General features: G+C 35.7%; 1 protein-coding gene across 2 annotated transcripts; it reads left to right on the plus strand.

Annotated features, from left to right (window-relative positions):
- Nucleotides 1-21,338: 21,338 nt before the first annotated feature.
- LOC110669114 (uncharacterized) lies at nt 21,339-35,943 on the plus strand. 2 transcript variants are annotated; one of them, XR_002497631.2, is made up of 8 exons: nt 21,339-21,589; nt 21,961-22,096; nt 22,198-22,273; nt 23,189-23,284; nt 31,746-32,262; nt 34,162-34,297; nt 34,938-35,411; nt 35,496-35,943. XR_002497631.2 is itself a non-coding variant. In XM_021830613.2 (7 exons), exons 2-7 carry the CDS (start codon nt 21,980-21,982, stop codon nt 35,130-35,132), a joined length of 1,137 nt encoding a protein of 378 aa, XP_021686305.1. In that variant the 5' UTR covers nt 21,339-21,589; nt 21,961-21,979; the 3' UTR covers nt 35,133-35,943. The 2 variants fall into 2 exon arrangements, 1 of the variants encoding a protein (XP_021686305.1); XM_021830613.2 differs by having other exon boundaries at nt 34,938-35,943.
- The last annotated feature ends 36,146 nt before the right edge of the window (nt 35,944-72,089 follow it).

Below are 72,089 nucleotides of genomic sequence, written 5' to 3' on the forward strand. Positions count from 1 at the left end.
TGCAGTGCATTGGTAGGGTACTAGGTGTCATTTTTTCATTTTGTAATTAAATTTTTATTTTCTCATATGTATTTGGGATTATGTAATGTATTTTGAGGTTCATGTAAATAATAAAGATTTATGGTTATGTATGGAAGTAATTTGAGCTTTTAATTGTCATTTATATATATGAGAACCCTGAAAAATGGATGTTTGAGAAATGAAAAGGCTATTGAAAACTGAAATTGAGAAATATTGTTGAGTTTTTGATATTGAGACTCTGTTGATAAATTGAAGTTGGGTTTGTTTGAAAATTATTTGGAAGTGTTTTCACAGGTTCCGAAGAACAGTTTTCTCCATTTTTAGCCGGTACTCCGCCGGATTTTCTTTAAAATTTTCAGAACCTTAAATGAATAATACTTTCGATAAATGGCTTAAATAAATTGTATTTCATAAATTATATGCAAAAGCATGATATAAATTAATTGAGGAATATTAGAGTGTGCCGGTACACCGTGTGGCATTACTTACTCGGGTATACTGTACACGGGTAAGGGGTGTCACAAAATGACTATAATTTAGCATTGACACATCAATGGCACTTCCTAACACAAACCCCAAAATTTTCAAACACCAAAGTTTGCAATTTTCCCTAATCCTACCATTTCATTACTTCCATTCATCAACCTAATGTCAATTCAAACTAAATAAACCTCAAATGACCATAATTTAACACTACACACACCAATTTCACTCTCTAGCATCAAAACCCAATTTCCCCATGAACCCTAATCTTCCATAATTCAATTTATGCAATCCCATGAAATCTTTCTACTCCCAATCATGCACATTACTTCAATTTAACTTAGATTTATCATCAATTTAACTAAAATACGTCAAAACCCTAATTTTCTCTAAGTTGGCCAAAACCCTAGTTTAGATTTCCATACATGTTTCCTTTCAATTTCTCATGTTATTTCATCACACCCAAACTTGATTTAAAGCATACTTGGTAAATCAAGTGTAACACCCCTCATCCGTCTATAGTATAGCCGAGCAAGGCGTGCTACACGGCGTGCTGGAATACCTAGTCTGTGATTATTTCATTTCCTGAACTCAATTTGATTTTAAGAAGTCTTTTATGTAATATTCATATCATGCTGATACTATTTTCATACTTTGAGAAAATCAGTGTTTAAAAAATGATAATAAAATTTTGGCAAGGTGCCACATGTATTTCGGACAAACTGTCCTTCCAAACCTGTTGAAAACAGTTTAATATGATAATATCAAAATCTCAGATATTTCACAGTCTCTATTTCTCAGTAAAGTCAATAGACTTTTACAGTCATTAAACAGTTCCACAATACAGTCCATAATAATTTAAATATATCCAGAAAATCTCCATGTTATTTAATATGTACAAGATATTACAAACTTTAGAGCTTTCATAATATTACAAAATACAAGGCCGAATTTCAAAAATACAACAAAAGTACAAAATACAAGATATCCTAAGTCCTACCATGTATGCAATGCAGTGCAGATGACTTTGGACTCCTGTGCAGATCTGATGTGTCACCCGGTCGTAGGTCTGCTGGGCTCCCCAACTGTGTCTCCAATACCTACGCATTACAAAAGTAACGCGCTAAGCAATTTTGCTTAGTGGTGCCAAATATAAAGAAATATACAATAAAATAAAGTAAATAAAGTGTTTACGAATTTATAACATCGATATACTTTGCAGTTGCTGATTCTACTTTTATTTGCTAACATTTCAATATTTGCTAATTTTTGGTAGTGCTGTATGTCAGTAGACTGGATTTAGCTTTTTAAATTTAATAGTACTTGAATTACTGCCCGTGTAGCCTATATACTAACCAGACTGGATAAACAGATATACTGGCATTAGGTACCTAGTACCTCGGGCCGTCACACCATTAGTCACAAAGTGTCTCCCGATGTGCAAATAGCGTGGCTAAAAAGCCATATAGTCAATCTGGCGATAAGCCAAAAATAAATACACAATATGTATAGCCGTAGGCTATTAAAGTCACAGTGCGGCATAATAAGCCGTAAAAACGCAGTATGGCATGAAGCCATTTACAGAACAGCTGTCAGAATCCTATTGGCATGCCAACCTATCCAAACTAGTCAACTAGGCAAACTAGGGTACATTATAAATTAATTGTTTAATTCTTCAATTTTTAGAGTTTACTAACTATTATGTAATTCATAAGTCAATGCATATGTTGACCTTTTTAGGTACTATGGATAAGTGGTTTCTAGCATCAATATGTCACATATTGTAATTCAATATGCTGCCAATATAGTGCAATTTACCATTTTTACAAGTTGGCATTCATTGCCAAAGTGCTTCAAGCATCATTGTATGTAAATGTCAAATTCTCAATTTTTGGTGTGCTAGATTAGTCTAGCTTAAAGTCATATTTCTCTTGGTTTTTAGCTTCTGGTCAAAGAAGCAAAATTGTAGCTCTATGTCTTATTGCATGCGGGGCAAAATTTTAGGTCATTCTGAGTTGTATAGACCAAGATATGGTCAATTTACTAAAGCTGGACAGATTGCAACTTTAGTGCAAAATTTGGTCAATTTTAGGTCACTTTTAGTTCTGGCAGTTTTGGTACTCGAACTTGTGCAAGCTATTTGACTTGGTTTTGGTCATTTTTAAGCTTTGGTGTCTTCATGAGAATTGTAGCTCTATGTCTAAGCTATCCATGGTAAAAATTTCAGGTTAATTTGACCTGTTTTGAGTGAGTTATGGTCATCCTAATGATTACTATTCATATGGTCAAAAATCTGGGTTGCAAGGTTGCTATTCCGGATTTGGTCATTTTTAAGGTTGGTTTCTAGGTAGAATTTTGGCAACATTTCTACATGAAAGTTGGCTTATTTTGTGTCTAGTTTCACCCCCCATTGGCTTCATACCAATTGGGTTCACAGTTTAGCACTTATGACCTAATTTAGGTACTGCCTTCAATATACAACCTGCACAAAGCACATACACTTCCAATTTAATATTCCTTCTCCTCCTCATTACTTCAATATTCAATCAATGACACTTCCATATATATATTGTACACAATTCTAGCAACAATTTTGGGTAGAACATTCAAGTGCTCAATGCACATAATTCACCATTAAGTTTAACATTCACTTCCACCAAAATTCAACATATCTCAATGTCAATATTACACATACACTTCAATATAATCATACTTCAATATCACTTACACATGCTGCCCACAATTTAATACTAGCATATTTCATTAATAAACTACATATTCACACATAAATTCATGATTTAATAGGCTGCCAAACATGGCAGTTTGCCCAAAGTATTAAGGTTCCATTTCACACTCTTAATTCAAGCACTACATGCACATACTTAGATTTTAACTTACTACATCCTCCATTTGAGTTAATCAACCATAATTTTCATCCATTAGAGGTAAGAAAAACTCAAATACAACACATAGTCATGGCTGCCAAAAATAGACCATTTCATTTCTCAAGATTTTCTTCATTTCTCTTCACCAAAATACTCACCTCAACCTAAACACAAGGTTTACTAAAGCAAGGGAGAGGTTTTGGACACTTACCACTTTTGAAGCTTATCAAAACTTCACCAAATCTTGTTTTTCTTATTGCCAATATCTTCCCCAAGGTAAGTAGGAAAGCTTTAATGAAGGAACCAAGTAGAAATGGTGGCTTGATCATGCACCCATGGAGGTTGCATGTGGGGCGTCAACTTCATTTCGGCAAGGTGAAGTGGGATGAAGAAGAATATGATAATAAGTGCTATCTACTATCCCAAGGCTTAGATAAGTGTCCCAATATCCAAGTTAGTGGAGCACTGTCACACTCTATCCATTCGTAAGGCATAACATGATCCCGTAGTATACCTAATGAATTACCAACTTCGTCTACTGATAACCTATTAAATACACTACAAGGGATTTTAAACCTTTTCTTACTTCTTTTTTACAGTGGGGAGCATTATTTACAGGTGTTAAAAAAAAATTTTAACTGAAGTAAAACTAGATAACACATTTAAAGTATTAATAATTTTTGTAAAAATTTTGGCAGAGTTCTATCTATATTTTGAATAAAACAGTTCTTCAAAAACCTGTAAAAAAACCACTTCCAATATTTTATTCAATCCCCAAACTCCAATATCCAATCAACACAATAAGTTTCCAGTGTTTTCAAAAGCTGAGATAAAAGAAATATATCACAATATTTACAAGCCAAAACAATTTACAAACTTAGTTTACAACTTTAATGTACAATTTTAATGTACAATTTTAATTTACAACTGCTCAAAACCAAGAACAATATATACATACAGTGAACATACATTACAATACAAAATGCAAAATATGGTATACTCAATATACCCAATGGACTCTCAATGAAGCACTAGCAGCCTAGTCTGCTGCCCTGTCAGTCTGTCTACCTGCGATAGTAATGAAAAGCTATCGCTAAGCCAATGTCTCAGTGGTGCACAACATTAACAAAATGCAACTTTAAATCACAAATCATAAGTCGTATAAATAGTGGATACTTAAAACCATAGTTAAATTCAAAGACAATGAATGTCATAAAGAATTTAAACTCCATTTCACAATATCACAATAAATATCAATAAATCACACACACAGCTTAATCATGTTCCAAAGTCCAATTCATCCCAAAAGCCGATGGCTAGTGAGGAATAACATAGCTAGCTAGCTAGCAATAATATGAGTACTCATTCTATTCGTCCTCAATAGGCACACACCTCAACACTTCAACCAGAGAGGGAATTCAAAGTCAATTCATCCCACTAGACAAGCTAGCGAGAAATTCAATCAATATACATGATAGCTGTGGTTTCAAACCACTTACAATGTTTTTCAAGCAATAAGTATCCATCAAATATCATTAAGACAATTTTTCACAATTTAAACAATAATAGAAAATTTGTCATAATTCATTTCAATTGAAAATTCAAAAGAAGTAAATGTTATGCACAAACCTCTGATAAATGCCTTTTGGCTCTGACTCAGTGTTTTCTTCCCCTTCCCTGAGTCTTTGCTAACTGAAACACACAATTTGAAGTGTTTCAGTACTCATTTAAACTGTCTCTAACAATAAGGCTTAATAATTAATTTATTGAATTCTATTATTTCCTTAGTCAATCTAAGATGTTGACCTTCGATGCATTCTAGGTAAATTAGGTTTAATGTTACCAATATACCACATTTTATAGCCTTTTAGTGTTGGTATATGTTACCAATTTCATTTTCAAGTATATTGCATTTTATTGCAATTTGTCAGATTTCGGTATACTAATTTGACCTAGCCAGATGACCTAGTTCCCTCGGTTTTCGGGTTTCGGTCCAAACTAAAAACTTGTAGGTCTATGTCTTATTGCACGCGGGGCAAAATTTCAGGTCATTCTTAGTTGTGTAGGCCAAGTTATGGTCAATTTACCAATGCTGGACAGAATGCATCAAAATGGTAACTTTAGGTTATTTTTAGGTCACTTTTGGTTGGGTTAGTTTTGGTACCTGAAATTATGCAAGCTATTTGGCTTGGTTCTGGCCATTTCTGGGCTTTCATGTCTTCATAAGAATTGTAGATATATGTCTAAACTATTCATGGAAAAAATTTTAGGTTATTTGGACCTATTTTGAGTGAGTTATGGCCAAAACACTAACTACTGCCCAAATAGTCAATTTTCAGGCTTTCAAGTCACTAATCCGAATTTGGTCATTTTTCAAGTCACCTTCCAGGTAGAATTTAGGTAAGCTTCCTTCATGAAAGTTGGCACATTTTGTGCCTAATTTCACCTCCAATTAGTCTCATACGAATTGGAGTCATAAACTTAAGGTTCTAAGCCAAAACATACACTGCCCTATTACACACTTCTCATCACTTACGAATTACATATTTAACACTTACCAACTTACTTTCTTCATACCAATTCTAGTTTGTACCTTACCATTAACACCTTTAACAACACATTTTTGGTCATTTTGGATAGCTTGTAATCATTCTCAATATGCACACTATAATACAAAATTTTCCAAAGTCCATTTACATCATTTAACCACATGAACATACCCCTTTACATACCCAATTCCAAACCATTATACACATATCCATGCTGCCATCAATAACAACATCTTAAATAACCATAAACAAGTAAAAACAAGCTACATATACTGAATTTCCATGGCTGCCAAAATGTACATCTCCATTAAAATATCAAACTTCAAAAATTCTTCCATAAATCAACTACCCACAACCTTGGTTACACTTTTAATGAAACAATAATTGAAAACACTCACTTACCACTTTTGAAGTTCTTCAAAACCTCACCAAAAATTAACTTTCTTGCTCCTAGTATGCTGCCCAAGGCGTATACTATAACTTTAATGAAGAACTCTTAAGGAAATGGTGGCTAAATAAGGAGTGCATGGTGGGTTGAAAGGTGGGTGGCCATGGGAGCTTCATTTGAGAGAATTTCGGCTGGTTTGCAAGGCAAGGCTGAAGATGAAGTTTCTGCCCCTCTTTGTGATATTTTAATGTCCACTAACTTAACTTAGTAGAGCACTAAGTTTGGTTAAGGATTTAATAATCCAAAGTTTCTAAATTCTCACATTTTACCTCATTTCTTTTACTATTTAATCTATGTACCACCATTTTATTTTTCATGAGATTTTCAAGGTTTAATATCATTTATTTTTAATGGACATTTAGGTCAAAAGATAACTCGGGCTGTCAATTTACCAAAATACTCCTATTCGAGTTGTATTCCCGATTTTTCAATAACACCGGTTTTGTCATTTTCTCGATTTCTCGTTTTTCTTTGTACTAATTAATTAATTTTTCTTTGATATTTCTGATGACATTTATACTTCAATAGATGTTTATTTAAGTTTTAAAAATATTTTTCAGGGTTTCCCGTGGTCCAGGGCTAGTCAACGGTCCATGCCGCAACTTCCCAGTGTGGTCACCCATCGCTATGGCTTTTAACTCGTTTAACTTTGTTACATTTCATTGCTATTATTTTTCCTTTGTTTTTCTTGTATTTTCTTTTCTTGTATTTTATTATTTTATGTCTCCTCACCCATATCTAAGTGTAGTTCTAGGCATCTTAGCTGTCCGGACAGATACTGTCACCGGAACAGTTGAACGCACTACCGAACATAGGGGTGTTATAAGCACTATGTTCTTTCTAATGTTTAATTAGTTAAAGTTTCCTTATTTGCTCATTTAGCTCCATTCTTTTACTATTTATATATTGTATCCTATTTGAATTTTTCATGACATTTCCTAAGTGCAATATCATTTATTCTTAATGGACATTGAGGTCAAAAGGCAGCTCTTGGTGTCAAATGACCAAAATGCCCCACTTCGGGTTATATTCCTAATTTTTCGGTAACACCAATTTTTGTATGTTTCTCGATTTTTCGTTTCTCTTTGTACTAATTTATTAATTTTTCTTTGATATTTCTAGTGTTAATTACATTTTAATAAACCTTTTATTTATGTCTCAAAATTTAATTCCGAGGGTTTCCCGCGGTCCTAAGGTAGGCAACAGCCTTCCCGGTGCAGTCACCTATCGCTGCGGTGCCGACTCGTTTAACTTAGCTTCATTTTCCCTCTTTTACTTTTCTTTGATTTTTTCTGTATTTTCTTTTTATTTATTTCATCATTATATGTCTGTTCACTATCACCGAAGTGTAGTTCCAGACATCCTAACTTGACTGGACTGATATTTGGCCACTGGAGCAATAGAATGTACAGAACACGCACAATGGGGATGTCACATCAAGCATGAAAGAGAGAGCTTACCTCACTTGATGATTTTTCCCACTTTCAATCTCTTCCAAATCTTGTTCTTCTTATAATCTCTTATTTCCCCTTGCTTTTAATCTCTAAATCAAAGATTAATTTGATGTTCTCTACTAATTAGGTAGAAAACCCATGGAGAAAAAGTGGGGAAAATCAAGGGTTGAGAGAGGTTGTAAGTGGAAGAATGAAGAGAGAAGAAAGAAAAGAGAGAGAGAGGAGATGTGAGGGGGGCAACTAAATGAGGGAGAGAGAAAGATGGCTTCCTTTTATACTTATCCCAATTTTTTATTTACTCAATTAATTTTAATTGAGTTGTCCAAAGTCCATTGGTCCTAAAATTTTAATTAGGTCAAAATGGACCTAAAATTCTAGAATTTTTGTTTTTTTTATTTTTTGTTTCACTTTATACTTGAATTCTTTTCCTTAAAAAAAATTATTCCATAATTCAATTCATTAATTTCACTTAAATTAATTAATATTTTGATCAAAAGTCAACTCTTGAGATGAATTGACTAAAATGCCCCTCATCGGGTCATAATCCCTCTTTTTCAATATACCCGGTGAGTCCTTATATTTTTGCGTCATTTAAATTTTTATTGTATCTATCTCAATTAATTTTCTATTTATTTTTAGTCTTCAATGTGTCTTTAAATAATACTAGTCACGGACCAAAAATGATACTATTCACAACTCGGAGGTTCAGGGTGTTACAATCATAAACCCAATAACCTTATAAAATCCCTTATTTTCATCCAATATTCTAAGGTCTAGAGAATTTTATTATTCTTCATATTTCAATTTCTAAATCCCATTGACTTCTTTCTTCTTCTTCTTTTTGCCTTCTCCTCTCATCTCATCTTCCCCTTATTGCAAATGTCAGTTTTGTCCCTCCCTTCAAACCCTTCTTGACTATTTCATCTTCTCAATATTCCTTGATTTGTTCCTTTTTTGCAAACCTTGGTGGCTCGATTCACTAGTGTACTCAATTGTCAACCTCCCTTCGATTCTATTGTACTAGATTCTTACTCCTTCCATCACTGCACAATCCATTGCAAAACAATTTTCTAGCCCGCTGCATTTACTGACCTTTCCATTTCTCTTCTTTTCAGACAGGTTTCCATTAGAAAAACATTAGATGGTCTATAGAAACCCAATATCCATTTTAGGAATTGAAAACTTTGCGGGTTCCAAGTCCACGATAGTTCCAAATTAAGAATTTTATGGCTCTTGGTGGGGCTGGGAACAGCTTCGCCGTAGTGATATCAAAGCGGAAGGTGAAATTGTACACTATGACATTTGGCAAGAGGCAATGCGAGAGCCTTTTTTAAGTAAGGCACTACAACTTAAATTGCCTAAATTATATATAAGTATATTTCTAACATAAAAATATATTATAAATATTTCTTATAGTTAATCTATCTTGAAAAATTAATAAATTTTAATTTAATAAATAAATAATATAAATATAAAATGTACTAAATAATTTAAATTTAAAAATATTATTTTATTAACGTAAGAGAAAAAATTATATATAATATAACCTATATTAAAAATGAAAATTAGTTAATGAAATTTATATTATTTATTTAAAATTAACTTAATAAGTATATTATTTTACTAATATGTATTAATAAATTTTTGAATAATTGATTATCTCATGGATGATAACGTGAAGCCACCTTCACTCAGAAAAAAAAAAAAAAAAAAAAAAAAAAAAAAAAAAAAGCGAATCCTTCTAGTATTCATCTACTTTCATTACTGGCAGGATCAGAAATCGAATTTAGAGGAAAAAAGTTTATATTTTTTTTTCACTTTTGAAAAATAAGCAGTCATTTTCTATTAGTGTTAAGATATTGACTTCTAAATTTTGAGAACTCCTTTTTGTAGAAACACATCAATAATTTTATTTTTAATCATAACATTGACTTCCTAATTTTATTAACTAAAATTTTTATTAGTTCACAACTCAAAAATACATGGGTAAATTACACATTTCGTCTCTCAACTCAAATGATTATCTTATCTCAGTCACTCAAGTTCAATTTATTAAAATAAATTCTTTCAATTTCAACTTTATTTAGAAAAAAATTACTTTAACCTACCATAACAGGTTTTTAAGTTTATTTAAAAAAAAAAACTAAATTAATATTTAATCAAAATGAATCTATAAACTATTATTTATTGTTTATTTTTTATATAAAATATAATATATTAATAAAATATTATTTTAAAATTTATTATTATTATTTCTTCATATTTTTACAATAAAATTTTAATTAATAATAAATAACCTATATAATTAATAAATTTAGTTAAAATAAAATAATTTATTGATAATAATTATTAATTAGTTTAATCTAAGAAAAAAAAAAGAAAAACAAGGATAAAAGGGTAATTTTGAATTTTTTTTTCTGAAAAATAAAACTAAAGTTAAGGATTTTAACAAATTAAAATTTAGTGACTGAAATAAAATAATCATACAAATTGAGGGATGAGTGGTGCAAGTTATTCAAGATATACATTTATTGTAACACCCCTGATTTTTTTATATATTATTATTGGGCTTCGTGTAGGTATCCTCGATTCGCGGAAATTCGACAGTTGATCGGGTCTGCAAAATTCCGGCCAGACAGACCCGTTACCGGAAAAGTCTCCGAATTGGACCGAGGTTTTGGCTAGCCCACCATTGTCAGACGTCCCGAGCGCGTTCCCGAAGTCGGAATCGGCAAAGGTAAACCCGAACCTTGCTTTTTCGTAATTTTCTAGTGCTTAAATAGGATTAAAAATCCATAAAATATTCGTGGTAGCTTAGAAAATTACGTTCTTTTTGCAATAGCTTAGTAATATTGCTAAGGACCGCGGGGCAAAGTTTTATAATTTTTAGAGCTTGTTTGGGCAGTTTTTGCAAAAATGATCAATAATAAGGACTAAATTGAAATTTTGCGTATTGTGATGGGTGATTGATTTGATGGGCCCAGGAGGGGCTGTGTGATATGATTGAACTGTTAATATATGGATTGTGAATATAGAAGTGCGTTTTTAGCCCTTTTGTAGGTTGGGTAGGTCCTAGGTATAGGGGAGACTCTGCCGGATTTTCGGCACGACTTAGGACGTATTTGGTCTTTTTCCTTGTTTGTATTGAGTCAGATTGTATTAAATAATTGTAATCTAATTGTCGGTGAGCGGATGACCTTCTTCCTCCGCCCGCCCACGGTGATTGTCGTCAAGTCCTGTGAGTAAAATATTAATTTTAATTGTAATTTCGGTATTATTATATGTTCAGCATGCCCATGCATCACTTATATGCATATATTTATGTAGTTAAACTCTAGGCCGATTTATGATGCATTGATAAACTGTTAAAGTGCCATGATGTTGTTGTGGTAATTTGAGCAGTGTGCGTGCGTTGGCGTGCGTGTGATGTGGTGTGGACTATGGATAGGACGGGTAGTCACGGCTTGAGTTCTTATTTGGGACCCAATCCTTCGAGGGTAGTCACGGCTTGAGTTCTTCATTTGGGACCCTCGATTTGGTTTATTAAGCGAAAGTCCGGCTTGAGTTCTTCAGGCACCAAAGTTGGATTTAAGAGAGTCATATAGGGATCGGCTCCCATATGTTATGATTGATGCTACGGTGTGTGAGTGCTCCAAATTACCTTTACGATGCTATGATGTGAATTTATTCTGATGTTGCATTTCACTCTACAGGTGCATTAGTTTTAGATAGTTATAGAGATTATGGTTAAAATTGATATTTTACTCTCGAGTCGACGCTCACTCTGTTCAATATTTTTCAAAGTTCAGGAGGATTTTATTTTGGTTAACCTGCTTTTCTCCTTCGCAGGTTGTTTATCAATATTTGTGTAATTTTAATTACTCCTAGAATTTCCGCATGTGTTAGCAGTAATTATTTGAATTTGTCTGTAATATTATATTCATATTGGACCTGTAAACTTAATATTTTAAGTCTGTTTTGATGGATTGGATGAGGGAGCTGAGCTCCCATTTATTATCATGTTGATGAGTATGTGGAGGGTGAGCTGAGCTCCCCAATGGATTGTTTATTGTGTTTACAGGTCAGGTGAGTCGAAAACTCCCCGTTGGAAAGTCCATTTTATGGCCGGACTCTGTCCGTTTGTTTTCTTGAATTTGGGCCCAATGGGCCTTAGAATTGGGTAAATGAACAGTTAGGCTTACTACGGGCCTCGGGGGCTTTAGGCTGGCCCAGGTCCTAGTGCCGGTCCGGCCCATAGGTTGGGTCGTGACAAATGTGGTATCAGAGCGTAGGCATCAGATTCTTAGGGAAAAAAAATAATAAAAAAAAAAATTGTCTAAGTGTTGGGAAGAGTCCACTAGGAGTCACATGCGGAAAAATAGGGTCCACATTCGTCTTGCATTGTCATCTTTGCTTCTAGTTTCTGCTTCATATAATTATGTATAAGTATGGGTTTAAATGGTGTGCCCATTTCGTGTAAGGCACGAGTACATAAAAGTGAGTCTTAAAAGTACAGTTGCCCTAGATAAGGATGAGGATACCACTACTGGCAGTCATCAGTAGATGACCCAGTCAGAATAAGTTTGTGATAATAGAAGATTCAGGAGAGATAAGAAATTAGGAGACCTAGTCTGTCAGGACGTATCGTAGTAACTATACAATGTTCTCGATGTCTGCTCTGTAAGCTGCAGATTACAGTACCGACATGAGATTATTGTGTAGAGCTGCGTGCATCCCCGTGGTGCTCCATGATGAGGGTGTTTGAGATGGCTTCTGTTTTGGTACAGTTATGCCAGAACAGAGTTCTATATTTGCAGAGGAGTTGAGAACTCCTGGCTAAGAGTCTAGAGTTAGAATATTGAAAGGTCACAGTTGGGTGATAACTAGAGTCAGTGACTCGATTACTGACATGAGCTAGAGTTACATCAAGAGTTGCCATCAGACCAGAGGTTTCGGACTAGTTGCAAAGTAAAGGTGACACTTATAGAGTGAGAATAGTATACCTTGTGTGTATCAGTATGGAATAAAGTATAACTCTACTACCTAGAGAAGGTCGAAACTATGAATTGATGATTTATAGAGCTATGATATGATAAAAGAGTCATTAACTTGACATGGTTCTGGCAAGGTGGTAGATGTAGTACCTTTGTTGCAAGTTAGGATATAGTCCTATCTTTTCAGAATGGATCGAAGGTTATTACTGATAATGATGACTTATGGAATAGTGTCCCAGATGGGACTGTAGAGTGTGGTAGAGAGTAGTTGGCTCGGGTATCCTGGAGAGGATACAAGTTCCATTATATGAATCATATATAATCAGATCACGATGGATGTAAATCCTTTGAATTGGATGACGGGTTTGGGTGCCCGAAATCTTAAGTTTTGGAATTGAGTAAACATGGAAAATAATAATAATAATAATAATAATAATAATAATAATAATAATAATAATAATAATAATAATAATAATAATAATAATAATAATAATAATAATAATAATAATAATAATAAATAAAATTACTGCAGAATCAGTTCTCAAGGTAGTAAGGGTATTATGTAAGCTAAAGGAAAAGAATAGAGATCATACAATAAAAGTATGACTGTAATTTGCTGAGTTCCTTTCTAATTTCAAATTATTCAAAACAATAGTATAATCTAATTATAATAGTGTTAAGAGTAATAAATTAACGAAGATAAATCACAGAAGGCCAATGGATAAAGAAAGTGCAGAATGAAAGTTTGGGCAATTGATTGTAGATGCAATATAATCTAAATGCTAGTGGAAGTACTAGCTAGAGTGGTCAAAGGACCAAATCTGAGTAACACAGACATATGATAACGCGATAGAGACTCTGAAAGATGTAGTTAGCAAGTACAGCTATTATGTTAGGAAGAAGAATGGAACCAGGGATAGAATAGTCAAGTTCTATTTTGGGTAAGACAAAGGAAATAAATGAAAGGACAACCTAAAGAGCGCATAATAAAAGGAACAAAGTTAAGATATAGGATAGGCTAAGTGTTATTTTTGGCAAGGAGAATGACAAGGATGGAAAACCCAAAATGGGACCACATTAGTGAGAAAAGTGATGGAGGTATGGAATACAATAATAATGAGTAAATGTTAGAAGGTGTGCGATGGTATTGCGGACTACCTAAATAGGTAGAGAAAGAGAAGTTAGTAAGCGATAAGTTGAATAAAAGTCGGTCTAAGGGATCAAATAGGTATGATGAGAGGAAAAGAATGATAGATAATGACACATAGGTTTTAGGTTAGACTTTTGAGATAGTGAGAAGGTAGTTAGAGGTTAGTTATGAATGTCGAGCAAACATTGTTAGTGTGATCAACGAATCACTTTGTAGTGAAGCAATAACGACAGGACAATAGTAGGGGTAGAACGAAAAGTGACAAGTCTGGATGGTTATAAATCACTAGAAAGTTCAAGGATCAAATTAATGACCTAGATAAGGGTGGAATTAGTGTTGGAAGAATTTATTAGTGAGAGAAATCTTTCAGGAATCAACAAAAGTTAAGGGCACAATAAAAACGATGATAGATATGAATCATAGGTCGAGTATAAGTAAAGTTAATAAATTATAAAATATTATGTCAAGAAGGAAAATGGTACGGTAAAGGGTTCATGCAGATGATACCTTATAGGTAGAGCATAATTGTGCTAGGAGATAATGAAATTTGGAGAGAAAGACCAAGAAACTTAGGTGAAACGTTATAATATGACAATCGGGTGTAGTTGAATATAAGAGGATATTTTCTTTCTTTTCAAGTTTAGCTTGTGCTTTTGGTTCTAGAAGGTTATATAAGGAAGCAGCTGAGTCAAGGAGACCTAGTTATTGAGAGTTTAGTAGGCACAAATTCATACATAATTTCCTGATATGAGAATGACAGTAAGTGCATACCTAGTATTAAGTATGAAAGGACGAACAGAGTAATGACAGGAGTTAAATTGAGTTAGCTACTAAGGCTTGCAACTGTTTTAAACTATGAGCTGGAGGAAGTACTATTTATGGATGAGATTCAAAAGATGAAATTATTGCTGATGGGTAATTTGAGGTTGAAGTTTAGAAAGCTATGGGCAGTATATATGATTATATTAAGGAGAATGAACACGTGAAGTATCTTGTTTGGAATTAGGGCATGACAAATATTTCCCTACAGTAGTGTTAGTTCGGATGGAACTTATAGTTTATGGGGCTCATATTCATCCGGGATAAGCAATTTCCTACTAAGTGATAGGGAATGATAATGTTACGATAGTTAAGTTGGAAAAAGGGGATACAAGAAAAAAAATTTTTCTATGGGTAATTATAAGTGTTACATAAGGTGAAGAATGTCTTTGTAGTAGTAAATCATAGGGTTAGAATTCTTGAAGTAATGAAACTAGTATTCAAGATAAGACTAAGAAATAAAAAGAAAGTTAAAGTTGATGATGGGATAGACATCTTTGAAGGAAAAGGTGTAAGGATGAGATAGGACTAAAATTAAGGAATAAGTACAAAATGAGTTGAAAAGATACCAACAATACCAAAAATAGGAAAAGGGAAGTGGATAAGATGTAAAGGGACAGGAAGAGAGCTCGATAGAGTCGGTTATAATGATGAGGATAAGGAGTGTCTAACCACTTTGTGTTAACACTACCTATGAGCGGGGACGGAGACCCCGTGTAAGGTGACGCTTCCAGAGTGGGCCTTGGGTGTGTTTTGATGCGGACTGGAAAAATAGGGGCGTATGCTTCAAGGCAGCTGAAGAGGCATGAGCAGAACTATCCCACCCCTGATTTGGAAATGGCGGCTGTAGTCTTTGCACTAAAAATGCGGAGACACTACCTGTATGGTGAAGTGTGCGAGATATACACCGACCATAAGAGTTTGAAGTACATCTTCCAACAGAGGGATTTAAACTTGAGACAGAGGAGATGGATGGAGCTTCTGGAAGACTATGATTGCACCATCGGTACCACCACAGGAAGGCCAATGTAGTAGCAGATGCTTTAGCGAGAAAATCTTACAGCGGTTTGGCGCACATTTCATGAGAGAAGAGATCGTTGATTCGGGAAGTACATGAGTTGATGGATCAAGGTTTAATCCTAGATCTTTCAGATGAGGGGGTCTTGTTGGCTCATTTTTCAGTGAGGCCAGACTTGCGAGATAGAGTTAGAGTTTCCCAACACAGAGACAAACAATTAATGAAGATCATAGAAAGAGTACAGCAAGATGAAGGTGGTGAGTTTGGATTTGCCAATGATGGTGCCCTAGTGCAAGGTTCTAGGATATGTGTGCCCGATGTGGACAATCTCAGAGATGAAATCATGCGAGAGGCACACTATACACTGTACAATGTCACCTGTGTTCCACCAATATGTACCATGATGTGAAAGATAGCTACTGGTGGAATGGCATGAAGAGAGACATAGCAGACTTTGTGTCCAAGTGCTTGACTTGTCAGAAGGTGAAGTTTGAACATCAGAGACCGTCAGGGAAGCTGCAAGAGCTCCCTATCCCAGAATGGAAGTGGGAAATGATCACTATGGATTTTGTGACTGGGTTGCCTCGTACCACGCGAGGGTATGATTCGATATGGGTAATTGTAGACCGCTTAACCAAATCAGCTCACTTCTTGCCTGTGAATACTACATATTACATTTGCCTGATGCGCGACTCTACAATTGAGAAATCGTCAGATTACATGGAGTTCCAGCTTTCATAATATCTGACAGAGGGCCCCAGTTCACTTCTCGGTTTTGGAGAAAGTTGCAGGAGGCACTTGGCACCTGATTGAACTTGATGCGGCTTTCCACCCTCGAGACAGACGGACGATGCGAAAGGACAATCAAACCTTTGGAAGACATGCTTCGCATGAGTGTTTTGGATTTTGGAGGTCGATGGGATGATCAACTAGCTTTGGTGGAGTTTGCCTACAACAACAGTTACCATTCCAGCATAGGAGTAGCACCCTATGAGGCACTATATGGAAGAAAGTGTAGGTCTCCTCTGTGTTGGACAGAAATGGGAGAAACGAGGGTGCATGATGTAGACCTAGTGTAGTACACTTCAGAGATAGTTCCTTTAATCAGGGAACGATTGAAAACAGCTTTCAGTAGGCAAAAGAGTTATGCAGACCCCAGACGGAGGGATGTGGAGTTTGCAGTGGGCGACTATGTATTCCTGAAGGTTTCTCCAATGAAGGGAGTCATGATATTTGGAAAGAAGGGCAAGTTGGCACCTTGGTATATTGGACCTTTTGAGGTTACTGATAGAGTTGGAGCAGTTGCCTACCGGTTGGAACTACCACCCAACCTTTCTCACGTTCACCCCGTATTTCACATCTCCCTGCTCAGGAAGTACATCCTAGATCCTCCCCATGTACTACGGCAGGATGTAATAGAGCTAAAAGAGAACTTGACCTTTGAGGAGCAACCTGTAGCCATAGTGGACTACCAAGTGAGACAGCTAAGATCAAAACAGATCCCTATGGTTAAGGTTTTGTGGAGGAGTCAGTCAGTGGAAGAGTGCACCTGGGAGTCAGAACGGGACATGCGTAGCAAGTACCCTTATCTGTTCAATGTGTAATCATGTACTTTATTATGCGTTGTGTAAAATTCGAGGGCGAATTTTACGTAAGAGGAAGAATGTAACACCCACGATTTTTATATATTATTATTGGGCTTCGTGTAGGTATCCTCGATTCGCGGAAATTCGGCGATTGATCGGTGCGAAATTCGGCGAACAGACCGTTCTGGAAAAGTCTCGAATTGGACCGAGGTTTTGGCTAGCCCACCATTGTCGAGCGTCGGCGCGTTCGAAGTCGGAATCGGCAAAGGTAAACCGAACCTTGCTTTTTCGTAATTTTCTAGTGCTTAAATAGGATTAAAAATCCATAAAATATTCGTGGTAGCTTAGAAAATTACGATTCTTTTTGCAATAGCTTAGTAATATTGCTAAGGACCATGGGCAAAGTTTTATAATTTTTAGAGCTTGTTTGGCGGTTTTGCAAAAATGATCAATAATAAGGACTAAATTGAAATTTTGCGTATTGTGATGGATGATTGATTTGATGGGCGGGAGGGGCTGTGTGATATGATTGAGCTGATATATGGATTGTGAATATAGAAGTGCGTTTTTAGCCCTTTTGCGAGTTGGGTAGGTCCTAGGTATAGGGAGACTCTGTAGGATTTTTGGCACGACTTAGGGCGTATTTGGTCTTTTCCTTGTTTGTATTGAGTCGATTGTATTAAATAATTGTAATCTAATTGTCGGTGAGCCGACGACCTTCTTCCTCCGCCCGGCCGCCCACGGTGATTGTCGTCAAGTCCGTGAGTAAAATATTAATTTTAATTGTAATTTGGTATTATTATATGTTCGGCATGCCCATGCATCACTTATATGCATATATTTATGTAGTTAAACTCTAGGCACGATTTATGATGCATTGATAAGCGTTAAAGTGCCATGATGTTGTTGTGGTAATTTGGAGCGTGCGTGCGTTGGCGTGTGTGTGATGTGGTGTGGACTATGGATAGGGCGGGTAGTCACGGCTTGAGTTCTTGGCACGGGACCCGATCCTTGAGGGGTAGTCACGGCTTGAGTTCTTCTGGGACCCTCGATTTGGTTTATTAAGCGAAAGTCCGGCTTGAGTTCTTGGCACCGAGTTGGATTTAAGAGAGGCGTATGGGGATCGGCTCCCATATGTTATGATTGATGCTACAGGTGTGTGAGTGCTCCAAATTACCTTTACGATGCTATGATGTGAATTTATTCGATGTTGCATTTCACTCTCTGAGTGCATTAGTTTTAGATAGTTATAGAGATTATGGTTAAAATTGATATTTTACTCTACGAGTCGAACGCTCACTCTGTTCAATATTTTTCAAAGTTACAGAGGATTTTATTTTGGTTAACTGCTTTTCTCCTTCGCAGTTGTTTATCAATATTTGTGTAATTTTAATTACTCCTAGAATTTTCGCATGTGTTAGCGATAATTATTTGAATTTGATGCAGTAATATTATATTCATGTTGGACCTGTAAACTTAATATTTTAAGTCTGTTTTGATGGATTGGATGAGGGAGCTGAGCTCCCATTTATTATTATGTTGATGAGTATGTGGAGGGTGAGCTGAGCTCCCCAATGGATTGTTTATTGTGTTTACAGGTCAGGTGAGTCGAAAACTCCCCGTTGGAAAGTCCATTTTATGGCCGGACTCTGTCCGTTTGTTTTCTTGAATTTGGGCCCAATGGGCCTTAGAATTGGGTAAATGAACAGTTAAGCTTACTACGGGCCTCGGGGGCTTTAGGCTGGCCCAGGTCCTAGTGCCGGTCCGGCCCATAGGTTGGGTCGTGACATTTATATAATATAATAGTGTGAAGGAGAGGGGAACATTGGGAATTTCTAAAATGCTATTAATTATTTTTATTATTTATAATTATATTTTTTTATTATTTAATTAATTTTAAAATTTATATAAAATTAAAATTCTTAATTCTATTTACATTTAATTTCTACTTAATTAATTTTATAATTCAAAATATTTATAATTATATATATATATGAAAAATATTCTTAATGATTTATACTATTTATAAAAATAGGAGGATATTTTATTTTATATAAATAACTTTTTTAATAAATCCTAACAGATTTCTATCTCTATCTTATAATTATTTATATAAAAATATTTTAATACAATAATAAATATTTTATTTACTTTTCAATAATAACAATAATAATTAATAATCGTTCTAATAATACCATATCCGAATCATTTAATATCTGAATCATTCTAATAATAATTGTAATTTAAAAATAAATTATTATTAAAATTAATTATTATCTAAGGCTTTTTAGATCAAAATTTCGTTATTTTCCTATAAAATTAAAGTAGTTATTTGCTTCTTATTTTTTTCAATATATTTGATATAAATAAATTCAATTTATATAAAATTAATTTAAATGAAGGGGAGGGGAATATTGATTTTACTAAAAATAACCTTCATGATTTATATTATTTTTTTTATTTTATATGAATAACAATTTTAATGAATTTTAATAAATTTCTATATCTATCTTATAATTTGTATAAAAATATTTTAATACAATTATATTTGAATTTACATACATAAACAAAAAAAAAAGGTTTTTGTTAGACAAATATATTATTTTTTTCTTTTAATTTACTTTCTTATAAGTCCTTTAAAAAATATTTCATATAAAATAAATTTATATTTTATTTTAATTATGGATAAAAATTTCTAAAATTCTTTATATATATATATATATATATATATATATATATATATATATATATATATATATATACTCTCAACGAAAAGTATTGTAAAAAAATTCAAATTCATTGATTTATAAAAAATATTTAACTAATATGTAATATAATAAAAATTATAAGAATTTAAAATTTTTAAATAATATATAACTACGTATAAAGTATATAAAACAAATTATATATAAGAGAAAAAGTATTTAAATATATGAATATGTTATTTAAAAGTTAATAATTAACATAATATATTATATTTGAATTTAATTATAAAATTAATATAATTAATAAGATTATTAAAATTTATAATACTATTTTTTATAATACTATTTTTTTATTTTTAAATGGTGTATTATTAAAAATTTAAAAACATTAATATGTTTACAAATAAAAATATAATATATTTTAGTTTTTTTTAATACTATGATCCTATCATAACTTAACAAATAATAAATACATATAAAAAAATTAAGAATGATTATTTGAATATAAAATTATTATTTCAATTTAATAGATTCATATTTCTATATAAATATAAATTGATTTTTTTAAAAAAGTCATATGAATACTAACGATAGTGTTTTTCTTTTTTTTATTTTATTAGCATTATTTTTTATTTTTAATATAAAAAAATTCATTGATATACTTTATTTTCATTAACTTAAATTTAAAAATAATAAAATGTACATATAATAATAATAGTAATAATAGTCAATATATTATAATAATATTATATCATATAAAAATTATAAAAAATTATATATAAAAATATTAAATCACATTTATATTCAATGAGTATAGAAAGCATGCAATACACATTTAAGGGGGAAAAAATTAGTAATTATAAAAGTGATAACTTAAATTTTATGAAAAATTTTATAAGTTCACAATTTGCAAATGCATATAATTATAAAAATAATGCACAACTAATTAAAAATTAATAAAAAATTTAATATCAAAATTTAATAAATACCCATAAAAAGAATTTATCATTTTAAATTATAGAATGAAATAAAAATGAAAAAATAGAGTATAGTTATCAATTTTAATGGGTTGATTATTTTAATAAGTTAAAATATTCATTTAATTATGAATTTAAATAATAAAATAAGACAAGATAAAATTATAAAATTGAATAGTAAAAATGAAAAAAAAAAAAAGTCTGGGCTGAGTGCAACATTAATCCAATCAGCAGCACCATGAAGAACAAAAGTTCATGAGAATACTTTTGGGTTTGTGGAGCGCTGCCCACCGGTTATATCGGGCAGCAGGTTAAATAAATGTATAGTATGCACACGCAAGACTGAACTTGGTTACATGTTCATCTTCTCATCATATATTCAATGTGTGGAGCCTTACTGAGCGCAACAATCCAACAATTCCATCCTGCTTCAATCCAGTAAATAAGAGACCCTCAGTGGCCTCCCTTCAGCTGCCCAGAAGTCAGAAAACGTCAGTAAGGTACACCATCCCTTTGCTATTAGCTTTCTCTTCTTTGCCCAGAAAAATTTTATAATCTTGAGCAGGAAGAAGAAGACAAGATGTCATTTTGCGTTTTAATTCTATACTATGCCTCAAAAGCATTTTTAATTCTAGACTATTTAACTTTAGATTTTTTCAATTGCCTAAAATCTCGGAGCTTGCTTCATTAAAGGAAAAAAAAAAATCTGGTTGAGACATTTTATCGAACAAGTGGCACGCTTTAGACAGTAATGTATTGATATCAACGCATAAACGCTTAAAGATCCAATCTATAAGTTGGATTTCTATATTGACTAAAGACCGTTGTTTTGGATGCAAAATTGTTGCGCCATTGTTGCTGTCAACTTAAGGGACTGAATACTAGAACTAATGGATGAATTGTTGAAGAACCACTTGTTTGCAACCCATGTGATTGCGGCTGCAGGGTCAGTAACATTAAGCACAGCGCTTACTTATCCCCTTGATACTACAAAAGTCCTTATCCAGGTTTGTGCCTTTTTTTTTTTGTTCCTACACATGTTATTGATTGATGGTTTTGGGATACTCAAAATTTATTTTGCGTCATTTGTTTTTGAATTGGATGACAGGTTGGTTCAAGTTCCAATAAACCATTAACTCTGTATCAGGTTTTAAATAGAGTTCGTTCATTATCTGGGAATTCAGGTTCACATTCTTCTTTAATACAGTTTCTAGTTCTTCAGATATTACGTTGCATTAGTTAGTCAAGGAATTTAATTTTTTATTCTGCTTATATGAATTTGTTTTTCACAGTGGTGAATAAATGTTTGATCTTTATCATTTTTTGTACAATGAACCATAAAGTCTTTGTACATTGCTTTTTTGAGGAGTGTAATTCTAATAGGAATCACATATATGTATGTGAGGAATCAATTTTTGGTCTTCTTGTTGTTCCATGAATAATAACAAAGTGGGAATCAAGTTTGACTTAAATGCACTGTACTACATACATGAGAGATGCGATGGGTTACTGATACATCTAGAGACCTATCTGTATAAAGGAAAAGGATTACTTGTTAAAAATGATAACTAAGCTATCTGGGATCATGTAATTTTTAACCTAGAGAAAAATGGACCGTGTTGTGGTCATGGTCATTGCTTTAGGCTTTTGGATTGGAAATAAGGTGTGGTGAAAATAAATATGATATTTGGAAAGGTCAAGAAGTGAATGCAGGAAACATGATGGAAAAGAATGGCAACTTATTTATAGTTTAAACCCTGTTGTTAAAGGGTTATATATGGTTGGTCGCTAGGTCTTGAACTTCACCAGAATGGAATTTTAGCAATTTTTATAATTTATAGAACTGAAATTTGAGTGGAAAACCCCAAAGGCCCACATTAGACTTCAAGTTGTTGTAGAAAAGCTCTAAATTCAACTTATAGTTTTAAGGGATTGGCTATGTTAGGGAAATTGCTGAATTGCTTCATTTGAGTAATCAGTATACATACATATAATTAACTTATCCATTAGCTTTAGATTTATGGGAGTGGTTTTCCATAAATATTTGTTTTCTATTTTTAGTATCCTAACATATATCAGCTGGTGAATGAACATTGTAGGCTTGTATGGTGGCTTTGGGTGGTTGACCTCAGGGAGAATACTTGGTATGGGAGCTCGCTTTGGAATCTATGAAGTTTTGACAGCTTTTTATAAAGGTATTCTATTCAATTTGTATAGTTTTATTTTTCATATATGGTATTATAATTCAGCTTGGCAAGGTGTGGCATAATGGAGCGCTAGTGAATGATGAATGTTAAAAGGGGCAAGTAGATGAGCATGTGCTCAGTTTTGATACAAACTGGAATTAAAAAAAAAATAGATAAAAAATAAAAATTGCAAGGATTGAAAGGTCTGCTTCTGCTGTATTTGCAACTTCTCTATATCTGTGTTTAACTGACAAAAAGCTCATTACTTAATGAGATAAAAAAAAAATGATTGAAGAAATGAAATTTTTTGTGCTAGATCATGGTAGATAGGGCTAGTGAGGAGGTGAGATGGAGGGGGTCTAGTAAGGGCTATTTTGAAGTGAAGACTTATTGTAGTCCCATCATAAAATAGGTTTTGGAGAGTGGTAGAAGTAACTTGCAAGGCCATATGGAAGACTCGTCTCAAGGTTGCATCTTTTGGCTGGGGTAGCTACTTGGCATACGCATATTCTGAACAGGAGTGGAATTTTTTTTTTTTTTTTTGAATAAATGTTGAAGTAATGAAATTTGTGGTAGCATTTAGATAGAATTGGGAAATTGTGAAAAAAAAAGGCCTATGTAATATATTTTGGGTAGTGGTGTCAATTTGAGAATACTTATGGGCATGGAATGGTTCATACTTATACTATTGTATACAAAATAGATAAAATAAAAATTCTTTACTATTTTAAGCTAATTTTTGGGAATCATGGTGGAACAAAGTGTTATGTAACCAGATTCTCCATCACAAAAAGAATAGAAATTAGAGAGGAAATAAAGAGAGAAAGGGGAGAGGGAATAGAAGAAGAGAGAAGAGGGGGAGAAAGAATAGAATTTAGGATGAAAAGAATGAGGATTTCATTATAGAATTTAGGATGAAAAGAATGAGGATTTCATTGATAAGATTCTGGAATAGTTTCTCTAGCTACAATAGCTGTTATTTATACAGCTTTGGATCTTTTTAGTAACTATTCCCGTCATTCTCTAACTAATTCTAGCTAACTCTACTAACTTTCCATAATATTCCTTTATTACAATTTCAACCCCAAAGGCCCTCTATTTATTTTCAACACCCTTATTCTCCTTAGTCATAACATTTCGCACTTCTTGAAATTATTCTTGTCCTTAGAATGAAGAAAGGAACAACAATCAGCAAAAATATATTGCAATTATAGACCACATGCTACTACTAGGACATGTAATGAATTTTGAGGTTCAAAACTAATATCTTGCATGCTGAAACTGGAATCATTTGGTAAACAAACAGCTGCAGCAAGGCTTGATTTTCTTCCTCTGCCTTCTCCTTATTTCAAACTCATTCTTTTTGAGCAGTAAATGATTTCAGTATCTCAAAGAAAACATTTTCTTTCTTTGTCTTGTCCTGATTTCAAGCTCATTCTCTTTGAGTTTCATATGATTACATTATCTCAGCTCAAATAAAATACCACCAAGATCCCAATACTTTTCTTCAAAAATTTCCAGGTTTTCTCCTTTAATCAAAACATCCTTTTGGTTCCCTGAAATTTTCTTCAAATTTTTGTTGCACAAACACCTGATAGTGCCTATTAATGAGTTGTTGAATACCAAGAGCAAGAGTATCTCTGGGAATTAAAGCTATAGGAACCCTCCCAACTTCAATATGAATAACACTGACATGAGAATCACATGCATAGTCCAAAACCTTTTCCATTGAGAAAGACAAATTAGATATTTCTTCAGCATTTTTATATGAATCACAACTCAAATTGGAAGCTTCATCCACTATTTCAATACCCAATATTTCCTTGCATAAGGTACCATTTGACGTCAATGACAAAATAGCATCACCAACAGTCATGTCTTCATTTTCTGTTGAATTTGATTGCTCTGGGACAATCTCCTCGCCATTAACTGATTATGATTGTGTATTATGGTCCAGTGATGAATATAAATACACTCCAATAGACATTAAGACCTCCAAGTACTAATAGACTCACCCAACTAGTTGGCAAATATTCGGCACATATTTAGAAAACACGAAATTATCAAAATATAGTTTGGTCTTGAAATCAAAGAGTAAATCCAGCCTTTTCCTATCGTAGATTGCAATGGAAGTCTTTAAGGTTGCTTTTAGGTATCTGTTGAGATTAGAGAGAATTGAAAATTTTCTTGATGTATTTCGCAGTGTTACAATGATTCAAATTTATACACAAAGGCTATAACCTTAATAAGAAAGAAAATAAAAACTAATAAATACAAATATCCCTAATATCACTAATTTACATTCTAATTTACAGCTAATACACTAATTAAGGGATTTTAACACATTCTAATTTACAGCTAATGCACTAATTAAGGAATTCCAACACTCCCCCTCAAGTTGGTTCATGTATATTGCATGTGCCCAACTTGCAAACTAGGGTATGAAACACCTTATAACTTAACCCTTTAGTGAACACATCAACTAACTGATCTTTCGAACCTACGTAAGAGACACTTAAGGAACCATCCACAATTTTTTCTTTTATGAAGTGTCTATCAATCTCTATATGCTTAGTTCGATCATGCTGAACTGGATTATGAACTATACTGATTGCAGCTTTGTTATCACAAAATAAAAACAAACCATTAGCTTCAAACAATTTTAATTCTTTCATCAACTTCCGTAACTACAATAACTCACAGATACCTTGAACCATTGTCCTGAATTTGGCTTCTGCACTAGATCTAACTGTCACATTTTGCTTCTTACTTCTCCAGGTGACTAGATTACCACCAACAAATGTACAGTATCCTGATGTTAATCTCCTATCATCAAGAGACGCAGCCCAATCTGCATCTGTAAAAGCTTTAATTTGAAGGTGACCATGCTTTGAGAAAAGAAGTCATTTCCCAAGTGTAGATTTCAGGTATCACAAGATGCCGAAAACAACATCGAAATGAGATTCACGAGGATCATGTATATACTGGCTTATTAGACCAACTGCATATGCTATGTCTGGTCTAGTGTGCGAAAGATAAATTAATTTGCCAATTAACCTCTGATATCTCCTTAAATTCATTGATTTTTCGACTCCAGCTTGCAATTTATGATTGGCCTCAATAGGAGACTTTGCCGGTTTATAGCCCAACATTCCTATTTCTTCCAACAGATCCAAGATATACTTTTTTAGATATACTTTTTTGGAGAAACAAAGATTCCCTTATCTGATCTGGCAACCTCTATTCCAAGAAAGTATTTGAGCCTTTCCAAATCTGTGCTAGGCACTCCTGTGCTAGGCGCTCCTTTAAAAGAGTCATTTCTTCCTTATCGTCACCAGTTGCCACAATATCATCCACATAGACAATAAGTAGTGTGATTTTGCCTCTACGATGCCTCGTAAACACGATATTATCAGCATTGCTTTGGCAATATCCAAAGGAGATCATCGCTTTACTGAACCTATTAAACCATGCTCTAGGTGACTGTTTTAGACCATACAAAGCCTTTTTCAATATGCAAACTTTCCCTCTGGTCTTCTCATCCTCAAACCCTGGAGAAATTTCCATATACACTTCTTCTTTCAAGTCACCATGTAAAAAGGCATTTTTAACATCAAACTGCTGCAATTCCCACTCAAGATTCGTTGCACATGATAACAGAATTCTAGTGGTATTCATTTTAGCAACAAGAGCAAAGGTTTCTTAGTAATCTACTCCGTACGTCTGTGTGAAGCCTTTTGCTGCCACTCTGGCCTTATACCTCTCAATTGAACCATCTACTCTTTGCTTCACAGTGAACACCTACTTGCATCCAATTGGCTTCTTTTCCAGTGGAAGAGTAACCAGTTCCCATGTCTCATTCTTTGCCAAAGCTTTCATCTCCTCCACCATAGCTGCCCTCCATTTTGGATCGAGGCGAGCTTTCTTCCAATCCTGTGGGATAGAGACAGAGGAAACAGATAGTAGAAAGGCTCTGTAGGATGGAGACAGAGAATTATAAGAGATGAAATTAGAAATGGGATGTTTAGTACAGGTTCTAACACCTTTCCGGAGAGCAATAGGAATATCAATATCATTATTAGAAGAAAGAATAACAGACTGAGAATCAAAAGTAGACTCATCAGGAGCCATAGGAGACTCATCACATATCTCAAGATGTCCAAGAATAGAATCCAGGGATTTCGATTGATCAGCAGTCTCTTGCTCGATTGCTATATCTGTCTTGTTTCGTCAAGTATATGTTCTCAAATCTAGCCTTTTCAGTCTTTCTCGAGATTTAGGTGACTCTCCCTGAGTTCCATTGTTAGGTATGGGCTCTAAACCTAGATTCTCCCCCTGAAATTAAAGGTTGGGAGAGGATGAGGATGAAGGAAAATACACCTTTTCCTTCTTATGCTCCCCCTGAAGAGGTGGATAGAAATAAGATTCAGATTTTCTAAAGGTAACGTCCATACTCACAAAATATTTTCATGAAGGAGGATGGTAACACCTATATCCCTTCTGAGTGCTAGAATAACCAACAAAAACACATTTCAGGGCTCGGGGTTCTAATTTCCCACTATTAAGCTTATGAACAAAGCAAACACAACCAAATACCTTTGGAGGAATGGTATATGAATTTTTACGCTGCAAAACCTCTAAAGGACTCTTAAACTCCAATGTCAGAAGAGGCATCCTGTTAATAAGATATGCGGCAGAAAGAAGAGGCATCCTGTCAATAAGATATGCGGCAGAAAGAATAGCATCCCCCCAGTAAGGTTTAGGAACATTCATGGTAAATATAAGAAACCTAGCAACCTCAAGTAAGTGAATCTTTTCTCTCATATATCCCATTTTGTGAACTAGCATTAACACAAGTCTGATGTAAAATCCCATGTGTCTTCAAATATTCCTGAAAGACTCCATTCATATATTCTGTACTATTGTCAGTTCTCAATATTTTAACATGAGCATCAAACTGTGTACTAATCATTTTATGGAACTGCTGGAAACAAGAGAAAACTTCATTTTTCCCTTTCATCAAATATGTTCAAGTTAACCTACTGCAACAATCAATAAAGGTCACAGACCATCTGTAACCCGATAAAGACACAGTTTAAGTAGGCCCCCATACGGTCATAAAAGGAACTAAAGTCTTATTATTTATTGCAGGATAAGATTGTCCAGTATGTTTAGCAAACTCACAAGCATCACATACTAACAATTCAATTTTGCATTGTTTAAACAGAAAAGGATAAAGTTTTTCTAACACAGTAAATTGAGGATGTCCTAGTCTCTTATGCCACATGATAATTTGTTCCTCAGCACCCATAGATTACCCTAACATGGCCTGGCTAACATAATCATTCAAGAGATATAGCCCATCTTGCAGTGTACCACTACCAATCGTTCTCCTTGTCATCAATTCCTGAAATACACAATGAGTTAGGAAAAAATCAATTTTGCAGTTTAGAGCTTTTGTAATTGAACTGATAGACAAGAGTTTAATAGAAAGTTAGGCACATGTAAAACAGAAGTAAGACTTATACTATGGGTGCATTTAACAGAACCTGTTCCAGAAACACTAGATAAGGATTCATCCGCAGTGCGGACTTTTTCTTTTTTTGAACATGGAGAATAGGATATGAATTTATTTGAAGAGCCTGTTATATGCTTGTTTGCTCTAGAATCTATAACCCAAAAAGAATTATTAAGATTGGCAAGAAAAGCATTTCCTGAATTGACGAAGTTAGAAGAGGCAACTGTAGTGGATTGCGATTCAAGTTGTGATAGCAAATGCCTTAGAGTTTATACCTCTTCATTGGAAAACATCTCAATGGTGGTAGTATCTTCAGACAGATTGACAGCCTCAGATACATTAGCTTGTGGTCTAGTAAGGCCCATCCTTTTTCCTTCACGCCCTTTAGTGGGGCGTCCATGCAATTTCCAATAGTGTTCCTTAGTATGTCGGTTTTTTCCACAATAGTCACAATGTAGTTTATCCTTATTTGATGAATCATGTGACTGTTCTCGTGAGGAATTAGCAACCAGCCCTGCCTTATCAACAGACATAGAATGAATCATGACACTTCTGCTCTTTTCCTGCTGAATATAAGAGTATGTCTGTCTTCAGGTAGATAAAGGATCCTTTCCAAGCACTTGGACCCTAATTTGATTATATTCCATATTCAACCCAGCAAGAAAATCATAGGTCCGCTCTTTCTCAATCAACTTCTGAGATTTAACAGCATCTTCAAGACATGAGGCCTGAAAGTCATGGTAAAAGTCTAGTTCCTGCCATAGACCACTCAATTCTGCGTAATATTAAGCAATAGTTAGCTCACCCTATTTCATACCATGAACCTTGTTACGAAGCTCATACACTTGTGCATCGTTCCCAACTTGAGAATAGGTCTGAGAAACTGCACTCCAAATGGCATTTGCACTATTCAACAGTAAATACGCACGAGCTATATGTGGTTGCATGGAATTGATAAGCCATGATATGAGAAGAAAATTTTCTAATTCCCATTAACTATAGGTAAAAGCAGACTTTTCTGGTTTTTGCTTATCTCCAGTAAGATAACCCTGCAACCCTTTAGCTTGAATAAAAAGGAGACACGATCTAGACCATGCAAGGTAATTTGTCCCATCAAACTTTATGGGGCTAATAATTAATGAGGGATTTTCAGTTGTAGTAGTCATTTTCCCTTCAACTACTAAATTTTTTGCATTAGACATGATTCAGAGAACTGATTAAAAGAAATAGTAAGCAAAAGACAAATACACAAAAATAAAATTGCAAACCAAGAGATAGGAATGGGCTGGGCAGAGGCGCGGTACACTAGGGATGTCGTCAAAAAAAAAAAGTACGGCCGGAAAAACTGACCAGGAACAGGCTTACTCCCCGGCGCGTGTGCACAAGGTGGAAACATTCTGTCGGCGCGTGGGATCATGCACCTCATCGGATAGCGGCGAGAATCCAGTCGAGGACCGGCGACGAGGTTCTCTTCCTTCATAAAGGGGCGGTGACAACTACTTTCCTCAACAGACCCATTTTCAAGGCTTACCCACACAAACTCTAACTATTTCTCACTGTTTTCTCTCTGCAAAAAAAAAAAAAAAAAAAAAAAAATTGCCAGATAAAATGGTTAAGGCTGTGATACCAAGTTCAGATTAGAGAGAATTGAATAATTTCTTGATGTATTTTACAGTGTTACAATTATTCAAATTTATACACAAAGGCTATAGCCTTAATAGGAAAGAAAATAAAAGCTAATAAATACAAATATCCCTGATATCACTAATTTATATTCTAATTTACAGTTAATGCACTAATTAAGGGATTTTAACACATTCTAATTTACAGCTAATGCACTAATTAAGGGATTCCAACAGTATCAACATGTTATTGGTCCTTTAAATTAGGATTAAAAATTCTGCTGCTTTTATTCATTGAATTATAGTTTTAAGCACTTAAAATATCTGATTTAAATAGTGAAGTTAGAAATATATGGATCTCTAATTGTTATTGCAAATGATTACATGCAGAAATGAGTAAAAATTTGGAACCTGAAGGTTTTTTCCCAAATGAGTGAATAATAAATGTGTTGGATCTTTTCTGCTGACCAATTACATATTAAATTTTATTGTTTTCCTATTTTATTCCTGGCAAATCTTGAAATAAATCATTTGTTCTTTAACAGAAAAAAGTGCACACCTCTACAAGGGGCAACTCATTCTTGGAGAATAGCGTGACTTGGTTTTTCATTTTTTTATTGTTTTTTTGTGGATGTGGTTCACCATCTAGCCCTCTTTGTATTAATACCACTGGAAAAAAAAAAAAAAAAAAAAGGGAATTGCATGTGGCTACCCAAAATTTTGTTGTTTATTGTAAGAATGCATTTTAGAGGAGTAAATAACACTGAGATGTAGATAGGTTTAGCTCAGATGTCTGAACAAAAACAAGATCTTTATAAGGCTCTTTTGATGATGATGTAGATTCAAACTTTGGTTTTATCTTTTTCCCATTAATTGAAATAATTTAAGGTTTGATGATTAACTATTTTCCCCCTCTCCACTCGGCCCAATCTGCACGCATGACTTCTTGTTTTTAAAGCAATTGTTTTTAGTATCCTTAGCTTTGCTTTAACTTATCAGCAGAAGTGAAGTTTTAGTACCATGGAGACTTCAAAGGTGATAAAAGATAATGGAAGTCAAAATCATGAGACAATGTTTCCTTTACATGGTCTCTAGATGTTGATTAAAATGACTGGCAATTTTGCATAGCAATACAAGTGGTCTGCTCACTTCACTGCTTACTCCAGTATCTTCCTTTGCTAGTTTATGGCAAGTTACTTCATTTATCATTATGAGTTGTTTAAATGAACTATGGTCAGACATTAGATCTATAATTTTTTTGTTTTTTTAAGATCATTAGTTCTACAAGTTTTAACTCATAATATGGTGGTTTGAACTACTTTTTTGGTAGATGGCAGAGAAGACAATTATGTGTATGTTTCTGAGGCCCTCTTGGCAGGAATGGCAGCCGGTTCAATGGAGTCGCTTGTACGCTCTCCATTTGAAATGATTAAACTTCGTGCACAGGTTACATCTGCATCTCGGATTCCAAGGTCTTCCTTTAATGCAGAAAGTAAAGCTGTTTCACCTCTGATTGATAAATTACTGCATGGATATACTCCAGAAAAGATGGCATTGAACAATTCTGTTGCTCTTTTGTCAACCCTATCTGCTAAACACCCAAATTTGGTTGGTGCCTTGCAAGAGTACCCATGGATGATGACTGGGTCTGGGAAGGCACCATCAGTCTGCAATGTTCAGAAGCCATCAAATATCATTTCTTTGGAAGGATGGGGTGCATTGTGGAGAGGACTTCGGTCAGGAGTTGTTCGGGACTCTATTTATGGTGGGATCTTTTTTTCTAGCTGGCAATTCCTGCACCGAGCAATGCTTGACTGGAAGGCAGTTGGGATGGATTCTTTACCCAGGTTTGGAAATGTGTTTCACAGTAACATGTGCCTCACATAGTTTGATGTTCTGCCATGCAGTCTTCAAATTAACATTTTGCTTGCGGCATTGTGATGTTATCAAGACTCTATCTAGTTGCATCTATGTTGTTATTATGTTGATTGAGTGACTAACATGATGTCTCTTTTACACAATTGTATATGTATGGGTGGATAACAGTGGCGAAGCCACGTTCCCCCCTTCTCTTTTGCTATTGTATCCATTGAAAGGGCATTTTTTGCTATGAAAATTGTGAATCATTGGTTATGTAATAGAATTGGAGATCAATAAATGGTCGATTGTTTGATCACATATATTGAGAATGATATTTTTTATTAGAATGACAATTGAATTATTGTGCAATATTATTGAGGTATGAAAACTCATAAAAGAAAATTGTACTTTTTTTTTTAAATTTTCATTAATGTAAAAGATGATATAGTTTTGATAGATGAGATGCGAGAATGTGTCAATAGAAAGTTAGAGCTTTGGAGAAGTACTCTAGAGTCAAAGGGTTTTAAGTTAAGTAGAACGAAGACAGAATACGTGCATTGCAAGTTCAGTGAAGGCCAAATTGGTGATAGGGAAGGAGTTAGTTTGGATGGAGTGGTACTGCCCCAAAGTAATCACTTTAAATATCTCGGCTCAATCTTTCAAGTAGATGGGAGGATGTGAGGAGGATGTTAATCATAGGATTAAAGCCGGATGGTTGAAGTGGAGAAGTGTCATGGGAGTTTCATGTGATCGCAAAATTCTTAATAAGTTGAAAGGAAAATTTTACTATACAGTTATACGACCAACTATGTTATATGGTAGTGAGTGTTGGGTACTGAAGGAGTCGTATGTGTCTAAGATTAGAGTTGTGGAGATGAGAATGTTAAGGTGGATGAGTAGTAATACTAGACTAGATAAAGTCTGTAATAAAAGTATTAGAGAAAAGGTAGGAGTGGTGCTAATTGAGGATAAGTTAAGAGAAAGGAGATTGGGGTGGTTTTGGTCATGTGAAGCGTAGACATACGGAGGCTTCAATTAGACAAGTAGAGCACATTAGGTTAGAGGATAGAAAGAAAAGAAGGGATAAACCTTAACTGACTTGGAGGAGAGTAGTACAACATGAACTAAAAGCATTACATATTTCTGAGGATTTAACCCAAAATCGTTTAAAATGGAGAAAGAGAATCCATATAGCCGATCCCAAATTCTTGAGATAAAAGCTTAGTTGAGTTGAGTATTAATGTAAAAGATATTAGAGATATTTAATATTAATTAATTACTTAATTATTATTTTTTTATGTTTTGTTTATGCTATAAGTCCTTTTATTTTTATGAAAAAATATTAAAAGTTTGCCCTCTTGAATTAAATCCTGGCCTTGCCCCTGGTGGGTTATTCCTATATTGAACCAAGCTTAGCACTTGGAAGGATTGAGAAAACTATCTATTTGGAGGCGTTGATTAAATCCAATTCCCTTAATGATTATGTGGGATCTTATTTCTCTGTTTCTGTTGTTGGTGGATCAGGTTGGATCTTGTCTGGTTGAGATGATGTGAATGCTGTAAAAGAACCTTTTAACAAACAACTATCATGTTAAATCATCATTATGACAACTGTTATGTTTAGGGCATGCGTATAATAAATTTAGAAACCATTTGAAGAACTTGCTTGTAGTTGGACATTTTTGATAAAGTCTCTTTCGTTGTGTTGTGGCTATATAATACATGCTGAGATACTGCAAGTAATATGCATTTTTAATCATGCTTAGTTTTTTCATTCATTTATTGTAAGGAATTTTATGTTCCATATGGTAGAGCAGAATTTGCTGCTTTATAGAAAATTTGTTTATTTTATTTCATTTTGCTCAAAATTCTTAGCTTTCAATCAGGTCTGATGAAGAAATTGGGCCACTCTCTCCTATATCTGTTAGTCTTGCAGCTGGATTTTCTGGTTCTGTTGCTGCTGCTGCATCTCATTGTTTTGACACTGCTAAAAGTCGATCACAGTGTACTGTGTTGCCCAAGGTATGATTCTTGTTACAGAGAGTGTGCTTAAAGGTACGGAAAGTTAACACTCCAAAATGAGGGAAAATATCCTATATGTTAATAAATCTAACGCTGGACATGTGCTCAAGCTGGATACTGATGGAAAAAGACAATGCAATATTGTATGTTGTATGTGGTTGCTCTTCTTGTGCTCTAGTTTCCATCCATAATCTGCATCGAAAGGTACCTCTAGAAACAAATTGCGAAACGAAAATGTCCCTCCTTGTTCAATTATCTTCATAATTATAAGTTACCCTTGTTGTTGCTTTGAAGTAAAGGCTACAGATGACATTAAAGCTAAGATTGCCAGATTTGAGGAGGAAACTGTGCTAAGATCTTAGATTTTATATCAAGTCTGACTTGACAGGATGTGTGATTCAAACATTATTTCCCTGTATATATGCCTTTTGTTGGAATATCAATGAAGTCAAATTCATTCCTTCCTTTCCTTCACACTGTCCCCCAATCACCTGTCTTTTTTTATTATTATTTTTGGTTTTGAGAGAGAGAGAGAGAGAAAGAGGCATGTGTAGTTGGTTGCTATAACTGCAAATGCCATGATAATTTTCACTGCTTTAGCTACTTTGTTGTTTTCATGCGATTGTATTTTCTTCTGCAGCATATTTCCATGGAGAGGAGACTATTGAAATGGAGACGACCTGGAAATTGGTTTGAGAGAGTTACAGGGATCCATCCGGCAGACAGGAATCTCTTGTTTCGTGGGAGCTGGTTGCGAATGACTTCTTGTGGTTTAGCATCTTGTATGATTGTTGGGGGCTATTATTTGGCCGTTGATCATCTTGTTTCTGAGTGACGGAAAGATAAAAAGAGGAAAGAGAAAGGGGAAAACGGAATAACAGTCTATTTACTGATTTGTCATTTACATCATATCTGTTATACAAAGGGATGTTTAGGATTCCTTAAGATTTGCTTAAACAGGATCTGCATTCACTGCATAGTTTTGTGCAGTTGGAAACCTTGGAAATGTGGCAAGTGATGTGCTGGGAGGTGGCTGACCACTAGACCTAACAGAACTAAAAATCAAAATAGGCCTCTAAATGTAGGTCTGGTTTTTCTATTTTCACCTGTAAATGTAAGTTAATATTTATTATCATTATTATAGCAGAGTCATTTAAGAGTCCTGTTTTTCAATTACAATTGGTGTGCAAAATTTCAGCTTTTAAACTGCTTTCATCTTCAAACCAAGGGAACTATCAGTTGGGAGTTGCTGCCATAAAGAGAATTCGTTTTAACTGAGGGGTTCCACTTCTAAGCTAATTTATGCTCAGAAGTATACCTGCTTTATTTGTCAATAGCCACATACTGAGCTTTTCTTGGCTTCCACTTTCTGGCTAATGGCTTTCTGCTGGGGTTTCCGTCGAAATGGAGAATGATGACTCAGAGATCATTCATGATCAAAAGTCAAAGGGAAAGGCCATTGAAGCTATCATGGCCAGTGTCTCCATTGCCAATACTTAAGTGGTTGTTTCATTATCATTCCTTGTAACGGCCTGATCATTCTAAAGTGTTGCGCGTGTACAGTTCATTAGATTATTGTAGATATATTTTTCCAAGTCATAAAGATTCGGACATTGAGGATCTATGGTACCAGTTCCGTTGAACCATAGACTCTGTTAAATAAGAAATGAATGTTTAGGATGATCAAAAGCAAAGTGAGGAATAGTGGTAGTTACTAAAGCTTTTGGGCCAAAAGGATTTAAAAGAGATGAGAAATTAAAAAAAAAAAAAAAAAAATCTGTAGTACGCACATGTTTCAAATAGGATTCTAAGATTAAGTTTGTGTTAAAATGGTGTCTCAAAATTATGCACTGTTACGTTAATATTTGTTGACGTGAAAAATAAATTTTACTTCAAATGTTTATTTTAATTATAAAAGTGAATCCCATTTAAAATAAAATTAGAAAATAAAAATTTAATTACTATTTATCATCTTCTCCATCTACTCTCAAGCTTAAAAGCCACACTTGTCCCAACACTTTTTTTCTCTTTAATAATCTCCTCAAAATAGACTAAAATATTGTCACATTTGGTTTATCATATTTCCTAAACTCAAAAAAGACTAATTCCCATTTGCATTTTTTATTATTTTCAAGTGAGAGCAGTAGTTTACGATGTTACATTTAGTTAAGAAATATTTGCGTAATTAGGACCTTTTTTTCGCTCTTTTCAAGAGAAAAACTAGACCTTTGAGAAGATGTCGAAGGAATTCATAATTGTTGATGTGATCCATCAAATATAAAGTATGGTTGTCCATGAATGACAATAATTCATCCCTAACTGTCTCATCAATCAATATGTTAGCCACTTGCATAACGCACATGTCCTTGGGTGTAATTGTAACTTCTTCACTATAAGCAGTTCCGTATGTTCTACTGTTCCGATGACTAAAGTTTATTCGGATAGTTAGAATGACTAGAATCACACTTAAACTAGAGTGAAGAGTCATAAATTGGTTAAGTAAAGATCAAGTAAAGTTGAAGAAAAATAAAAGAAGTGGAGTGTAAATCGATTAAGTGAACCTAAATCTATAGCGATGGGTGACCTAATCGAGAAGTAACTGTGAGTTCAGTTGCTACCTCAAATTCATGAGGAACCCTATGAGACTTTTATTTAGGACTTAATTGAGGGATTAATGGAAATAAATAAGTTCAAGACTTGAAAGAAAACCAATGCCAAAAACCTACTCGATAAAGATGGACTATAATTGAAAAGGAGTATGAAAAATAAAGAGAATGAAATATGCGATGGAAGAATTGAAATTTCAATTATAATTATGATTATATTTATAATTATTTAGGAAATTAATTACCTAATAAGACAAAAAGGTTATTTAAGATTAAATTTAAATAAATATCACGAAAAATAACAAAAGAAATCAGAATTTTTTTCCTCATGCTCTTCTTTTCCCGTGAGACACTCTCTCTCTCTCTCTCTTCATTTCTCTCATCATTTCCACCATTAAAGTTTAACCAAGCTTTCCAAACCCTAAATTCTTCCCCAATTTCTTTAGGAAATCAATAGCAAACACCAAATTGAACCTTGAATTGAAGAAAGCTTACACAAAACTCAAGGAATTTGGAGAATTTGGTGAAGTGAAATTCTACCCAATTGAGGTAAGCTATGTTTTGAGCTTGATTAGTTATGGAATTGATTATATTCAAGTTTAATTGTGGAAATTTCCATGAAATTGATTTGGATCATGAGTGAAATTGAATTAGGGTTTTTGGTCAACGGTGAATTCAAGTTGGAAGACCAAGTTTTGGTTGGTTTGAAGGTTGATTGGGAGTTGATTGAAGCTTGTGATTAAGCTTAGTGCTATCAAATCCTTTAAATTTTAAAGTTTTAGCAAATTGAATTAGGGTTTCATGAAATTAAAGCTTTCAATTCTTATTCCCTATTTGATGTGTTTATGCCTAAATTAAGACCATTTGGTGTGCCATTATTATAAAATGTTGATGAAATGCCAAAACAAATGAGTGAATGTAGAATAGTAGATTCGGATTGCTCCTGGATAGCCTGCGTTCAGTGAGTTCAAATGCTCATAACTTGAGCTAGACAACTCCAATTGATGTGAAACCAAAGCCAAATTAAAGATAAGACAAAATAATGAATTTTTCATGGTGAACACTTGACCTGAAATTGACTGAAAGTTACTTAAATTCTGAGTTGACTCTGAAAATGGAAATCTGGAATCCTGAAAAATGACCAAATAAACAGTACACACTAAAATGTGTATAACTTATACTAGGAAACTCCAAATGAGGTGATTTTTGTTTTGTTAGAAAGCTAAGGCATAAAAGAACAGCCTTCATGAGGAACAAACTGCCCAGTCTAATTGTAAATTGGTCAAATTGTTAGAGTAATTCTATATTGCTGAAACTGAAATGTCCTGTGATTCCAGCAAAATGCCCTATAACCCCCTTGTAGTAAACAGGGCATAACTTTCATTGTATAAATCCAATTGAAGTGATTTAAAATGTTCTGAAAACCTAAGTATAGGCCTACAACTTTGTTTTAGGGACCTTGCCTAAATTCTAGGTTTAGGATGCTAAAATATTGAATGCAAAATTTGAGGTGAAAACCTAGAAACCTGGAAATCACAGGATACTGCATCTGTGAACCAAGGTTGATCTTTTAGCCATAGCTCACTCTACAAAACCCCAAATTGAGTGATTCTTGAACCTGTATAATCCTAAGACATAGGAGAACAATTTATATGAAGAACACAAAGTTAAATTATGACTGCAACCTATCCAAAATAGCTTGACAAAAATGGCTCCAGAATCTGCCTGAATTCTATGCCCTGAAAACTAGAAAATTGGTCACTAGACCAGTTTTGATAAAATGGCTATAACTTAAGCTACACAAATGCAAATTTAGTGATTCCAAAGCCAAAATAAACCTAAAAAATAGATATACAAATCTCATAAAGAGAGTATAGCCTAATTCCTGCTATACCTTGGTCCAAAGTGTTAAAGAAGTTGAGGCAATAACTCTGGAAATTATGAAATGTTAACATAATGATTCAAAATATGAATGGTAATGAATGCCAATGGCGTGAAAATCATATATGACATGTGAAATGGTATTTTGGAAATTATGCTCCCATGATGAATGAATGATGAAATAATGAGAATGTTGACTTGCAAATAATGACAAATTAGCCCGAGTATGCCTAGACAGTAATGTAAGGGTTGGATAGATTGGCATGCCAATAAGGGATGAGATTTAGCAGTACTGCATTTGGCTTTTATGCCTGGATACCATTGGCAGGCACCGATGTGTCCGATATGGTTATCCCATGTTCATGATTTCTTTGAAAATCATTGGTAGGCACTGATGTGTTCAATATGATTATTCATTTGGCTTTTACGCCTAATTTACATAGCATACTTGGTAGGTACCGATGTGTCTAATGCCCGTGAAACCCGTATATCCAATCCGGTCAATCCTGTAAAAGGTTACTTGGGCACTGAAATGAAATAAGAAAGTTAAATATCAAGACAAATAGAAAGAAAAGTCCCAAAGAAATAAATGCTTTTAAAGATCACAAAAATGTGTAAACACGAGATATCAAGAAAAATATGGTGAAAAGTTTTAAAATTCATTATGTGATTAAACAACACAGTGACAACCCAAAATTTGATAACACAGTCTTTATTTCCTTTAAAATAATTCATGATTAATTAAATATGCATTTTCTTTATATTACTTCAAGTATGAAATTATTACCTTTATTTGTATATTGTACTTTTATTTTATTAGTGCACCACTAAGCAGAAATGCTTAGTGCGATGGTTTTTTCCTCGCGCAGGTTAGTAGACTCTGTGACAGGAAGTTTTGAGTTGATCTGCAGTAGGAGCCAGTGTCACCTCCATATTTCATTTTAATATATATATTATTGGCCCACAATTATGCATGACTATATGTTGTAATTAAACACAAGTTGTAAATTAAATTTTGAGTTGTATAAAATTATGTACATTAAGTACATCTTGTAAATAATGAAATGAAAGAAATTCATGAACGGAAATGGTTATGTAAATGATTAGGAATTATGATTTGTGATATTTAATGGTTATTAAAATTGAGATTTTCTTATTGAGATATTCAAACGAGTTAATTATTTAATAGGCCAAACGTTAATAATACGAGGAAACTCTTATAGTTTTTCCGTTAAAAATTCCTTTTATTAAATTATAATAGAATGGAATCAAGAAATAAATTTTAAAGGATAAGATTAGGTGCTTTGGCAAGGGATGTGGCATTTCTTTGCTTGGCTACACTGTAGACCGAGTAAGGGGGTGTTACAGTAATGGCATTGATATCCCTGAAATCCACACAGATGTGAAGCTCCCTATTCTTCTTCATCATGCTATAATATTGGAAAGCCACTTTGCATATTTGATAGGCCTAATGAAGCCTACTTTGAGCAACTTTTCTATCTCTTTTTATACCTTGAGCTGAATTTCTATAGACATTTTCCTTGGAGGCTATTTGAATGGCTTGCACCCATCTTTTATTAGCAGCTTGTGCTCAATGACCTCCCTTCTTAGTCTAGGCGTTTCATCATAGCTCCAAAAAAAGCAATCCTTAAACCCCTTCAATAGCTCAATTAATTGCTTTTTTAGGACTTCATGCAAAGTGGCACTAAAGTAGGTATCAAGTCCTCTATAGTGCCCAAATTCACTTCCTCTAAAGGATCTTGAACCTCTGCCCTTCCATCATCTAACTTAGGTGGTGTCTTCTGAAGATCTTCCATTTATAACTCCTATTCAAATCAAGTTCCTCTTCTTTAGAGCATTCATCATAGATTAATTATAAACCAGAAATGTGTGTCTCATCTTGCATTAGCTTCTCAACCACTGCTTCTAGCTAGAGTTTGGCAATGGTAACGATCACCACTACTTCCTTTTCCTTAAATAACTTAATCATGGACTTCTTCAATGATTGAAGTGCTCACCGGCCTATGTAGCACAATGGCATTTGCTTTCAAGTATTCTGCTACCTTCCTTTGGAGGAATTCCTGCTAGTCCTTCAGAATGTCCTTCTAGCCTTTGACATGCTTCAAAATTTGAATTGGCCAAAATCCACATCATAATATCTGGCTTCCACATTGCTACTGGCAACATCAAAGGATTTGTGACTACTTAAACAATCTTGACATCATTCCCATTCTAGAATAATACCATCTCATGCAAAAAAGAGAGGAGATAAAGATTGGAGTGAATCCAATCTCTTCTCAATAATAGATGATAGTTTGCCTTAAAATCCATAACAAAGAAAGTGGCAATCATGGTTTTACTACCAATTGTAACCTCCATTGGAATGACCCAATTATTCTTGTTGTTTCTCCAGTAAAACCAAATATAGTAACCTTTGTATGCAACAAGTCCTCTTCTATTTTTTCAAGTGCCCAAAGCACAGTCAATGGCATGACATTCACTGTTCAATCTTTGTAAGCTAGAATCCTTAAAACAGGTCTGCCATTGACATAAGCCTTGATGCATAATGGCCTAAGACGTTTGGCTAGTTGTGCATTTGGCTTTTCAAAAATGATTATACTCGGGTTATTATTGCCCATGGTTTGGAATGTAACTAAGCTCAAGAGTCCATCTGACTTGCTTCTAATTGCTTCTTCAACTGGCTCTATCTGCTTATTTTTTGTCCCCAAGTTTTTGTCCTGTTTCTCTTAGGTGCTTGAAATGATGCAAGCAGCACGACCGAAGTAGTTACGCAACCAAATGGAATCAGAATCTTGCCCACCATGAAACAACCTATTTCTATATTTCCACATCATCATTGTAACACCCCTACATTCATAGTCCTGCATATTTTACTATTCCAGTGACCGATGTCGGTCTGGACAATTAAGAGGATTAGAACCATATTTAAGTCACCTAGAAAAGCCTTGAATGAAAATTAATAGTAATTACCAGAAGGTCAAGTCTAAATAAGAAAAACAAAACATAAAAGGTTAAATGAGCCGGGAGTCACAGCGATGGGTGACCTTACCGGGAAGTGACTGTGAGGTCAGTTCCAACCCTAATTTTGAACAGGACATTATGACACCGCAATCCTAAGAAGTATTGAGAAACTGGTGAAAAAGAGAAAATCACATAAAATTTTGATAAGTAGGTCAAATAATTAGATCATGGTTCCGGAAGGAATACTGAATTATTTGCAAACTAGATTAGACTGGCGAGGGGCAAATTGGTCAAATCACCCCTAGAGGTTACTCATGACCTAACTATCCAATAAAATCTGAGAAATGAAAATTTTAAAATATATAATTAAATTGAAGAGGTGTGAAGAAAAAAAAAGAAAAAGAAAAGAAAAGAAAAGAAAATTGGAATAATGACATCACATAGGTGACCTAAGCATGACATCAAATTTATTTTTAATTTATTTAATTTTTTTGACTAAGTCAATGATAAGAAATAAAAACAAAAATGAAAAAGTAATTTTTCACTTCTTCTTCATCATATGGCCGGCACCCTCTCCCACTTCCCTTTCTCTCACAAAAAAAAAAAAAAAAAATTCTCCATTAAAGCTTATGTCGAAGCTTTTCAAACCCCTAAATTACCCATAAATTCCTCAAATTTCTTGATTAAACCTTGTTCTTACTACTTGAAAGGGAGATTGAAGAAGGAAAAGGAAGAAGAAATTGAAGGATTTAAAGCTTGGAAAATTAAAGAAAGAGGTTAGTGTTTTAACTTTCAATTTTCCATTTAAAGGCATGCTTAGCTAATTGAATTCACTTAGAATTGAAGAAAAAGAAACAAAAATAACATGTTGGGGCCAAGACTGAATTTCGGCCAGCACTAAAAGGTTAGGATTTGAGTGAGTTTGATGCAATTAAAAGTGTAATTGAGTGTAAATTATTGTGTAGAAGATAGCTGTACACTTTAATTGCACTAATTGAATAAGTTGCAAAATTAGGGTTCTTGAGCCAATAAATTTGGGGAGAAAATTTGGAGAAAATTGATAATTGATGTAATGGGACCTAATGAAGACTCAAAATGGTCAATGGGGACCAATTGGAGTGTGTTAGAATGGTGAGAATTGAAAGGCAATTCGGATTAGTAAGGGTTCATTTCTAGATAGTTTGACCTAGGTCCATTTCAGGGACCAAAACTATAATTCTGCCACTCCAATTGGTATGAGGCCAATTGGAGATGAAAGTAGACATATGATGTCACAATTTTCATGCAGAAACCCTGCCCAGAAAATGACGTTAAGTTAGTGAACAATTAGGGCAAACCCGAAATTAGCACACTGCCACTATACAAAAATGACCAAATGAACAGTATTGGCCATAACTTGGCATAGGAAGGTCCAAATGACCTAAATTTTATACCGATGGAAGTTTGAGACATCGTACTACAACTTTTATAAAGAAAACAAACCCAAATTTTGACTATAACCCATCCAAAAAGTGAGCTACAGTCGGCGCACCAAAACTGCCAGAACAGAATTGGTACCCAGAATTCTGGGTTAAAACTAATTCAGCCAGCCTTAGAAAAATAGTCATAACTTAGGCTACAAAACTCCAAATGGAGTAATTCAAAAGGGGAATTAAATATAAGATAATAAGGAACAACTTTGATGAAGAACATTTAGCCAAATTCCTACAGTAACTAGACCAATGGAACAGTATAAGCCAGTGAACCAAAACTGAAAAATTTCAATTTCTCTTAAGAAACTTAGGAACTGAAATGGCAACCAATGCCAACCAATTAGACACTCAAAATATGGTATGTAGGTGTAATTGAAATTCACATACCTATTAAGAATGAAAAAGTTAATATTTTGACTTGAATAGTATAATGAATAGTAACCCTAAAATACAAAGTCTAAAGAATACTATTTTAAGTAATTTTGGGGGTGCAATTAAGTAGACATTAAATTATTGTTGGATTAATTATGTGACTTGATACTAAAATACTGAAAATTGTGTGTTTCAGTTGGGAAAGACATTAGAAAGGAGAAAGAAACACTGAGTCAAGGCTAAGAGGCAACTCATAAGAGGTTTGTGCACAACATATAATTTCTCTTTGAAATTTCTTTTGAAATTGTGTTGAATGAATTGTAAGAATTTATTTATGACTTCCATTGAATTGAATATTTAATTGAAAAGAAATATGTGCTATTAACTCATGTTTTTGGGAAGTTAAACTATATGTGAATTGATGGCCATTTTAAATGTTTAGAAAATTATTAAAATAGTTTGAAACCACAGTGTCATGACCAGATGTTTGAATTCCTCAATAGCTTGCCTAGTGGGAAGAAATAGTTTTGTATTCACTCTCTAGCTGAAGTGTTGAGGTGTGTGCCAGTAGAGGAGAAAATTGAATGGGTACCCATAGATTTGAGCTAGCTAGCCTTGGTATTCCTCATAAGCCTTTGGCTGTTGGGATTAAAAGTTTATTGGTGTCGTGATATGACTGTGCGATTTTATGAAAAGCTATTCTTGAATTATGAAGTGAGAATTTCTTTGACTTAAATTTTAAATTGTGTTTTGTATTTGTTTAACAATTTAAGTACTGTATTTGGAATAATTATGATTTAATATGGCATAAACTGGTATTTTTCTTTATGTTGTGCACCATTGGGTATTTTTACTCAGCGATGACTTTACATTGTTGTCGCAGGTAGAGAAACAGGTAAAGCAGCAGAATAGGCTGCTAGTGACTAGAAGAAACTACACACTTGGATTTTTATCGGGTATTTGAATTATACCCTTATGTAAATTTTTATTTTAATGTATATGACTATATGTATGTATTTTGGTTGGTCTTGAGCAGTTGTACAGTAATGTTGTAAAGTATTTGATTTTGTAACATGGTTGTAATATAAACCTTGTGTTTAATTTATGAAATGCTCAATTATGTTCTTCATTTTGAGATTTATTTTTATGAATTGAATTTGGAACTGAGATTGTGTAATATATTGGAAGTTGGGGTTGTGAATTGAATTATTGGAAGTACTTTTTTTACAGGTGTTGAAAATTTAGTTTTTTTTCCAATTACAGACGACACTCTACTGAAATTTTTACAAAATTTGCTGAAAAATAAAATTTAACAAAATTTTTACCTAATATTTTAACTACAAATAAAAGTTTTTAATACCTATTAAAAGTGCTCACCACCTTCAAAGAAGATAAAATTGTTTTTAAAATCCTTTGTAGTGTATTTAATGGGTTATCGGTAGGCGAAGTTCGGTGATTCATACTACTGGATCATGTTTTGCCTTACAGAGGGGTAAGGTGTGACATGTTTTAATGGTATCAGAGCAAGTTTTTAAAGTATGTTTTGACCTGTGAATTTACATTTTCTTCGTGCTAAGTACAACTGCTCAATGTCATTATGTGATACATACAGTGCATTACATTATAAATATGAACTAACGGAGGGAAATCTCCTTGTATTATTTGTTTAGGAGATAGAATACACTCTAATAGACTATGGAAAAGGGGATCATTCTGTAGAACAATCAGTAGAGGCTGAGGCACAAGGGGAAGCACTAGCTCTTCAGAATGTGAGTGGGTCAGCCACTCCGGCTCCTCCAATGCTACAATTTCCTACTCAATTTGCCCAGCAGATAGCTGCGATGTTCCAACAAATGGCTGGAAACATGCCTACCCAAGCTCCACTTTAGGCACCTATAGTGCAACCACAGCCTCCAGCCAGGCAGTATGATAAACAAATCAAGTATGGTGTGTGACACCCCTTACTCGTCTACAATATAGCCGAGCAAGATATGCTACACAATGTACCAGAACACCATATTTTATCTCAATTATTTTTTTATCCTTCCTTAATTAATTTCTTTGTGAAATTTGACTCTTTTATGAAATTTGTGAAATTTGACTCTTTTAAGTCATTATTGAAATTATAAATTCTTTTGAGGTTCCGAAAATTTTATATAAAATCCGGTAGAGTAATGGCTAAAAATGGAGAAAACAGTTCTTCGGAATCTATGAAAAATACTTTGAATACATCTTCAATCATTCTCAACCTCCATTATGTCAACATAATCTCAATATTTGTCAACCATTTCTCAAAAATTATTCTATTTATCATTCATTCATTTCACATGATAATCATGTACAAATCATAAATAAATACTAAATTTTCATTTATAAACACAAATTACAAATATTTGCATTAATACCAGAATATATTACATGAGTTTCACTATGCATGAGAAAATAAAAGTTTAATTACAAAATACAAATAGTACAAAATACTAAAATGGGACCTAGTGTCCTATCAATGCACTGAAGTCTGTGCCGTGACACTGACACTATGTAGAACAGTGAATGGCCTCACCCAATCTGTGGTCTACTAGGCTCTCTGTCAGTCTCTCCAGAACCTACGTGTGGCAAAAAGCAACGCGCTAAGCAATGATGCTTAGTAGTGCCAATAATAAAATAATAAAAAAAAAGAACTAAAAGAAAATAAATATGCAGTGTATGGGTTAATTTCTCATACAGACAAATTATTGATAACTATTTGCAGTATTATTCATTTGGTACTTGTTCTATCCATTATTTCATTAAATTTATCAACTTGCATTTTTGGTTGCCCAAGTAACCTATACTGGATGACTGGACTGGATATACGGGTAAACTGGCACTGCATACTAAGTACCTCGGGCCGTCACACCATCGGTCACAATGTGCCTCCCGGTGTGCAACAGAACAGCTGATAAGCTGTAATAAACATTAGGCACAAGGCCAAGTATCATCATAATATCAGAATGGCTAAAAGCTATAAAATCACAGAATGGCATAATGCCATGTACAGTGCTACTAACTGAACCCTATTGGCATGCCAACCTATCCAAACCAATCTTACTAGGTGTACTAGGGCACATTACAAAGTTATTGATTGAATTTTCATCTTTTACATGTAAGGTTACTATTCATTTACTATTTAGGTCAAATTATTGACTTTCCAATGCATAATAGTTACATGAGTCCTAATCACATAAATTGACCACATTTTTGGTTTCCAAAAGTGTTGGCATTAGTTGTCAATCCGTACTTCTAACAATGGAGAATAAATCAAAATTTCAGTTTTTGGGTGCTAGAGTTCACTGTTCCATTCGGCCATTCTATAGTGAGAATTTGGCCAAATGTTCTTAATCAAAGTTGTTCTTTATTGTGTCTAGTTATATTTCACTTTTTGAATCACCCCATTTGGATATTTCTAGCTCAAGTTATGGCTATTGAACTATAACTAATAGGTTTGCCTTTACCCAGAATTTCTGGGCAATTTTTGGTTCTGCCAGTTTTGATAGTCCAACTTTGGCTAGCAATTTCATTTAGTTAAGTCCAGAATTTGAGTTTGTGTTCTACATGAAAGTTGTTCTAAATTGCCTCAGCTTTCCATTGATATAAATTTTAGGTCAATTGGACCTTTTTACACTGAGTTATGACCAAATGAATGAACACTGTTTATTTGGTCATTTTGCCCAGGCAGAATGTAAGTTACCCGAATTTGGTCAATTTTTAGGGCATCCTAAGTTTACTTTCTGGACAGGGTTCCTTCATCAAAGTTGTGCCATTATGTGTCTAATTTCATGTCCAATTAGCTTTATACCAATTGAACCTATACAACCCAAGTTATAGCTACCCAAACATGCTGGACTCACATCCAGACCTGCAGGGCACTCAAGGCAGCACACCCAACCTCAATTCCCATGGCACAATTTACTTCAATTCCTACTCAAACATAACCAAATGGTCACTAATTGACCATTAGAATTTTCTTTCACCAATACATGAGCAAAACCCTAGGTTTTTCCCAAACCCTAACTCCAACAATTTCAATTCTCTATATACATACAATCCATGAATTAAAACACCAAAATCATGTTCAATGACAGCCATACACAACTATTATGCAATCAAATTGGCACTAACCTTGTTGGAGCTAACTCCCAAGCTTGCAAAACCTTCTTTTTCCTTCTTCTTTTTGCTGGCTAGAGAGAGTTTAAGGGGTGAGGAAAAATTTTTGTGAAGAGAGTGAGGGATTTTGAGGTGAAATGGAGTGAGGTATAAAGCTTGACAAAGCTTTAATGGAGGTTTGGGGTTAGGCAAGATTTCAGCTGGGTTGAGATAGTTAGGGGATGTAGATTTTTCTTTTTAATTTCTGCCCACTCAAGTCTTTTTAAGTTGATTTATAATAGCTTGGTGAAATTTGATTGGTGGAAGCTTTAATAATGACATCATATGATGTCAAAAGTCCCATTTTTCTTCATTTTTCCTTTCTTTTCTTTCTATTTATTTTCATTTAAATTTTTTAACAATATTTATTCACATTTTATTTCATAATAATTATTTACTTAACTGGACAAGTCGGCCAAAAATCATCTCTTAAGATGAAATGACCAAAATGCCCTCCGTTTGGCTTATTGAGCCAAAATCGTCTGTACCGATCTAAAATGTTTTATAAGCATTTTCTTGGAATTCTAATGCCATCAAAACCTCAATGACTCTTCTCTGGAGTCCCAAAAATTATTTCATGAATTTTCTCTCGGGTTTAGGGCTTCTAGCTGCGAAAACCGCAACTTCCCACTGGGTTACCCATCACTAGAGCACCGGCTCATTTAACTTAGTTGTATTTTATTTCTAAAATTTTTCCTACATTTTTCTTATTAATATTTAAGTTAATTATGGCTCTTCACTTTAGTCTAAATATTTTTCTAGACGTTCTAACTGTCCGGACCGACACCGGTCACCAGAACAGTAGAATATACGAAATTGCTACAGTAAGGGTGTTACATGGTGCAACTGAGTTCAGGAGAATAGTGGATCCATTAGAGGCAAAGCAGTGGTTAGAGAGGAAAAATAAAATATAACAAAATTTTTACCTAATATTTTAACTGCAAATAAAAGTTTTTAGTACCTGTTAAAAGTGCTCACCACCTTCAAAGAAGATAAAATTGTTTTTAAAATCCTTTGTAGTGTATTTAATGGGTTATCGGTAGGCGAAGTTCGGTGATTCATTAAGTATACTATGGGATTATGTTATGCCTTACAGAGGGATAAGGTGTGACAATCATGGGTGTCAGATGAACCATTATCATCACCCCATCCAATAGGGTGGATTGACTTAAGTAGGATGTCAACTGAGGGTTGCTTGGAATACTTGATAGAGAAACTGAACTTGCCCAAAGGTTGATCGAGCAAATCCCACTCCCCATTTTTTTAATTTGAAGACAATTATGGCTTGTCTCTCCTCAAGTTTTGATGCTTAGCATGGTTTTTGGTGTTAAATTCCTTTTAGTGGCATTATTTAGCCTTTAACCATTGTAATCTCATTTTCTGTGTCTTGGTCAATGACTTAGGGAATTTCTTGTGTCGCACCAAGTTACATTCACCATAATGCGCATTTCTGGTGATACCATAAATCGAACCTTTCTTTTTAAGCCTTTGGCTTTTAATGCTCATGTCTTATGATCTACCTAGGAGTGAGTGTAGTTTTCAATTTAAACTGAAAAAGCAAACTAAACCAAACTAATTTAATTCAATCGATTTGGTTTTTCGGTCTGAGCAGTTTGATTCAATTTTAGATTTAAAATAATTTTAGTTTTTCGTTCAATTCATTTTTTTAAGAAAAAATTGAACCAACCAATTTGCTAATTCATTTTCTTTTTAAATTGAACCAACCAATTTGCTCCTTACCTAAATGCTAGACCGTTTTAGCTATGTATATAAGTTAAATATTCCTACCACCTAAATGCTAAACCATTTTAGCTATGTATATAAGTCAAACTTTCCTACCAGCCCAGCGTTGTGTCCCTAATTACTTTCTCATCCTGCTCTTCTTCTTCTTCTTCTTCTTCCTTCATTCTCAATCTCACGCTATAAGAGATAGCCCCTTCTCTCTTACTCTCAATCTGTCTTACTCCTTACCTCAGACCCTCAACATAGCCACAAATCAATTCCTTTAACCACCAGACATAGCCCATGCCAAATCAATGCCTTCACTCTTAATGTCTCCTTCAGTTATAATTCTGCCTCTTCTCGGCTCCTTGGTCCTCGCTACTTCACTCTTCGGATCTGCTCCTAATGGCTGAGTAATGCAACCATCATCTTAACTAAACCTTAATTTTAGGAAACAAACTATTGATGCTCCTTGGTTTACATAACTGCTCATCATCTCCAGTAACCAACTTTTTGATTTTAGGAACTAATTTACATGCTTCCCACTCCAAGAAAGTTACTGCACTTTGACTTGTGCTCTTCCTTTGACTTGAATCATGGGCTGAACCTCTTTTATATGGAACATTTAATTTTAATTCTTGAACCCATAATTATTTTGGGCCTAAAAAATAAAAAATCAATTGTGGTGCAAACAGTTTTTAATAAAATTATATACTAATTTATTTTTTTGATTTATTATTAATTATTATGTATTTTGAATATGGAATCTTTGCCTATAAAACTAATTACAAGAAGTATGCTTATTCAAAATTCCTAATAGAACATTGTAATGATAGTCCATCTTATCTTTATTGCTCATACAAGAAAGTATCTAGATTAATAGAATTTTAGAATTGTTCTATTAATTACACTATTTTACTCGTGGAGTAAAAGAGTTTATGAATAGTTGCATTTGAATAAGTTATTTAAGAGCTATGGGGAAACAAATGCTCCTTTCTGTAGACCCCTAATTTTTTATCCCTGTCGCAATGGTTTTACAGTTACCGGACGATTCTCACCAAAGTGAAAAAGTGAGGAGTTGCCACTTTAATTTTGAGAAAAATTAAAGAAAACCACTTATTGTTTAAAAAGAATTTAACCACTTCAAAAATAGAGATTCTAGGTTTGGAATCCGCATACGCGTGGAAAGGTGTTAGGCATCCCACATCGTCCCTCAATGAGGGCAAGTAGATTTAAAGATGTGCTCTTTATAACTTAAGATCAATAATATTACTGGAGTTTTCAAACTACCATGTTGATTCTCGTAACTATCACAAGAACATTTAATTTTCCACTAATTAGAGTAATCCCGAATACGGGGGTAAATGGGAACACTCTAAGGTGGGTTGTAAGTCTTATTATGATTTTATATTTTATTTTTTTTCTTTGTTCTTTTTTTTTTTTTTTTGTTGAGTTCTCCTCCCTTGTCATGGAATTAGAACTCTAAATCCGAAAAGGTATCACTTGGCCCCTACAGATTCATAATGAGTAAGAAGGACTCTCATTTTAATCATTATTTACCTTGTCATTGGTGTCCAAATGATAGAGGGCATGACGTGTGTGTAAAGAAATTGGATTAATACGGGTAAAGACTTTTATTCCTTTCAATTAGGACTCTAATTCAAAAGAGATGTGTTAATTATAACCTAAAGAGTTTTCTTCATTAATGAGGACTCTCTGTTAATGAAGAAAGGTCCCATCATCAGCATAATTATTTACAAAGCATTATTGGCATTAATCCACTTCCAAATTATTTACGTGTTTATAAAATAATTGGTTAATTTTGGATGTTCTTTATGTGAGGAATCTCCCTCATATTTAGATAGATCACAAATGCAAGGGCACCAAGAAGGACTCTCCATTGGACCCAAACAAAAATTTATAAAGCATAAAGCATGCAAGTTCGACATGATTAGACATTTTAAAAGTCCAGATTCTAACTTACGCCACTAACGCAGCCTAATTATACATAATAAGAAGAAATATTTTAAAGCATTTACCTGCGAAGAACTCTAGAAGTGATGGGAGAGCAGATGTTGATATCTTGCGTCACAATGGGACCACAGGGGGCTGGGCTGGGCCGGCCAAAGCACCTTTTGTAGTGACGAGAGCGATGGGGACGGATCCTAATGACTAAAACCCCAAAATGAACTACTGAGCTGTTGAAAAAATCTATTAAAGATGGGGACCAGGGTGTTTTGGGATTTGTAGAGTCAAGATTCCTTAGAAAACACATTTCTAAAGCCCCTCTTAACGACTCTATATGTAGGAGAAAAACAAAAGAACTTAGGATTAGAGCTTGAAGACTAAAGGTCAAAGACTCAAAGAAATCTCTATTAAACAAAGACTAAGAACTCTAGACTTAAGCCCTAAATACCCTGTAACGCCCCTATTTGTATAGCATGGTATATTTTACTATTCTGGTGACCGGTGTCTGTCCGGACAATTAATGGGATTAGAACCATACTTAAGACAACTAGATAAGCCATGAACACAAATAATTAGTAATTGCCAAATAGTTAAGTATAAATAAGAAAAACAGAACATAAGAAGTTAAACGAGCCGAGAGTCACAGCGATGGGTGACCTTCTCGGGAAGGACTGCGAAATCGATTTAAACTCAAATTTCGAACCATAAAATGTGACGCTGCGGTCCTTAGGATCATTACGAACACAGTAGAAAAGAGAAAATCACAAAAAAGAATTGTTAAGTCAGTCAAATAATTAGGTCAAGGAACCGAAAGAAATATTGAATTATTTGCAAACCGGGTCAAACCGGCGAGGGGCAATTTGGTCAATTGATCCCGAGAGCTGACTCCTGATCTAACTGTCAAATAAAATCGGAGAAAAGAAAATTTTGAAACCGAAAATTAAATTAAAGAACTAGGGAAAAATAAATAAAAAGAAAAAAGAAAAGTTGAAATGAGTGACATCATTGCATGACATCATGCATGATGTCATAAACACTAATATAATTAAAACTTGAATTTTGGATAATTATGGTCTTCCATAAGACTAAAAACAAAAAGGAAAAGAAAAAGAAAAAAAAAAACAAAAAGCCTTCTTCCCTAAACCTTGCCACCTCACTCTTCCTCTCAACTCTCCCTCACCAAATCACCATTAAAGCTTGAAGAAATCAAACCTTAGCCATAAAAATTGTTAACCCCTTAATTAAACTTGGTCTTTTAGTCTTGAAAAGAAGTTTGAGCAAGAAAGAAAGAAGAAAGGAAGGAGTTGAAGAGAAAAAAATTCTGCAATTCAAGGTTAGTGAGTTCACTTTAAGTTTTTAGTTTAATTTAAGTATTTATAGCATGAAGAACCTAGAAATATGCTTAAAATGAAATGAAAACATCTTTGGAGGACTAGATGGAAATTTTAGAAGCTAGGGTTTGTGATGGAAATGCATGTGTTTTGATTGAATTAAATATGTTAGGAAGCTTAATTGAGTTAATGCATGATGTTGGTATGCTTTGAATCAAGTAAATGTAACAAAAATGTGAATTAGGGTTTGGACCTAGGGTTTTGGAAGCCAAAAATTGAAAAAATGGTCAAATGGTGTGTTTGACCTTGTTTGAGGTGAGAAATGGTCATTTGTGACCAATTGAGATGTGTTGGAAGTGTTGAAAGTGAGAGTGAATTCGGATTGAAAATGGCCATGCTGTAGGCAGCAGGACCAAGGTCCCTTTGAGGGACCAAAACTGAAAATTTACAAGTCCAATTGGTATGAGACCAATTGGGAATGAAAATAGACAAAAAATTGAACATTTTTCATTTAGGAATCATGCCCAAAAAGTGACCATAGCCTAGTGAACAAATTGACTAAATTCGGATTTTTGCAGTCTGACCTGTACAAAAATGACCAAACATTTAGTCATAACTTGGGCTAGACAGGTTTAAATGACCTGAAATTTTACCAGTGGACAGATAAGATATAGACCTAAAACTTTCATGAAGAATACAAACCCAAATTATGCCCTTAACCAAGTCATTTGGCCACCCAAAATTGGTGACCTAAAACTGCCAGAACCAGTTTGGTGCCCAGAAATATGGGTTAAGTCCAATCCGGCAGCCATGATTCAAATGGCTATAACTTGAGGTACAAAACTCCAATTGGAGCGATTCAAAAAGGATAATAAAGTTAAGACAATATGGAACATTTTCTATGAAGAAAATTTTGTCAAATTCTAACAGCAAAATGACCAATGGAACAGTGCAACCTAAGACATCAAAACTGAAAATTTGTAATTTTGCCTAAAAGAGCTAAGTTTTGAGAAAATGACCAAAACCAACAAGTTTGGTAACCAAAATGTGGTATGTGGGTGAAGTTGGAGTTTCCATACCTATTAAGCCTTAGAAAGTCAACAAATTGACTTGAATAGTAACCTCAATATGAAATTTGCAAGAATGTAAGTTTAAACATATTGGAATTAATTACTGGAATTGTTATGAAGTAAAGATACTGAGACACTATAAATTTTGTGTTTCAGCTGAAAAAGACTTGGAATGTCTGAGAGACTGAGTCAAGGCCTAGAGGCGACTCACGTCAGGTTTCTGCACAATAAACTCTATTTCAGCATTTTATTCTTGAAAAATTGATTTAGTACGCATTATGAGTTTAAGAACTTTTGTGTTGCCACTTTGTGATGAGATTGTAACTTTGAAAATTGATTTGATTTTTGTATGCAATATTTGAATAAAATGTTTGAAGTGAATTTTTTATTCACACTTAGCATGGCAGTGCCTTATTATTCCTCCTCCATTTATGGGGTTGAGATCGATTATTTTCCTCCCTCTCTAGTTTACCAGTTGAGGTTGTAGATCGGATGAGTACTCATTAGGTAGCTAGCCACCTCCCTCATTGATTTCGATTAGTGTGGTTGTAGATTGCTTTATCATGGTGTACAATGCGGCATTGATCGAAAATTTTGTGTCATGGCTTAAGTTGTGTATGAATTGGCAACACTGTGTTTATTAAATTATTTGACCCAAAATTTTTCTATAATGAGCTTTGATAATTTGTGAAATATAATTGTGCAGCATTTAAATTGTTTTTTGTCAATGAATGATTTATGTAATAAATTTCAAATTCTTTATTGTGCACCACTGAGTATTTTTATACTCAGTGATAGCTTATTTTGCTGTCGCAGATAAGAGCAAGGAGAAAGCAGCAGAGTGAGCTGCTACTGATATTGAGAACTTCACTGATCCTTTTTGTACGGGTATTTATTTATACCCTTGTAGTTAATTGATGTAAATATTGTAATATTTTATGTATCAATGCAAAGTTGAACAGTTGTATAATAAATTGTAATAATATTATTTTTTGTATTTAATATCTGTAAATTAAACTTGTGAATGTAAATTAGCTTTATTGAATGAAATGATGAAATATTTTGAGATGATAAACTTGGATTAAATTGTGGAATTATTTTGAAGTGGAATTGACTTGAGTTATGTTGAATTGAGATTATTTGGAGGTTGGGAGTTGTGGAATAATTTATTGGAAGTGTTTTTACAGGTTTTTGAAGAACTGTTTTCTCCAAATACAGACGGCACTCTGCCAAAATTTTTATAAAATTTACGGAAGAATAAATAGACAAAAATTTTTTACTAATTTTGAGACTTCAATTAAATGTTTTTAATTCCTACCAAAACGCTCACCACTTCCAAAATATAAGAAAATGGTTTTAAAATCCCTTATAGTGTACTTAATGAATTATCGGTAGGTGAAGTTCGGTAGTTCATTAGGTATTCTACGGGATCATATTATACCTTATAGAAGCGTAAGGTGTGACATACCCATTCTATAGTGAAGATTTTAGGTATTTATAGGGAACGAGGGTCTTCAAATGGACGGCTAAGATTTTTTATAGCAAGATTAAAGGGTGCGAATTTCAGAGAACAAAATCTGAGGGTCAAGAATTAAAAAGACCAAGAATTGAGGGCCTAGATTTAGCTCAGGACTCTTTTATCCTTTTCTCTCTAATCCAATGACTGGGGATTCTGCCTTACAGAATGGATCAAAAGGCTGGGAATGCAAGGTGCTGAATCTATTTGTTACTTTTAATCGAACGGGCCAAAATCGATTGTCACACCCTACCCCTCTGTAAGGCATGACATGATCCCGTAGTATACCTGATGAATTACCAACTCCGTCTACTGATAACCCATTACATACACTACAAGGGATTTTAAAAACTTTTCTTACTTCTTTTACAGTGGTGAGCACTATTTACAGGTGTTAAAGACTTTGGTGAACTGAAGTGAAACAACTAACTCATTTGATTTATTTGGAATATCTGTAAAAATTTTGGCAAGGTGCCATTTGTATTTTGGACAAAACAGTTCTTCAGAAAACCTGTAAAAAGCACTTCAATTATTTTCCAAATCTCAACTCCAACATTTTTCTCAATACAACACATTTCTCAACTCAATTCCATAGAAATTTTTCAAAGTCTGAGATAAGGAAATATAATACAATTTTTATAAGTCAAATAACTCATAATAAATTTACAACTTCAAGGTACAATTTGAATTTACAACTGCTCAAAATCAAAAACAAAATGTACATACAGTGTCATACATTACAGTACAAAATGCAAAATATTGGTATACTCATTATACCAGGCAATCCCTCACTGGATGTACTAGCAGCCTAGTCTGCTGCCTTGTCTGTCTCTCTACCTGCGACAGCAATGAAAAGCTATCGCTGAGACAATGTCTCAGTGGTGCACAACATTAACCAAATACAATTTTAATTCACAATTCATAAATCATATCAATAGTGGATACTTAAAACCATAGTTAAATTTAAGACAATGAATGTCATAAGGAATTTAAACTCCAATTCACAAATTATCAAAATTCATAATAACACAATTTAGTCAAATAGTTTAAGAATACCGTATTGCCAATTCATGCACAATTTGATCAAATAACTGAATAATACCTTTTTGCAAATCAATAACACAATTCGATCAAATAACTGAATAATATCGTTTTGCAAATCAATAACACAATTCAATCAAATAACTGAATAATATCGTTTTGCAAATCAATAACACAATTGATCAAATAACTGAATAATATCGTTTTGCAATTCAATAACACAATTGATCAAATAACTGAATAATATCGTTTTGCAAATCAATAACACAATTTGTAACACCCCAAATTTTATTATTTATGAGTATTTTTGATATTTTAATTTTATTTAAATTTTAGGAATTTTTTTGAGATTTTTCGGATTTTAAAAATCGGGTTCGATTTTCCGAAAATATAAACTTTGATGATTTTTAAAAATTAATTTAAAGACCACGTGGCAAAACTAAAAATATATTTGGAGTCTACGTATTTTTCTGAGTTTTACGGAATTTTTTCGGAATTTTTGGACCTCGTTTTCGGTCCCGAGGCAGAGTAAAAAATTCAAAATTTTGTATTTCGAATCGAACCGGTCGAATCGAACCGGACCGGATCGGACCGGTCGAATCGAACCGGCTCCCTTTCCTTTTTCTTCTCCCGCGCGCTTCGTCCCTCTCTTTTCTCTTTCTTTTCTCTCTCCTCCTCCTGCTGCGTCGCTCCGATTTCTCGGCCAATCCGCCGATCCGGCCACCGATTGGACCGGGTCTTGTGTCTAAAATCATCTACTCGGCGAGAGCTTTCCATAGACACTAAGAACGCCGAAATCCATCAAGCGGTTTGTCCGATTTTTGCTCGGGAAGATTTTAGCCCATTTCGACTTTTGGGCTAGATTTCTCAAAAACCGTGAATCCCACGAGGAAACCGAGGCCACCAGCACGCTCCATTCGTCGAGAGCTTCGCAACGACATAAATTTCGAATTTTTCCGACACCGTTTTTCGGTGGGTCTCACGGAACTTCGCAGTGTAATTTCGAGCATTAAATGAGCTTAGAAAATTCTGAAAAATTTATGTGCTAACCCCCGTGTTATGGGCTTCGTGTAGGTATCCTCGATTCGCGGAAATTCGGCGATTGGCCAAGGTTGCAAATTTCGGGCGAACGGACCGTGACCGGAAAAGTCTCCGAATTGGGCCGAGGTTTTGGCTAGCCCCCCATTGTCAGACGTCCCGAGCGCGTCCCCGAAGTCAGAATCGGCAAAGGTAAACCCGAACCTAGTTTTTACGTAATTTTCTAGTGCTTAAATAGGATTAAAAATCCATAAAATATTCGTGGTAGCTTAGAAAATTACGATTCTTTTTGCAATAGCTTAGTAATATTGCTAAGGACCGCGGGCAAAGTTTTATAATTTTTAGAGCTTGTTTGGGCAGTTTTTGCAAAAATGATCAATAATAAGGACTAAATTGAAATTTTGCGTATTGTGATGGATGATTGATTTGATGGGCCCAGGAGGGGCTGTGTGATATGATTGAACTGTTGATGTATGGATTGTGAGTATAGAAGTGCGTTTTTAGCCCTTTTGCAGGTTGGGTAGGTCCTAGGTATAGGGGAGACTCTGCCGGATTTTCGGCACGACTTAGGACGTAATTGGTCTTTTTCTTTATTTGTATTGAGTCAGATTGTATTAAATAAATGTAATATGATTGTCAGGTGAGCCGGGACAGCCTTCTTCCTCCGCCCAGCCGCCACAGTAATTTGTCGTCAAGTCTGTGAGTAAAATATTAATTTTAATTGTAATTTCGATATTATTATATGTTCAGCATGCCCATGCATCACTTATATGCATATATTTATGTAGTTAAACTCTAGGCACGAATTATGTTGCATTCTTAACTGTTAACGTGCCATGAATGTTGTTGTGGTAATTTGGAGCAGTGTGCGTGCGTTGGCGTGCGTGTGATGTGGTGTGGACTATGGATAGGCCAGGCGATCCACGGCTTGAGTAATTGGGACCCGATCCTTCGAGGGTAGTCACGGCTTGAGTAATTCAGGGACCCTCGATTTGGTTATTAAGTGGAAGTCCGAGCTTGAGTAATTCACGGCACCAAAGTTGGATTTAAGAGAGAGTGTATAGGGATCGGCTCCATATGTTATGATTGATACTACAGGTGTGTGAGTGCTCCAAATTACCTTTTGATGTTATGATGTGAAAATGTTGTTGATGTTGCATTTCACTCTCGAGTGCATTAGTTCTAGATAGTTATAGAGATTATGGTTAAAATTGATATTTTACTCTCGAGTCGAACGCTCACTCTGTTCAAAAATTTTTACAGCCACGGGAGGATATTTTGTTAGGTTAACTGCCTTTTTACCTCGCAGGTTGTTTATCAATATTGTGTAATTTTAATTACTCCTAGAATTTCCGCATGTGTTAGCAGTAATTATTTGAAATTGGTCTGTAATATTATATTCATGTTGGACCTGTAAACTTAATATTTTAAGTCTGTTTAATGGATTGGATGAGGAAGCTGAGCTCCCATTTATTATTATGTTGATGAGTATGTGGAGGGTGAGCTGAGCTCCCCAATGGATTGTTTATTGTGTTTACAGGTCAGGTGAGTCGAAAACTCCCCGTTGGAAAGTCCATTTTATGGTCGGACTCTGTCCGTTTGTTTTCTTGATATTGGGCCCAAATGGGCCTTAGAGTTGGGTTAATTAATAGTTAAGGCTAACTACCGGCCTCGGGGGCTTTAGGTGCCTGTGTCCTAGTCTTGGTCCGCCCATAGGTTGGGTCGTGACAAATGTGGTATCAGAGCTTAGGCTCCAGATTCCTAGGGAAAAATTGTCTAAAGTGTTGGGAAAAGTCTAATAGGAGTCACATGCGGAAAAATAGGGTCCATATTCGTCTTGCATTGTCGTCTTTGTTTCTAGTTTCTGCTCCATATTTTATGTATAAATATGAGTATATAGAGCTGTGCAATGTGCAGTTTTGAATTTTGTGGGCTAATGCTGCTGAATTTCAGGAAAATGCGTAGAAGCAGGAGAGCTGCCAGCACGAGAACGGATGTGCTGACGAGGTGTCGGACAGATGAGGCGCCGCCAGGAGGCGGGGTAGGAGGCCTAGAGCTGCTCAAGTAGAAGAGCAGCTACCCACAGTTCAGGAACAGTCTTTCATTGCACAGGGTCCCATGGACCCCATGGCGCCTACTCTAGCCGGCAGAGAACCATCGACATGATGGCGCGAGATATGGTCCACCCTCCACAAAGCGATCCACCGCACCAAGAGGAACTTACAAGCAGATCATAAATTTTAAGAAGTTGGTGCACAGTACCTATGATGTGTCGACGATGCATATCGGTTTTTGGATTCTATGACGGCGAGAGCAGTCTGATTGGTGATAGAAGATTGATAGAATGTATGCGGACGTCATGGGCCCATGCCTGACAATGGATGAATGACTACGTGTTACCCCGAATGGAGGGTTTGACATGGGCTCGATTTGTGGAACTTTTATCAATCGGTTTGTGCGAAAGCTTCGAGATCGAAGCGGTGGGCCTTTGAGGCCTTAAGACAAAATGGCGTGTGCAGCAGATGAATATGCTGCACTCTCGAATTGAGCAGATATGCCCCTACAAAGCAGATTCTCAGAGACTATGAAGGTGAAAAGATTCCTAAAGGGGCTTGACAGAGGTATGCGAACTGGCCATGATGTCGGATCGATCTTTTGATGTGGTGGTTGATCGAGCTGCAGATTGAGATTAGCTATGCCGTGGATGACAAATGAAGAGCAATGAAAAACAGAGCGAGGGTTCCTCAGTGTCCCTTCCATGGGTACTCCGGACGGTGGTGGCTGTGGTAATTACAGAGGAAAGGGTAGGAGCAAGAGAAGTGGTTTTGAATAACCGACCACGAGGATTGCACCGAGTGCGGATCAGCGGTGGTAACGATTCGAAATCTGAGTTACGGTGCAGTTCAGATCCTCCTTGGCACCTTGTGCACAGTGTGGAAGAGGACATTCAGACCTTGTTTGATGGGATCGAGTATGCTTGTGTGTGGCCAACCGGTCACTTTGCTAGAGAATGCCCCATGTTCAATGAGCCACGGATGGGGTCACGGGTTCATTGCGAATGTTCCTCGGCTTGTATCCGGTGCTTCCAACATGGCGGCGATCGATTCGATGGCCAACAGGCGAGGACAAGGGGCGTGGATTTGGAGGCGGTCAGAGGTAGAAGTCGATGTCGTGGTTACGCCACTCGGGGTAGGGGTCAAGCTCGGGTTTTCACCACGACCCACGGGATGCTCAAGCTTCAAATGCATTTGTGGCGTGTATTCTTCCAGTGCATTCTTATGAGGCTCGTGTTTTGATAGATCCGGGTGCTACGCACTCATTTGTCTCCCCTGTGTTTGCCATGAGGTTGGGTAGAAACCCTACAACCTTAGAATGCCCTTTGTCGGTAGCTACCCCACTTAGTGACAACATAGATGTAGACATGGTATTTCCGGGCAGCCCAGTGGTAGTGGATGGAAAGATCCTCCCAGCAGACTTGGTTCCTCTACCAGTAATGGATTTCGATGTAATCCTGGGGATGGATTGGTTGGCAACTCACTATGCCACCTTAGACTGCAGGAACAAAAAGGTGTATTTCCACATACCTGATGTGGAAGAGTTTAGTTTTGATGGTGACAGGAGCGTGGCTCCATATAATTTGGTGTCAGTAATTAGTGCTAGAAAAATGTTGAGGCGTGGATGCCAAGGGTATTTGGCATTGGTGAGAGATACATCTGTAGAAGGTGTCAGCATGGAAAATGTTCCTGTTGTCAGAGAATTTATGGATGTCTTCCCAGAGGAGCTTCCAGGGTTGCCACGAGGAAGGGAAATAGAGTTTTGCATCGATGTTGTGCCGGGTACAAACCCCATATCGATGCCACCTTACAGGATGGCACCAGCAGAATTGAAAGAGTTGAGGGAGCAACTACAGGAGCTTTTGGACAAGGGTTTCATACGTCCGAGCACTTCACCCTGGGGTGCTCCTGTTTTATTTGTGAGAAAGAAGGATGGGTCATTGAGGTTGTGTATCGACTACAGACAGCTGAACAAGGTGACTATGAAGAACAAGTATCCACTTCCTCGGATCGATGATTTGTTTGATCAGCTCCAAGGAGCTAGATTCTTTTCCAAGATAGACCTGCGGTCAGGCTACCATCAATTGAGAATCAGGAATGAGGACGTGTCCAAAACGGCTTTCAGGACAAGATATGGTCATTATGAGTTCTTGGTGATGTCTTTTGGACTCACTAATGCACCAGCAGCCTTCATGGACTTGATGAACAGGGTGTTCAAGCCATTTTTGGACCGTTTTGTCATCGTATTCATAGATGACATTCTGGTATACTCTCGGACCGAGGAAGAACACGTGTGGCACTTGAGGATGGTGTTGCAGACTTTGAGGGAGCACCAGCTATACGCCAAATTTTCAAAATGTGAATTTTGGCTAGAAAGCATCTCATTCTTGGGACACGTGGTTTCTAGTGACGGCATTCAAGTGGATCCCAAGAAAATTGAAATCAGAATCGATTGGCTTAGGCCTACAACACCGAGGTGCGAAGTTTTCTGGTTTAGCCGCTACTATAGGCGTTTTGTACAAGATTTCTCCGGGATAGCGGCTCCCTAACTAAGTTGACCAGAAGAATGTTCCATTCATTTGGACAGATATTTGTGAGGTGAGTTTCCGAAGCTTAAGGAGTGTCTAACCACCGCTCTGTGTTGACACTACTTGTGAGTGGTGAAGGATACACCGTGTATTGTGACGCCTCCAGAGTTGGCCTAGGGTGTGTTTTGATGCAGAATGGAAAGGTAGTGGCTTATGCTTCAAGGCAGCTGAAGAGGCATGAGCAGAACTACCCCACCCATGATTTGGAAATGGCGGCTGTAGTCTTTGCACTTAAAATCTGGAGACACTACCTGTACGGTGAAGTGTGCGAGATATACACCGACCACAAGAGTTTAAAGTACATCTTCCAACAGATGGATTTAAAATTGAGAAAGAGGATATGTATGGAGCTTACGAAGACTATGATTGCACCATCCAGTACCACCCTGGGAAGGCCAATGTAGTAGCAGATGCTTTGAGCAGAAAATCTTCTGGCAGTTTGGCGCACATTTCAGCAGAGAAGAGACCGTTGGTTCAGAAAGTGCATGAGTTGATGGATCAAGGTTTAATCCTAGATCTTTCAGATGAGGGGGTATTGTTGGCTCATTTTTCAGTGAGGCCAGACTTGAGGGACAGAGTTAGAGTTTCCCAGCACAGAGACCAACAATTGATGAAGATTATAGAAAGAGTACAGCAAGGTGAAGGTGGTGAGTTTGGATTTGCCAATGATGGCACCCTAGTGCAAGGTTCTAGGATATGTGTGCCCGATGTGGACAACCTCAGGAATGAAATCATGCGAGAGGCACACTATACACTGTACAGTGTCCACCCAGGTTCCACCAAGATGTACCATGATGTGAAAGATAGCTATTGGTGGAATGGCATGAAGAGAGACATAGCAGACTTTGTGTCCAAGTGCTTGACTTGTCAGAAGGTGAAGTTTGAACACCAGAGACCGTCGTGAAGCTGCAGAGCTCCCTATCCCGAATGGAAGTGGGAAATGATCACTATGGATTTTGTGGTAGGTTGCCTCATACCACGCGAGGATATGATTCCATATGGGTAATTGTAGACCGCTTGACCAAATCACTCACTTCTTACCAGAAGACTACATACTCGTGGCACGGTATGCGGCTCTACATTCGAGAAATAGTCGATTGCATGGAGTTCCGCTTCCATAATATCGGCAGAGGGCCCCATTCACTTCGGTTTTGGAGAAAGTTGCAGGAGGCACTTGGCACACAGTTGAACTTCAGTACAGCCTTCCACCCTCAGACAGACGGACAGTCCGAAAGGACGATCCAAACACTGGAAGACATGCTTCGCATGAGTGTCTTGGATTTTGGAGGTCAGTGGGATGAGCAGCTAGCTCTGGTGGAGTTTGCCTACAACAACGATTATCACTCCGGATAGGGTTGGCACCTATGAGGCATTATATGGAAGAAAGTGTAGGTCTCCTCTGTGTTGGACAGAAATGGGGAAGCGAAAGTGCATGATGTAGACCTAGTGCAAGACACTTTGCAGGTAGTTCCTTTAATCGAGGAACGATCGAGGCGGCTTTCGATAGGTAGAAGAGTTATGCAGACTCCAGACGGAGGGATGTGGAGTGGGTGACTATGTATTCCTGAAGGTTTCTCCAATGAAGGGAGTCATGAGATTTGGAAAGAAGGGCAAGTTGGCACCTCGGTATATCGGACCTTTTGAGGTTACCGATAGAGTGGAGCGTTGCCTCAGGTTGGAGCTACCACCCAACCTTTCTCACGTTCATCCGTGTTTCACATCTCCATGCTCAGAAATACATTCCGATCCTTCTCATGTACTGCAATGGATGTGATAGAGCTAAAAGAGAACTTGACATTTGAGGAGCAGCCTGTAGCCATAGTGGGCTACCAAGTGAGACAGCTGAGATCCAAACAGATCCCTATGGTTAAGGTTTTGTGGAGGAGTCAGTCAGTGGAAGAGTGCACCTGGGAGTCAGAGCGGGACATGCGTAGCAAGTACCCTTACTTGTTCAATGCATAATCATGTGTTTTATTCTGCCTTGAGTAAAAATTCGAGGACGAATTTTCTGTAAGGGGGGAAGAATGTAACACCCCAAATTTTATTATTTATGAGTATTTTTGATATTTTAATTTTATTTAAATTTTAGGAATTTTTTTGAGATTTTTCGGATTTTAAAAATCGGGTTCGATTTTTCGAAAATATAAACTTTGATGATTTTTAAAAATTAATTTAAAGATCACGTGGCAAAACTAAAAATATATTTGGAGTCTACGTATTTTTCTGAGTTTTACGGAATTTTTTCGGAATTTTTGGACCTCGTTTTCGGTCCCGAGGCAGAGTAAAAAATTCAAAATTTTGTATTTCGAATCGAACCGGCCGAATCGAACCGGACCGAATCGGACCGGTCGAATCGAACCGGCTCCCTTTCCTTTTTCTTCTCCCGTGCGCGTCGTCCCTCTCTTTTCTCTTTCTTTTCTCTCTCCTCCCCTCCCCTGCGCGCTCCGATTTCTCTGGCCAAATCCGCCGATCCGGCCACCGATTGGACCGGTCTTGTGTCTAAAATCATCTACTCGGAGAGCTTTCCATAGACACAAAGAACGACTAAATCCATCGATCGGTTTGTCCGTTTTTTGCTCGGGAAGATTTTAGACCATTTCGACTTTTGTGATAGATTTCTCGAATACCGTGTAGCCCACGAGGAACCCGAGACCACCAAAGACGCTCCATTCGCCGAGAGCTTCGCAACGACATAAATTTCGAATTTTTCCGACACCGTTTTCTGGGTCCCACTAACCGCAGGTGTAATTTTGAGCATTAAATGAGCTTAGAAAATTCTGAAAAATTTATGTGCTAACCCCCGTGTTATGGGCTTCGTGTAGGTATCCTCGATTCGCGGAAATTCGGCTGATTGGCCGCAAATTTCGCCGCATGCACTGTGGACCTAAAAGTCTCGAATTGGGCCGAGGTTTTGGCTAGCCCCATTGTCAGACGCCCCGAGCGCGTCCCCGAAGTCGGAATCGGCAAAGGTAAACCCGAACCTAGTTTTTACGTAATTTTCTAGTGCTTAAATAGGATTAAAAATCCATAAAATATTCGTGGTAGCTTAGAAAATTACGATTCTTTTTGCAATAGCTTAGTAATATTGGTAAGGACCCGGGGCAAAGTTTTATAATTTTTAGAGCTTGTTTGGGCGGTTTTGCAAAAATGATCAATAATAAGGACTAAAGTGAAATTTTGCGTATTGTGATGGATGATTGATTTGATGGGCCCGGGAGGGGCTGTGTGATATGATTGAACGTTGATGTATGGATTGTGAGTATAGAAGTGCGTTTTTAGCCCTTTTGCGGGTTGGGTATGTCCTAGGTATAGGGAGACTCACGATTTTCTGCACGACTTAGGACGTAATTGGTCTTTTCTTTATTTGTATTGAGTCGATTGTATTAAATAAATGTAATATGATTGTCGTGAGCCGACAGCCTTCTTCCTCCGCCCACCGCCACGGAATTTGTCGTCAAGTCTGTGAGTAAAATATTAATTTTAATTGTAATTTCGATATTATTATATATTCAGCATGCCCATGCATCACGTATATGCATATATTTATGTAGTTAAACTCTAGGCACGAATTATGTTGCATTCTTAACTGTTAACGTGCCATGAATGTTGTTGTGGTAATTTGGAGCAGTGTGCGTGCGTTGGCGTGCGTGTGATGTGGTGTGGACTATGGATAGGATGGGGCGATCCACGGCTTGAGTAATTCATTGGGACCCGATCCTTCGAGGGGTAGTCACGGCTTGAGTAATTGGGACCCTCGATTTGGTTATTAAGTGGAAGTCCGAGCTTGAGTAATTCGGGCACCAGTTGGATTTAAGAGAGTCGTATAGGGATCGGCTCCCATATGTTATGATTGATACTACAGGTGTGTGAGTGCTCCAAATTACCTTTTGATGTTATGATGTGAAAATGTTGTTGATGTTGCATTTCACTCTCAGGTGCATTAGTTCTAGATAGTTATAGAGATTATGGTTAAAATTGATATTTTACTCTCGAGTCGAACGCTCACTCTGCTCAAAAATTTTTTACAGCCACAGGAGGATATTTTGTTCAGGTTAACTCGCCTTTTTACCTCGCAGGTTGTTTATCAATATTGTGTAATTTTAATTACTCCTAGAATTTTCGCATGTGTTAGCAGTAATTATTTGAAATTGGTCTGTAATATTATATTCATGTTGGACCTGTAAACTTAATATTTTAAGTCTGTTTGATGGATTGGATGAGGGAGCTGAGCTCCCATTTATTATTATGTTGATGAGTATGTGGAGGGTGAGCTGAGCTCTCCAATGGATTGTTTATTGTGTTTACAGGTCGGGTGAGTCGAAAACTCCCCGTTGGAAGGTCCATTTTATAGCCGGACTCTGTCCGTTTGTTTTCTTGATATTGGGCCCAAATGGGCCTTAGAGTTGGGTTAATGAATAGTTAAGGCTTACTACGGGCCTCGGGGGCTTTAGGCTGGCCCAGGTCCTAGTGCCGGTCTGGCCCATAGGTTGGGTCATGACACAATTGATCAAATAACTGAATAATATCGTTTTGCAAATCAATAACACCATTCGATCAAATAATTGAACAATACAATGTTGCCAATCAATAACACAATTCGATCAAATAACTGAAGAATATCGTTTTGCAAATCAATAACACAATTCGATCAAATAACTGAAGAATATCGTTTTGCAAATCAATAACACAATTCGATCAAATAACTGAAGAATACAGTGTTGCCAATCAATATCACAATTTAAGCCATGACACAATTTTTCCGTACATGCCGTGTTGTACACCACGACAAGACATACTCACCCCAATAATCGAAATCAATGAGGGAGGAAGCTAGCTATATAATGAGAACTCATCCACACTCACCTCAGACTGGGAAGTCAAGAGGGAGGAACATAATCATACTCACCTCAGACTGATAAGTCAAAGAGGGAGGAATAATCACACTCACCCCATTAATGGAGGAGGAACATAGTATCAGTGTCATGCCAATTGTGAGTCAAAACAATTCCAAACATTTTATTCAAATGATCCGTAAGAATCCAATAAATTTCCAAAGTTATAATTTCATTCACAAAATGGCAACACAATTCGTAATTCACTTCAATTTCCACAAAAACCATTTACAGTGCTTTTCAATCAATAAGTATCCATCAATATCATTCAAGCAATTTTTCACAGTTTCAAACCATTCACAATGTTTTTCAATCAATAAGTGTCCACCAAACACATTTCCACAATTTAAAACAATAATATACAAATAGTCATAATTTATTTCAATTGAAAAATTCAAAAGAAATAGCCGTTGTGCACAAACCTCTGATGACTGTCCCCCTGGTCTGGACTCGGTGTTTCCTTCCCTTTTGCTGAGTCTTTGTTAACTGAGAAACACAATTTGAAGTGTTTCAGTACTAAATTAAACTGTCTCTATCGATGGTGTTTGGTAAATAATGCACTGAACTCAATTATTCACTTAATCACCTAATATACCGACCCTCGTTGCATTTTAGGTAAATTAGGTTTTAGTTTCGTTAATATGTCACATTCGATAGGGTTTTAGGTTTGGTACGTTTTACCAAAGTCATTTTCTTGTTTAGTGCATTTTAATGCAAATTGCTGGATTCCGGGACACTGGTTTGACCTAGCCGGACGATCTAGTTCCCTCGGTTTTCGGGTCTCGGTCGAAACTACAAACTTGTAGATCTAGGTCTTATGGACCGCGGTGCAAAATTTTAGGTCAATCCGAGTTAAGTAGACCAAGTTATGGTCATTACACTATTGCTGGTCAATTAGTATCAAATTAGGTCAATTTTGGGTCAATTTGGTCAACTCTGGTTCGGCCAGTTTTTGGACCCGAACTTGTGCAAGTTGTTTGACTTGCTTATGGTCATTTCTGGGCTTTGGTGTCTTCATAAGACTTGTAGGTATGGGTCTTAACTATTCATGGTTAAAATTTCAGGTCAATTGGACCTGTTTTGAGTGAGTTATGGCCTAAACACTCACTGCTGCCCAATTGGTCATTTTTCAGGTCCTAATTGCACCTAATCCGAATTGGTCATTTTCTTAGGTCACCTTGCAAGCAGAATTTTGGTATGTTTTCTCAATGAAAGTTGGCACATTTTGTGCCTAGTTCCACCTCCAATTGGTCTCATACCAATTGAGGTTACACATTTAAACTTATTAGCTAAAATGTACACTGCCCTTGGTTACTTTGCTTAACACACATCAATCACACACATTTACCTTGCAATTTGTTTCACTTCCCTACCAATCTGTTTTGGTACATTACCAAAAGCATATTCTACTTTACATTAACATTACTTTGGGCAGATTACAATTACCCTCAACACACCAAATATAATTCACATTTACAAATTCTAAGTACCATTACATACACACCTAACCATTACAAATCTTACATACACTTTACAATATCAATCTACATACATATCCATCAATCCTTCTAGGTCAATATTCTGCCTACACTTCCATGAATACATACATTTACTCAAGTGTTCCCAAGCTGCCGAAAATTGTCCTTCAACATCAAAGTGCCCTACAATTTACCAATTCCCATCCAAGTGCATAAATCACCATATATATGTGAAATAATTCACTAGGATATTAAATCACCAAGATCAACATTATTTCTCATCAATTATATGCATAATAAATCATTAAATGCGTGACCCCATGGCTGTCCAAAAATGGCTATCTCAATCACTATTTAAACTTTAAAATTTCCTTCACCAAACTAACACCCATTACATGAACATAAAGTTTAACAAAGGAATTCTCAAAAATGTAAACTTACCTTTGATTGTAATTTGCTAAACCTTCACCAAACTTCTCAAATTTGGTATCAATATCTTCCTTGTGATGTGTAGACCATTTTTGATGAAGGAACTCAAGTGATTAGAAGTGAAATGAGTGGTTAGATGAGCTTGCATGAAAAATGGCCATGGTGGTTCCCATTTTCTTCAATTTGGCAATGTTTATGAAATGAGGAAGATGAACATTCTGATGGGTTTAGTGGACTTACATCAGCCACATTTTATGTTTAATTTAATCCTTTAGTGGTCCACTTACTCATTTAATTATATAATAATGCTTAAATGTGTTATTTACACATTTTTCACTCCATTTTTGGCTATTTACTTTATGTACCACCAAATTGATTTTTCATTTCATTTTATAAGTGTAATATTATTTATTTTTAATGGACATTTAGGTCAAAAGACACTTCGGGATGTCAAATGACCATAATGCCCCTGTTCAGGTGGCATTCCCGATTTTTCTGATACTAGGTTTTGTCTGTTTTTCGATTTCTCACTTTTCTTTGTAATAATTATTTAATTTTTCTTTAATCTTTCTAATGAGATTTATACTTCAATAATGGTCTATTTATTTACTCAAAATATTTTCCGTGGTTCCCATGCGAGGCAGATCAACGGTCCACGCCGTGACTTCCCGGTGCAGTCACCCATCGCTAGGTTTCCCGGCTCACTTATTCGGTTACATTTCTTTGCTATGATTTTTCCTTTGTTTTTCTTGTATTTCATTATTTATGTCTCCCCTCTCATATCAAGGTGTGGTTCTAGGCATCCTAGCTGTCCGGACAGCACTGGTCACCGGAACAGCAGAACGCACTACTGAACTTAGGGGTGTTACATCGATCCTTACAAATGAGATCAAAGGTGCAGATTAGAGAGTACCAAAATGCTTTAACTGCCTCAAATCCGGTGGTTTAAATCCTTCCTTAAAAATAGGTGGATGGTGGAGATTGGATCGTACCTCAAATGCTTTAACAAACTCAAATCCGATAGTGGGGAAGTTGACCTCGTAAATCAAGGGTCATGATCCAAAGTAACTTCTGAAGTTGATTTTCCCAACCTTCTGATCTTTATTGGTCATCTCCTTGATCTATACGATCTCCTGATCTCTTTTACTGATCTCTCATATTTTAAAACTTAGCAGTCCAATCTCTATTTTCCCCTTTCACATCCAATCTCTTAATAGTCATTGATCTTAAAGCTTGCCTGCCCAATCTCTGTATCTCCCCCTTTCACTTTCGATCTCCTATTGCCTCTCTAACCTCTTTTCTACCCATTCTCTTCTCTGCGCATCGAATATCAGGAAGGCAATAAATTCCTTGCTAACCGATATACCGCTTCGAGTTCTGTGAGCATTAAATGCTTGGGCCTATATATACCAGGAGGAAAGGCTATTATTTTCACATTTCCACTTTTCGTCTCTGGATAGTCTCCGGCTTATTCTTCCCCCCATGCCTTACCTTTCTAGTGCTGATTTTCACTATGACGACCTTTTTGATCTTTTTTCATCAACTTCCCTTGTCTTTCACCTGAAAATGGATGAACCTGACAGTCAGAGAGCCACGAGGAACTTATTTAATGAAATAGGGGAGATTGGAGCAAATGGCCAATCTGGGACTAAAATAACCACTATTCTGATCTCTAGTCAACCTCCTCATCCGAGCCAAAATCTAATCATGAGCAAGGGGACTACTAATTTCAACCTTGATATTAGTGACCACCTCTTGAAGTTCATTTAGGCTCCTAACCAATTCAGGGATCCCAATTAGAGCTCGATTCTAGTCGATGACATCGACGATAACAACAAGCTTTCTGTAGTCTTGACCATAGTTGACGAGAGCTACCTTCACGATCTCCATGTATCTCTTAAACGTCATCTTGAGAACGGAAGGAGTCCGAATTGTGGGAGCAAGATGGGTAGAATGTAGAGTAGAATGTAGAGTAGAATGTAGGTACATCTGTAATTAATGATCGGGTTAGGAAGGACCGCCCAATGATGTAATCTGATCTTTTGAAAATGAAATGGACTTTTATTTAAGCTTGATTTTATTTTATTTATTTATTTTATTTATTTATTATGTTCTTTATTATTTGCATTACTCCGATTGTCCTTCTGATCCCTCTCCAATCTATTACCCTCTTCAGCCGATCTCTTTCGTCCGGACCCTTTCCTATCCGATCTCTAGTCATACCCTTTTCAACCAATCTCTTTTGTTCGACCCCTCTCCTATCCGATCTCTGGCCATAACTCTTTCAACTAATCTCTTCTGTCCAGCCTCTTTCCATCAACTTTCTCTTGGTGTACATTAAAAATTGGGATACAATTAAATTTTCTGCTAACCGATGTGCTACCCAGGGTCTCATGAGCAATTAATGCCCAAACCTGTATAAATAGGGGAGGGGCTCAGTCATTTTTTCACTTTTGCTTTCTCCATTCCCCTCGAGCCTTTTGACTACTCTCTCTCAATTTCCTAGCTTTTCCTACATCGATTTATGATAAGGTAATATTTTTTATCTTTTTCTAATCACTTTTGCCTTCACTGCCTAAAAATGAGCAGCACCGACGGTCAGAGAGTTGCAAACCTGCCTTCCACTCACTTTTCGTGGTCCTCTGCAGAAGGTGATGAGGCCAAACCAAGTGGACGATCTGAAACTGCTACAGCTACCGTTCTAACTACTAGTCAGCCCACTGGGTCAAGCCAACAGCAAGCTTCGATCATGAGGAAGGAGAGTCTGCTCATGGATGAGCTCCCCTTAGTCCTTGGGATATCTGATCTTGAACTGATAAGCCAGGAGTTCAATCTTCCAATTTACTCATTCGAGCTCATTCAGTGCCACGGGGATCTTCGAGCCAATCACTTCTTCAAGGAAGTAGATCTAATTATAGTGTATGAAGAACAATTGAAGGCTGGGCTGCAGTTTCCTCTGGAGCAATTTTACAAGGATGTCCTGAGGTACCACCAAGTTTGTGTCACCCAAGTGCATCCAAACTCCTGGAGAACTCTGGTGGCCTTCAGAGGATTATGTCGAGCTAAAGGAATCGAGCCCACAGTGAAGGTGTTTGCCAAACTACACAGACTTGCTCGGTAAAAAGATAATGAATTTTGGTTCTCCAAGCGAAGTCGCACTATGGGCT

The sequence above is a fragment of the Hevea brasiliensis genome, chromosome 11 (assembly GCF_030052815.1).
Source record: "Hevea brasiliensis isolate MT/VB/25A 57/8 chromosome 11, ASM3005281v1, whole genome shotgun sequence".
Lineage (NCBI taxonomy): Eukaryota > Viridiplantae > Streptophyta > Magnoliopsida > Malpighiales > Euphorbiaceae > Hevea > Hevea brasiliensis.

Coding starts and splice junctions, on each gene's coding strand:
- LOC110669114 (XM_021830613.2), top strand. CDS start 21,980: ATGGATGAATTGTTGAAGAACCACTTGTTTGCAACCCATGTGATTGCG. Junction 32,263..34,161: donor GGGATGGATTCTTTACCCAG/GTTTGGAAATGT, acceptor GCTTTCAATCAG/GTCTGATGAAGAAATTGGGC. Junction 34,298..34,937: donor AGTGTACTGTGTTGCCCAAG/GTATGATTCTTG, acceptor TTTCTTCTGCAG/CATATTTCCATGGAGAGGAG.